At 41.1% G+C, this 71,761-nt stretch overlaps 4 protein-coding genes across 5 annotated transcripts in view; all 4 read right to left on the bottom strand.

Moving 5' to 3' along the window:
* Positions 1-14,713, bottom strand: part of LOC100553977 (phospholipase A2 inhibitor and Ly6/PLAUR domain-containing protein) — a 16,952-nt gene extending 2,239 nt beyond the window's left edge. The window contains exons 1-5 of the mRNA XM_003222827.3: positions 14,484-14,713; positions 9,560-9,673; positions 6,326-6,469; positions 2,462-2,599; positions 1-1,144 (exon numbers count right to left, since the gene is read on the bottom strand). The exon at positions 1-1,144 is cut by the window's left edge and continues 2,239 nt beyond it. Of these exons, the coding sequence (XP_003222875.1) occupies positions 939-1,144; positions 2,462-2,599; positions 6,326-6,469; positions 9,560-9,673; positions 14,484-14,547 (666 nt within the window). The 5' untranslated portion in view covers positions 14,548-14,713 and the 3' untranslated portion in view covers positions 1-938. The remainder of the gene's footprint in view (positions 1,145-2,461; positions 2,600-6,325; positions 6,470-9,559; positions 9,674-14,483) is intronic.
* A 14,419-nt stretch (positions 14,714-29,132) lies between these two features.
* Positions 29,133-33,632, bottom strand: LOC103279305 (phospholipase A2 inhibitor and Ly6/PLAUR domain-containing protein). 2 transcript variants are annotated; one of them, XM_008113786.3, is made up of 4 exons: positions 33,519-33,632; positions 31,658-31,771; positions 29,958-30,122; positions 29,133-29,448 (listed from the first exon to the last, which is right to left on the bottom strand). In XM_008113786.3, exons 2-4 carry the CDS (start codon positions 31,761-31,763, stop codon positions 29,231-29,233), a joined length of 489 nt encoding a protein of 162 aa, XP_008111993.2. In that variant the 5' UTR covers positions 31,764-31,771; positions 33,519-33,632; the 3' UTR covers positions 29,133-29,230. The 2 variants fall into 2 exon arrangements, with proteins under 2 accessions (XP_008111993.2, XP_062818968.1); XM_062962898.1 differs by lacking the exon at positions 33,519-33,632 and having other exon boundaries at positions 31,658-31,786.
* Positions 33,633-40,405: 6,773 nt separating this feature from the next.
* On the bottom strand, positions 40,406-55,128 carry LOC103279323 (uncharacterized). Its single transcript, XM_016994787.2, has 5 exons — positions 55,062-55,128; positions 49,048-49,152; positions 45,057-45,209; positions 42,699-42,842; positions 40,406-40,815 (listed from the first exon to the last, which is right to left on the bottom strand). The coding sequence occupies exons 1-5, from the start codon at positions 55,126-55,128 to the stop codon at positions 40,559-40,561; spliced, it is 726 nt and encodes a 241-aa protein (XP_016850276.1). The 3' UTR covers positions 40,406-40,558.
* A 12,207-nt stretch (positions 55,129-67,335) lies between these two features.
* On the bottom strand, positions 67,336-70,870 carry LOC100554172 (phospholipase A2 inhibitor and Ly6/PLAUR domain-containing protein). The gene is made up of 5 exons (XM_008113868.2): positions 70,828-70,870; positions 69,658-69,774; positions 68,888-69,037; positions 67,718-67,858; positions 67,336-67,496 (listed from the first exon to the last, which is right to left on the bottom strand). Exons 1-5 carry the CDS (start codon positions 70,868-70,870, stop codon positions 67,336-67,338), a joined length of 612 nt encoding a protein of 203 aa, XP_008112075.2.
* Between the last annotated feature and the right edge of the window lie 891 nt (positions 70,871-71,761).

The following is a 71,761-nucleotide window of genomic DNA, read 5'->3' as shown; positions in this document are numbered from 1 at the left end:
GTGGTAGCAAACAAAATGAACTTGGCAGAGGGCCATGTCAAAATACCAGAACTAACAACAGCTGGGATGTTGCATAAGCATGAAAACTTCCAGTACATGGGCTTCGACTACTATCTGGTAAAAGTCCTGCTACAGACATCCTGTTTGGAGTCTTTTGTTGTGTTTTGGTCTTGTGATTGGTTTATGACTTATGGATAGTTTTACAGCTCTGTTTAAGGTGATGACTGGGATTATTACTAACAACTCTTGACCTTGGACTGCAAAAAGCCTAACCTATCTTCCATTCTCTTGACTAATATTCCTGACTACCAATGACGATCTCGGATTTCTTAGACTACAGAGTCCACAGTTTATCCAACTTAACTCCACAATAATTAAAACTGAGGGAAACAAAGCATCCTTCCAGTATATGTACTTTTCTCTTGATAGCATCACTGTACAAAAAAAAAGGTATGCATTTATGCATAATCCCAGCAAAAGCTCAGAATCCTTTGCTACCGAGGAGCTTCGAGTCAGATAAGTAACTCCCAGTACCAACATCCCATTGCTGAGAACTGGTGGTTGCTTGAAGGAGTGGCAATGTCACATACAAGAGTGCATCTATCCTGTAGAATTAATGTAATTTGATGCTTTAGCTACCATGCCTCAGTGCTATGGAATCTTGGGAGTTGTAGTTTAGTGAGGCACCAGCATTCTCTAAGGCTAATGGCAGCATAGGGACTTACTTTGCACAAAGTGTTTGAGGGTGTGTGTGTGCAGAAAACATTTTTGTGTTGCTGATTTCTGTGAAAAAAGACCCTCCCTTTTTTGCAGAATAAGTCCTGAACTACAAATATTATCCTCCTCAGAGTTTCCCAACATTCAAAGAACAATTGTCATCCTTAAACATACAGACAAAGAATGAGAGCGGGGGGCGGGGAGCAGTGATTGGAAAAGAATTAAACAAACAATTTCTCAAACAATAGCCCCATAAGGACAGGGAAGAGGAGTCCAAAAATAGTTGAAATGTTGGTGGTGGCCCCACTAGTACAGCGGGCCTTATGAACTATGCTGATCCCTGAAAAAGACATGGTGCTCTGCTCTGCTTCATAACAGATAACTTCATTTCCACAGCCCTTCATGATGACGTTTGAGCTAATAGTTCCTGAAAAGAAAACAAGAAGGAAGGAAATGGGTTAATCCAGATGGGAAAAGAAGAACAGTTGTCTGCAGAATGAAGCAGGACTACTCAAAGTAGTGGCCTGTAGATCCATGTTGGTCTACAAGCCTTTTGCTAATAAAGTAAGAATATGTCAGAATTCTATATGCACACTTAGGTACTTAACTACCCCAGATGCAAAACTATGTAATGTCACATAGTCCAATCTTTCCCTCTCCATAACTCTTCTTTACTGGGCATTACCTTAGCAGACAGAAGGAGGACCATTCTGCTAGTGACTGGAGCATGAGCGGATGGTGTTTTGACCCCACTAATGTTCTGCCAACCTGTAAAGCTTGCAAGGAATTGCTACAAAGGTCCTGCTTTAGATCTGAATAGCAAACGGGAGGTCCTGTTCCTGATCTGGATAGCAGGAGGAAGCTGGAAACATCACCTAACCTATCTCTTGCATGTGAAGTAAATCGGTGGGAAAATTATGAATTTGGTGACAGGGCCGTAATTGTAACAATATAGGGACTATGAATCTATAAGTCTGAATATGGATGACAGATGGCACCCGCTCCTGCCACATCGAAGTGTGGGGAACTGTGGTACCAAGAATCTTCCAATGTTTCTTAGAGATGTCATATCAGGGATGGGAATTGGTCACCCTCCAGAGATTATGGGACAGCAGCCTTAGCTAACATATCTTATAGCAAGGAGTAGTGGGTGTTGGAGGACAAAAGTTGTCAAGATACTTTCTAGTCCTGCATTGTTGATTCAAGGGTTTGCATTTCTCTTGGTGGACACATGTAGATGAACTTATATCTGGGTATGTGGAAATGCTCAAGATGTGGACAACAAGTTTAGTTTGACTGGGCTTTAAACCCCATCTTCACTTCTCCATGGTAATTTCCATTATTTTGTACATTTTCAAGAGGTTAAAGTGCCTTGTCTAAAGTAGCATTAGACATGTGTGTGTGTAGGGGCATTTTGAAGAAAAAAATTAACATCTTTGGGGAATGGTTGGTGGAGGGTTATAGCCCTCCAAGGTTTTCTGGGTATTTTACATAGACCTCAGCTCAACTAGGGTAGTATGCCTTATTGTTACACAAACAGAATCAGATGGATTAAGGTACATATTAATTCACCTTTCAGCAATTGATCTACTGCAATCTACTGTAGTTGGAATCTGCCAATAGTAGTCCAGCTAGAAGTATTTTGGACTTACTATTGGATCCCAGGCAACACTAGAACATGGCTTCTGACCACTTTTCTGAGATTGTATCTCGTTTAACGTATTATGCATGTATGAATCCTTACCTACGGAGGTAACCCCAGACAGCTCGAAGCAACGGTTTTCATTCCCAGTACATTTAATGATCTCTTCCTTACACTCAGATTCCAAAGCATGGCAAGCTGGACATGAGACCCCATTCAAAGTGGTGTTTCTGGGTGGCACTGTAAGACATGGGAATCACACAAGATTTGGAATGGAAAAGGAACAGTGTTGCAAAGGTGATTGAGGAAAAAAACTTATATATATCATGTACTTCTTGGTAACACTAAGCTGTTTTGTCCCATGCTGATAATATACTGGACATACTGTCTTTAAACCCACCTATTTAATTCAGCCTGTGCCAGCGGTTTTGCTTATATGCCTGGAAATTACAGGGAAAGAGTATGTGAAAAAATGGGATTAAATGATGGCCTGTCCACTTGGCTTGAGTGAAAAGGAATTGGTACACAGAGCTGTGGCCCAATTAGGACTAGTTCTATTTCTGATTCTCACAGCTTCATTCAGAAACAGGAGAGAGTTAGAAACCTCCAGCTGAATAGATCTCCTTTGCCCAATGCAGCTGCTAGCTAGTAAAGTAGATTCAAGAGGGCATTTATGACCATGACAACAGTGCCACAACTCTAACTATGCACATTTTGTGAATATAGAACAGTTAAAGTTATGTGGCCTCAAGTTATAAATCCATGGCTAGTGCTACAACATAGAATAGATAAAAGTTTTCCCTGACGTTAAGTCTAGTTGTGACCATCTCTGGGGGTTGATGCTCATCTCCATTTCTAAGCCGAAGAACCGGCGTTGTCCATAGACACCTCCAAGGTCATGTGGCCGGCATGACTGCATGGAACACCGTTACCTTCCCACTGGAGTGGTACCTATTGATCTACTCACATTTGTATGTTTTCAAACTGCTAGGTTGGCAGGAGCTGGGGCCAACAGCTGGTGCTCATTCCGCTCCCGGGATTTGAACCTGGGATCTTTTGGTCTGCAAGTTCAGCAGCTCAGCGCTTTAACACACTGTGCCACCAGGGACCCCCACAATATAGAATGTCAACCTAAAAATACAAGAAGTTTCAAAAAGATTTGAAATTGCTGTGTATCTGAAACCATGAACCACCCATAAATGAAATCCTTACCCCTTGAAAGAGTGGAACATAGAGTTGCAAATGATTGCAACTTGATGCCTCTCCCAGAACAGAAATCACCCCTATAACCTCGGTTGTTTGCAAGATGGTGACCCTCAACATAAGTCATTTTGTGTTCTGTTCTGTCAAATCACTGAGACTAGGAGATATTTGGAAGCTGGAAAAGGCATCTAGCAATAATCAAACTCCATAACCTATTCTTTCAGTTGGTAAGAGTTTCCTCGATAGGCAGTTCGTCGTTGCAGATATTTAGCAATTTCAAATTGGGTCCATCCTTTGGAAAAACTTTGTAGGTAACTCAGCAAGTTGGAGAAGAGTTCAAGGGAAGTCTATAAATGATCAAGGACAAGCCTACACTGGTTGGTAAAGAGTTTAAATGGTCTAGACTGACCTGGGAATCAGCCATATATACACTCCAAACCAGCTGAAGAGATGGGTTGGAGTGTTTATGGTCCAGCTATGCAAGGTCGCATCAGTGCCCCAGATAGCTGCTTTACACTCTGTGTTGTCATTGCCATTACCAGAGGCCTGCAGAACTGAACTGTAGGCACCCTGAAATGTCCTCAGAGTTTATTATTATTATTATTATTATTATTATTATTATTATTATTATTATTATTATTATTATTATATTACCTCTCTCTGCGGCTCGAGGCAGAATACAACATCATTAAAACAATAGATAAAACACTATTAAAATACATACAATAAAGTACAGAGTTAAAATACAAGTTAAAATCCACTGATGAAATGCAGATTAAAATTTACAACTTAAAATTGGTCAGGTAGGCCTGCTGAAAAGGATGGGTCTTTAATTGTGTCTTTAATTATGGCACACCGGGTTAAACCGCTGAGCTGCTGAACTTGTGGGCCAAAAGGTCAGTGGTTCGAATCCGGGGAGTAGACTGAGCTCCTGCTGTTAGCCTCAGCTTCTGCCAACCTAGCAGTTCAAAAATATGCAAATGTGAATAGATCAATAGGCACCACTCCAGTGGGAAGGTAACAGTGCTCCATGCAGTCATGCCGGCCACATGACCTTGGAGATGTCTACAGAAAACGGCGACTCTTTGGCTTAGAAATGGAGATGAGCAACATCCACCAAAGTTGGACCAACTAGACTTAATGTCAGGGGAATACCTTTACCTTTACCTAAATTTCAACAGCTGATCTAGCTTCTGAAGCTCTTCTGGCAGGTCATCATCATCATCATCATTTAATTACTTATTAATCGCCCTCCATCCAAGATGCTCTAGGCGATTTACAAGATAAAATTGTAAAGGATAAAAATACATACATACAAATATTGATAAAATTAACATAGATTAAAAGCTCTAGTAAAGAGCCAGGTCTTGAGTGCTAGGGTAAAAGGCCCTAACTCATTGCATGATCTTTCCACAAACAGCCAGGAGCTCATATAAAGCCACAACTATTTGGCAGTGGTGACAGCAGCAACATGGGCACAAACCGTCTCCTGACCTCTCTGCTGATGTGCTTAAGGAAAAGGAGATGGTGGCCAAGGGAGACCCAATTGTGTTGCCCACACTGCTCCAAAGCTGTGAGTTTACGCCTACATTTCAGGCAAACTCCAGAGCATCCCCCAACTATTTCCAATGTGTAGCTAAATCAAATTTATCTAGTTTAATGTGCAAAAATTGCCAAAAGTTGAGAAATTTCCTGCGGGCAGCCAGAAACGAACACAGGATAAGTTCTATCTTTTGCTCTGCAATCTGTTCCGCAATTCTGACTGATACTATTTAGAAATCTGACCACCCAGTAAACAATAATAAAAGTGCTGATTCTGCACGTAATATTGAGGTTCAGGGCAAGCTATTTCAAGGGTAAAGTTCAGCTGAGGGTGTGAAGAAAGGATAATGAAGCCTTGTGCTCTTGTTTATTTTTTGCTTGCCTCAGCAGGAATATGCTCAGTTGAAGAAATTCCAGTTTTAACTCCCACTGTATACTTAAGAATGTACACCATACAGGGGTTTGTAGAACATACTCAAAAAGCTATCCTGTATGCTACATGGATGACTGCTCCCTAGACCTCAGATAGATAGGACAAGGCAGGACAAGAAAAGTAGTTGTTGATTTATAAAAATAAAATTAGAACAAGTCTTATCCTTGGAACCAGGCCTAGAAGACTGTATAATTTTTATACTGGGGAATAAAAAGATGAAGATGAGAGCCAATGTGATTATAATGTAGTTGTTTAAGGGTTGGATTAGGGATGCATCTACACTGTAGAATCAATGCCGTTTGACACCACGTTAACTTTTTTTTCGTGTCAGGAGCAACTTGAGAAATTGCAAGTTTCAACCATTAACTACAACGGTTCAATGAAATGGAATCCTGGGAGTTGTAGTTTGATGAGGCACCAGCACTCTTTGGGAAAGAAGGCTAAAGACCTTGTGAAACTACAGCTCCTAGTGTTCCCTAGCACTGAGCCATGGCAGGTAAAGCGGTGTCTAACTCAATTAATTCTATACTGTAGATCCCTCCTTGGACTCCAGACACTAGGGTTACAATTCTGATTTCACCATGGAAATCCTGGCTTGGGTATGGAATCATATCATCACAGCCTAAGAGGGGGGCATGGGCAAGTCTCCTCTAAAGAAATCCTGTCAAGAAAAAACCATGAGAAGTTAACTTTAGGGTTGGAAATGGCTTGAAGGCACACAATGACAACAGTGGTGAAGACATGGGGAAATGTCTAAGAGGAAGAGGGGTGGAATAGGAATCACTTACAAGGCGGTGGTGACTTTTTGCAGTCATCCCCGGTGCAGCACATTGTGTCAGTTCTGCTGATTCCTGCTTTGCCCATGTTGAGAGAAGAAATGCCTAGGGTACACAGTTTGGATTGGATACAAGTCTTCATGACACCAGTTTGCCCTGGAAGAGTCAAAAAGCAGACAAGACAGTTGATGCAGATGAAATAGTCTTTGTACAGCATGAACAGTCCCTGAAGTACACCACTTACAACTATGTGCATTTGGCGAGCAGCTTGCTGATGGCTGCTCTCGGAGAATGGAATTCCTTTTCATGGGGAAATCAATTAGCCCCCTCCCCCCCAAATCTTCTTCGAATGGCTGAGAAAATGTTTTTCGGCCCTTTAGCACTGTTATTTTTATAATGGCTCAAATCAAGGGAAAGCTTCATGAGGATCAGAGCCGGACCTAGGTATTTTTCAAGTGTAGGCGAACAGAATTTTGCCCCCCCCCCAAAAAAAAACCAATCACTGGATAAGCAAAAATGTTGGATAATAAGGAGGGATTAAGGAAAAGCCTATTAAACATCAAATTACATTAAGATTTTACAAATTAAGCACCAAAACATCATGTTTTACAACAAATCAACAGCAGAAGCAGTGTCGACTGTGCCCCCGTATATTTGGCGCCCGAAGCGACCGCTTAATTTGCCTCATTGTTGGACCGGCTCTGATGAGGATCACCACTCCTCTTAACATTTCCCCAGCAACCGCAAGAGTATCCATCTGGGTAGCTAAACCAGGAAAGCCCAAATGGATGTCCCCCCATGAGGGTCTTCCTCCATGGGTAAACCAAGACTGGGCAACTTGGAAGTCCCTGAACAGACTGAGAAGCGGAGTGGGCAGATCAAAAGACAATCTGGCAAAATGGCACTACCGAGAAGAATCTTCCGCCTTGTACGACTGTGGAGCAGAACAGACAACTCCGCATCTCTATGCTTGTCCGCAAGAATTGTTTGAGGCTAAGACAATGCAATCACTGTTGCCCATTTTTAGTCAAAAGATATTTAGCCACTTGTGCTCCTTCTAATTTTATGAACTTTATAGTAATTTATGCAATGTTTTTGATACTAAATAAATAACTGGCTATAAGTGCACATAATTCAAGATGATGTGTGTACATCTTGTTTTATGGATAAGACATAAGGGGAAGCATCCATAAAAAAACCTCCCTAGTCAAATGGGTATGAAACCATGTGAGTTGCTTCTAAAGCCGTTCAATGGCCAAGGGAAGGGAAAACAGAGAAAACCAATCTGCAGGATTGCCTCCCATTCCTGTTGCAATTCTGGAGAGAAATAGCAACTTTTAAAATATGGGAATTCAGTGTCTTTCTCTGTATTGCAGAACTGACCAGGCAACCCATGTTTGTACCAATCCAAACACACTGCTGTCCATGAGCATCTTCAAACCCCTTTGCTTGCCATTCTTGGGGTTCCTGATATTTAAACCAGGTAGCCATTCAAATGGAAGATGCCATTGTTACCAGATGGGTCTTGAAATACAGGATTGGATGGGGACAGTTGAGCTTGTCCCCCAGTTGATTTTGTCCATTGATCCATGGAGCCCTTCTTCTATAGACTATATATGTTGATAAGGTCTATGTTTATGCATTGTTTATTTTATGTTCGGCATGTGTAGTGCTTCTGTGAGCCGCCCTGAGTTCCTTCAGGGAGATGGTGGAGGGGTATAATTATTATTAGACAGCACTTAATCTCGTGTAACCTCAATTAAGACTCTTTTTTAAAATGCTTCATTGTGACTGAAGTCCTGCACCTTTGTCCCATCTGTCATAGGCGGTGAAGAGCCAAAACTGTTGCTTACTATTAGGGAAGGGATAAAGAGGGGTGAGACCTCATGGGCCATCCATTCCAACCCCGTGCCAAGAAGCAGGAAAATCACATTCAAAGCACTCCCAACAGATGGCCATCCAACCTCTGCTTAAAAGCCTCCAAAGAAGGAGCCTCCACCACACTCCGGGGCAGAGAGTTCCAGTGGCAAACAAATGGTTAAGAAACAGAAATTACATAATACAAGAGCACAAACATCACCCCCCAACCCAACCAAGTAAACAATAAACAAACACATTGCATAAACTCATTGCATAAATCATATGAAAGTAAGTATAAGAAATAACAACATTTATTATTACCATTGAAAATCTCTGGGCCTCTTCTGCATTCTTCTGCAGTGGTAGCAGTTTTAAGAAAAAATTCACTTCCCCGCCCTGTTTCCAGAAGCGATTTTATCATGCGATTGCAAATTCGCTCAGTAGCAAAACGACAAACATGTGACTCTTGAGAAATCAACTTAAGTATTAGAATTGCACAATTCAGTTTTCAAAAAGGGGCATTGTGAACAAGGGGCACCGCATGTGTTGGGGTTAGTTTCCTTTGAGCTGGTGTGCAAAGTTGGAAGTGCAACCAGCTTTTTGAAAGCATCTTCTGAAAGAATGTACAAGACAAGAAAGAGGAGCTTTCCAAGCATGTTCCTGCTCTCTACAAGGACGGATTTACAATGCCAGGAAATGCTTTTAGCACCTCGTAGGATCATACTGGGGAAAGGGAGGTAGAAGAATGAGCTTATGAATGGCACACATTTTTCAATCTTCTTTTTTTCTCACTCTAGACCAGCCACAACCGTTGTCTGTCTGAAGAATCCTCTGTCCTCTCCCCATTGATAAGCAATGGAGATGCTACCCCACTCACTGGGGGCTAAGCAGCTGCAGGAAGGATAGAATGAGGCACAGAAGGCTAAAATATCACTCCTTTTACCTTATCCAAAAAGAGGGCATGTAAAACCACACTTCGACACACATATTTCACTAACAGGATCTTCCCACCCCGCAAATGTTTCGAAAGGAAGTTCTTCTCAGAACACAATTTCCAAATATATGTTCTGGTCAAACCTAACAGGGAGGGGTTCAAAATGCAGCTTCCTGCCATGTAGCTATCCAAAATGTGGCACTCTTCAATAAAAAAAAAAGACAACAACAAACATAAGCATTCAAAGCACAAGTCTTAACTGTAAGTATAAAGACCCAAACATTAGGTGGTCAAATATATTAGTCTGGCTTTCTCCCATGTTTACCTTTTTTAAACATCAGGTTGTTTACATCTCAAATTAGATGGCATGTTATAGTTCTTGAAAACTATTACCAAAACTGAGTTGCAATGAAATTCTTACTCATCCCCTCCTTCAACTCTTTCCCACTTACCCATGGTGTCCATAGATATGATGCCGCAGGAATCTTTCTCAGGGGTGCATGTTATTTTATTCCCATGACAATTCCTCCCCAAAGCCATGCATTCTTCGCATTCCAAAGACGCTCCTAAAAACAGGAAAAGCAACAGCAATACCACTTATTGATTACTTCTATATATTACAATCAAAACTTACAGACACAGAATACACACACATAATTTTCAAACCTCTCCCTAAGATTCTTCCTTCTCATCCTGAGGACCAGAGAAGTAGACCGGGCTGTGGCGCAGGCTGGTGAGCAGCCTGCTGCAATACATCACTCTGACCATGAGGTCATGAGTTCGAGGCCAGCCTGTGGCGGGGTGAGCACCCGTCAATTAAAAAATAAAAAATAGCCCCTGCTCGTTGCTGACCTAGCAACTCGAAAGATAGTTGCATCTATCAAGTAGGAAATAAGGTACCACTTATAAAGTGGGGAGGCAATTTTAACTAATTTACGACATTGGAATGAGGAAGTGTCATCACAGTGGATGATGAAGCAACTGCTCCCCCCCCCTTTGGCCAGAATTGAACATCCCCTCAGAAGAAGGTTAAATTGCCTCTGCATCTGTCTCTGTCTCGGTTCTATGTGTATATGGGCATTGAATGTTTGCCCTATATGTATATAATGTGATCCACCCTGAGTCCCCTTTGGGGTGAGAAGGGCGGAATATAAATACTGTAAATAAATAAATAAATAAATAAGTAAATAAATAAATAGACCCAAGTCCTGAAAAATCTGGAAATCTGGCATGCCCTACTTCTACTTCTAGGGGTTCATACAGAGACTTCAAGGGAAGGAATCAGAGTGATGCTTCATCTTCAAGTACTTCCGGAGATGAGACGACCGGAGCCACCACTAACAGTCATGAAAACCAATGTAGAATTCAGGAGAAATCCATCACATATTATCGTTAATGCATAGGTCTATTAGTACAGGATCTTAGGATCTGGCTACCAAGGTCCCATCTACACAGCCATATAATCCAGTTTCTGAATCCATATTATCTGCTTTGAACTGGATCACATGGCACTTCAAATCAGATAATCTGTGATCAAATATTGGATTATATGGCAGTGTAGATCCAGCATATAGTAATTGTCAATGTACATCTTACAAAATAAGGATCCTAAGGAAGCTGCCTTTTGGGTCAGAAGAATATTGTGGCTCAAATATACTCAAGAGATATCACTTTACACAATTCTTTCAAAGTTTATAGCAAGGGTTGCAATTTCAATCTTCCCGGACTCAATTACAGTTCAATCCCACTTCCACAACTATGCAACTGTTGATGTCCTTGTGTTGTTATTCTCACTCTCTGAGGATGCCTGAGGAAATGGATTGACACCCGCCCAAGCTCATGCAAAAAACAAAACAAAATAGCTAACCCTTGAAGTTGCTGAAAGCCTATGTGGTGAGGTCTTTAGGCTCTATGTTATCAGGAGCTCAATGTATATTACTGCCAAATGTTCAACGTTACCACTTCATCACACAAGGGTTTTTTGACCCCTGGCCACGTAGCCTGCCTTGCCTCATTGATGGCCAAAGTGGTGAGGAACCATTTCAAGACGCTTCTTTACCAACAACAAAAGGTAAATCGAGTTTTGGGTAGCTCCATCAGTTTTGGCCCTTTCCCCCGTCTGATAGGGAAAGGGGCAGTTCCATAACACGCAAGACCAGCCAAGCAAGCAGGGAAACAAATGTGAAATGGAGTTCTATTTTGGCTCAGTTATGGATGAAATCCCCCATGGGTGCTGCCCTAGTTTTCATTTTCCAGTTTCCCTCCTTCCTCTTTTCGTTTTCTTTGAGCTTAGATGTCAGTCACCCACACTCTCCTACTAATTAATTCAATTGCTAAACATAATGCAATGTTATTCACCACTGAAGCAACCTACAAGGAAAAGTACAATCATAGCAGAATAAACAGAATTAATATGCAAGCACCTTCCATTTTGCCAGTAATTGTTGGTGAAATGGGGTGGGGGGATCAATATGATGAGTTCCCTAAACCCATAAATGTGGAGGGCTGGCTGTACTTAAAAGTCTTACTACAAATAATCAAAGATACTACACAACAAAAATACAATTATCATTGGGGCCGGGCTGTGGCACAGGCTGGTTAGCAGCCAGCTGCAATAAATCACTCTGACCAAGAGGTCATGAGTTCGAGGCCAGCCCCTGTCGGGGTGAGCAGCTGACAAAAATAAAATATAGCCCCTGCTCGTTGCTGACCCAAGCAACCCCAAAGATAGTTGCATCTATCAAATAGGAAATTTAGGTACCACTTATATGTGGGGAGGCTAATTTACGACACCATAAAAATCATCCAGCCACTGTTGGAATGAGGAAGTTGCCGTCACAGTGGATGCTGAAGCAGCTGCTCCCCCTGTGGCCAGAATCAAGTATACCCTCTGGAAGCTGGAGAAAGTTTAAATTGCCTCTGCGTCTGTCTCTGTTGTATGTTTATATGGCATTGACTGTTTGCCTTATATGTGTACAATGTGATCCGTCCTGAGTCCTCTTTGGGGTGAGAAGGGTGGAATATAAATACTGTAAATAAATAATAATAATAAAACGAGGTGGGAGGGAACACATATTTTTCAATTTCTCAGTTGCCCAGTTGCTCTACTTGTACTATGTCTATGATATAAGCATATACCTCTATTCAGGACCATAGCCAGAAAAAATGGGGAGGGGGTGAAACTTTTTGTTTAGTGAATCATTAAGAATAGTTTATAATAATTTAGAAATCAGGCTTCATTGATAAACTTCAGTGGACACTCAAGCAGATAAACTTCATTGGATATTCATGGGGATTTGGTTAAGCAATTTAAATTCATGAGTAAACCAGGTTTTTTAAGCTTGAAAATTTGTGTGGGGGGGGTTTGAGGCTACAACCCCCTCCCCCCGGCTATAGTGCTGTCTCTATTGTATAGTAACTGCTATTTTTTTAATCTTAACACTGAAAATCTCCTCCAATCGTTATCTATTTCCAGGCGTTGTCCTCATCTAGCCCTTTTGCCATCTGTCAGGCACCTGGTTGCTCTGCCACCACACCCTTTAGCTGATGGTGCAGTTATTTGACTCTATGGATGTCATGGACTAACACAGACACACATAAATGGACCAGACAGCAAATCAAGCCTGAACTTTCCCTAGAATCATAGAATCATAGAATAGTAGAGTTGGAAGAGACCTCATGGGCCATCCAGTCCAACCCCCTGCTAAGAAGCAGGAAATCGCACTCAAAGCACCCCCGACAGATGGCCATCCAGCCTCTGCTTAAAAGCCTCCAAAGAAGGAGCCTCCACCACAGTCTGGGGGAGAAAGTTCCACTGTCGAACAGCTCTCACAGTGAGGAAGTTCTTCCTGATGTTCAAGTGGAATCTCCTTTCCTGTAGTTTGAAGCCATTGTTCCGTGTCCTAGTCTGCAGGGCAGCAGAAAACAAGCTTGCTCCCTCCTCCCTATGACTTCCCTTCATGTATTTATACATGGCTCTTCTCAGCCTTCTCTTCTGCAGGCTAAACATGCCCAGCTCTCCAAGCCGCTCCTCATAGGGCTTGTTCTCCAGACCCTGTCAGCCAACAAGCTGAGACAATCATGAAACAAATGATTCATTAGAAGAGATGACAATGCTAAGTAAAAGTGAAGATAGTCGGAAAAGAGAAAGATCATAACACTGGTGGATGGACTCCACCGAGGAAGCCACCGCCCTGATTTTGCAAGACCTGAACAGGGCAGTTAAGCACAGGATGCCACAAAGTCACCATAAGTTGAAGTGAACATGACAGCAAATAGGAACTACAGTAGAGTCTCACTTATCCAACATTCGCTTATCCAACGTTCTGGATTATCCAACACATTATTGTAGTCAATGTTTTCAATACATCATGATATTTTGGTGCTAAATTCGTAAATACAGTAATTACTATGTAGCATTACTGCGTATTGAACTACTTTTTCTGTCAAATTTGTTGTATAACATGATGTTTTGGTGCTTAATTTGTAAAATCATAACCTAATTTGATGTTTAATAGGCTTCTCCTTAATCTCTCCTTGTTATCCAACATATTCGCTTATTCAGCGTTCTGTCAGCCCGTTTCTGTTGGATAAGTGAGACTTTACTGTATATTCCTAAACTGGTGCCAGGCTTTGTTTTTCCTCCTCTGTTTCAACTCATGTTCTTTTCCGTCTTCTCTGTTCCATTTTAACCATGAGGACAGAGCCTCTCTCATTCTCATTAGAGTATGCACTGATCCCAAAATTCAGTTTGAATCCTGAGTGGTGCATTTCAGGAAGTTTAAAGAGTGAAATCTGTTACCTTCCACATTACTGGGGCAGTGATTCCTCTTTGTGTAATAGGGCACATCTACACTGTAGAAGTAATGCAGTTTGACACCACTTTAGCTACCATGGCTCCGTGCTATGAAATACTGGGATTTGCAGAAAGCTAAAGACCAAGGAAACTGCCATTCTTGTGATCCTATAGCATAGATCCACGTCAGGTAAAGTGGTATCTAACTGAATTAAAAATACATTAATACTTCAGTAAATTGGACTGACAACTTGTTTTTTTCCATTGGAGCTTCTCTCAGAAAGATTATTATGATCTACCAGTCATCTCACCCTGAGTAAATAGAAATTATTCAGCAGCTAAGCTTCACCAATCATCACACTTCACAGAACACAACAATGTTCTTCATAGCACACCCATCCAACCAATGATGCCAAAATACAGTTTATATGTAAATCTTTATGCATTCATTTCCAAGGGATACAGCATGCACTGATAACTATAGAAAATGAAATGACTAGAAAAGGATGTTGACAGTATTTGTAATAAGGGATCATGAAAATTGGGAGTTTCGGGAATCTCTCCCAGCCTCTCCTACTCACCCAAAGCTATGCAAGTGGCAAGGAGACAGGTGGCAAGGGAGAGGGGCATCATTCCAGAAGACATCGGGGAGCTGGACCACAGCCGCCTCGCCAGCCTTGAACAGAGCAATGTTTCTGGCTCCTGATGCTGTTGAGATGTTTTTGGAAGAAGAGGGGGAAGGTCCTAGTTAGCGATCTTCCCGAAATGGGAGGAGACATCAAAGCAAGCCTGTGCACTTGGCAAAGCAGAGTTGCATTCACTCAGAAATTTTAAAAAAGGAAAAGGCAGAAAAGGCCCCCCCCCTCCAAAAATGGAAGGAAGCAGCCACAAGAGTCTAAAAGAGGCCAGCCATTTACTTCTCAGAACACACTTCCTAGGACATTTCCTGCAACTAGTGCCAGTTGGGCAACAAACACCTAATGAAAACATTTGGCAATTTTTCTCTCCCTCCTTAGTGCAAATATAATCCTATTTTTGCGGGGATGGGGTTGCATGAGTGGCATGAATTATTATTGTTGTTGTTGCAGGGACCCCTGGTAGCACAGAGTGTTAAAGCACTGAGCTGCTGAACTTGCGGACCAAAAGGTCCCAGGTTCAAATCCCGGGAGCGGAATGAGCACCCGCTGTTAGCCCCAGCTCCTGCCAACCTAGCAGTTCAAAAAGATGCAAATGTAGTAGATCAATAGGTACCGCTCCGGCGGGAAGGTAACGGCGCTCCATGCAGTCATGCCGGCCACATGACTTTGGAGGTGTCTACGGACAATGCCGGCTCTTCGGCTTAGAAATGGAGATGAGCACCAATCCACAGAGTCGGTCACAAATGGACTTAACGTCAGGGGAAAACCTTTACCTTTACCTGTTGTTGTTGTTGTTGTTATTCTATCCTGCCCCATCTCCCCAAAAGGACTCGGGGTGGCTCACAACAAGAATAAAACACAATAAACAATATATACAACTGGGTTGCTGTGAGTTTGAGCTTTCAGGGCTCTATGGCCATGTTCCAGAAGCATTCTCTCCTGATGTTTCGCCCACATCTATGGCAGGCATCCTCAGAGGTTGTGAGGTCTGTTGGAAACTAGTCAAGTGTGGTTTATATATCTGTGGAATGTCCAGAGTGGGAGAAATAACTCTTTGTCTATTTATGGCAGGTGTGAATAAAGAACAACACTCAAAAACAGGGGAATTCCAGACAAGAAACCATCAGGGCCAGCTAATCACCTCCCAACAAAGGATTCCCCCATGCAGAAAGCAGCCAGACCTTGAAGTCTGGCGATTCAATGCTAATTAAGGTGTCCAATTGCAACATTCACACTTACCTCAACAGACAAGAGTTGTTTTTACCACCCTGAACATTCCACAGATATATAAACCTCACTTGCCTAGTTTCCAATGGACCTCACAACCTCTGAAGATGCCTGCCATAGATGTGGGCGAAACATCAGGAGAGAATGCTTCTGGAATATGGCCATATAGCCCTGAAAACTCACAGCAACCCAATAATAATAATCTTCATTTTTATCCTGTCCCATATTCCCGAAAGGACACAGGGCGGCTCAGAACAAGAGTAAAACACAATAAACAATATATACAACGTAAATGACAAGTTAATAAACAAAACAAATAAACAAAACAGACAATTAAACCATCAATGGTAAAAACATTGAACACATTGAAAACATGAAATCAGACATGGCAGTTTATGGCTAAAACTGAAGGAGACATGGCTCACTGATAAGAGGTATGGAAAAGCAATCAACATACTTCATAGAACCAAAAGTTGGTAGGGCCACCCAGTCCAAATTCCAGGCCATACAGGAACACCCAATCAAAGCCCTCCTGACAGATGGCTATCCAGCCTTGCTTAAAAATCTCCAGAGAAAGAGATGCCAGTTCACACTGAAGCAGTATATTCCATTACCAAACAGCTCTGACCGTCAGTAAGTTCTTCCTAATGTTTTGGTGAGATCTTGTTTTTTCCTGCAATTTAAATCCAATGCTGTGTCTTAGTCTCTAGAGCAGCAGAAAACAGGTTTTCCCCTCCCATCGGGTGACATCTTTTCAGATATTTAACCATGGCTAGCATGTCCCCTTTCAGTCTTTCCCCCTAATATAAACAAAACCAGTTCCCTGAGCTGCTCCTCAGAGGAGTTGGCTTCCAAACCTTGGATCGTTTTGGCTGCCCTTCTCTGGATACATTCCCGCTTGTCAATATCCCTCTTAAGTTATGGTGCTCTCAATATTCCAGGCGAGGGCTGAACAAAGCACAGTGCAGTGGGACTATTACTTCTGAATGCGATTTTCCTGCTTCTTGGTGGTGGGTTGGACTAGATGGCCCACAAGGTTTCTTCCAACTCTATGATTCTATGATTCTTTAGACTCTATATTCCTATTTTTCCCAGCAAGATGGGCAAAATAAAGAGAGAGAGGCTTCTGGAAGCCCTGGCTGAATGAAAGCAATTTTGGATGACAGATGTCCATTTCGACTGTCTTTTGCAGCTGTCGGGTCTTTTCTGAAGGCATGGACACACATGCATGCTATTGGGCATAGCGACACAGGGCATTTGCCACTCCTAGAGTCGTATTTATTTACAAGCAGAAGGGAGGGACTTTATTTTCTGTACAGGATGTTCTTCTCTTTGGTGGGCACCAGCCTGAGCCAAAAACACAGAACTGAGAACAGAGGCGAGCTAAATTTAAACCACATGTTTTCTTGGCTGACTCCTGCTTCAGTCCTTTTTTTAGCAGTGAAAACAAAGGATCGCCCTTGCAATCCACAGGGCTTCAAAGTAGAAAATAATAAAATGTCATCGCTCTCCACACAGTTGCACATTGTTGACGGGGCTTGTTTGGTCCATTATGGAGGACATCCCTTTACCCTGAAATGGCCAATCCCAGACCTAATTGAAAGGTCAAGAGAATCAGTGCTTACTACCAATGTATAGGAGGAATTTCCTTCTCTCTCTCTATTTTCTGGACAATTGTTGGAGAGAGAACAGATGAAATCTCAAAGAGAAACATCTGGAATAAGAAATGGCTTTTTGTTTACGGTGTATGTATTTTGAAAGAATCAGTCATGTATTCCCAAATTCCCTAAAATGGTGGGAGGTGGTTGTTATAAGCATCTGGATGGTCAGTAGGGATGTGTGATCCATTTTTTAAAATGCTTCAAAAATCATTACGAAACTAAAATTGTGTTTCATTGATTCTTTAAAATTAGTAGAGGTTTTATATGATGTTTTAAATAAATTTGTTATGTAAACTTATAATGTTACTAGCTGTGCCCAGCCACACGTTGCTGTGGCTGATGGGAATCATTTGTTGACCAGTTGGAATAGCAGTGAATAGCCTTGCAGTCTTAAAGTCTGGGTGTTTTCTCCTTACGTGAATCCTTGTTTGGTGAGCTGGAATACAATGGAATAGGTTTGCTGCTTGGAAGGCTGGGTAGTTGCGTTGTAGGGAAATGATTTTTTAGTCAATTTGAATGGCACTGAATAGCCTCGCTGTTTCAAAGACTGACTGCTTTCTACATAGGGGCATCCTTTCTTGGGCAGGCTGAATGAGATGGAGTAGCCTCATGGCTTGAAACCCTGAGGGTGTACTATGATGGGGAAATGTTGGTTGGTTAGGTTGAACAGCACTGAATAGCCTTGCTGTTTGGAAGCCTGGTTGTTTCCTGCTTGGGGGAATCCTTTGTTGGGAGGTGTTAGCTGGCCCTGTTGGTTTCCTTTCTGGAATTCCCATTTTCAGAGTGTTCCTCTTTATTGAATGTCCTGATTTTAGAGATTATATTGTTCTGTATTATTACACCACAGTAATTGTAGATATGATATTTGTTGCCTGAGAGCACAAGCAGGCGGAAGAGAGATAGAGGCCCAGGCAGCTGAGGCTGGGAAGGGAGGGCCCTCCTCTGAAGAGGGGAAAAGGGGAGGGAGGGTTTAGGACCCTTGAAGACACGGGAGGGGGTATGTTCCCAGCCTTGAGGGCACCCCTTCAGGCCTCTATATCCAAAAGAAAATAAATTGTTAAAAGAAAAGAAACCTTGGTCCTTGCGGTCTCCCTCCAGCCTGGCTCTTCGGGGGGGGGGGGAGGTTCCGGCTCTCTCCTAGCTGGGGCCGCCCTGAGGCCTGCGGGGCACGGAGGAGGCTGCGGTGCTCTTCGTGGGGGGAGGGGCTTTCTGGAAGCCCCCCCCCCCGCCTTCGCCTCTACAGGCCTCAACATCAAAAAAAGAAGAAAAAACCTTGGGGCTTCGTGGCCCTCCTCTTCGGCGGGTGTCACAGGCCCCGCTGCGTGGAGGCCCCTCCTCCTCCGACCACCATGGGGCCTTCCAGCCAGGCTGACGGCTGGGGTTTTAAGGCCCCGTGGAGGTTTCTGACGGGATTTTTTTATTGTATCAACCTAGAGGCGTGGATGATGGGTTGTGTTGTCCAATTTCGAGGTTGGGGGGGCCCGTAGTTTAGTTGTTTTGCTCGGTGCCGCGATTCCATCACTCTTTTATATATATAGATTGTTTTATGTGTTCTTGTCGATTGAAGTGCCATTATGTCGCCCTTGGCTACTTGTTACGCTTTTATTGTGTGATGTTGCAATTTTATGGTTTGTAATTTGTTGTAATTTGGAATGTATTTTATGTTGTTGTATTTTATTGTATAGCGGCCCCTGGTGGCACAGTGCGTTAAAGCGCTGAGCTGCTAAGCTTGCGGACCAAAAGGTCCCAGGTTCAAATCCTGGGAGCGGAATGAGCGCCTGCTGTTAGCCCCAGCTCCTGCCAATCTATCAGTTCGAAAAGATGTAAATGTAGTAGATCAATAGGTACCGTTCCGGCAAGAAGGTAAGGGCGCTCCATGCAGCCATGCCAGCCACATGACCTTGGAGGTGTCTACGGACAACGCCGGCTCTTTGGCTTAGAAATGGACATGAGCACCAACTCCCAGAGTCAGTCACGACTGGACTTAACGTCAAGGGAAAACCTTTACCTTTACCTTATTTTATTGTATATTGCTGGGCTTGGTCCCCATGTAAGCCGCCCCGAGTCCCCCTGGGGAAATTGAGGGGGGGGGGGGGTTACAAGAATAAAGTCATTTTTATAATAATAATAATAATAATAATAATAATAATAATAATAATAATAATAATAACTTTATTTGTATTCCGCCCTATTGCCCCAAGGGAACTCAGGGCAGATTCCAACATACAATGGCAAACATTAAATGCCTCCATAAAGAAACAAATACTGACATAAAAATCCCAGAGAAACCCCACATATTAAAATAACATTAAAACCTAACCAATTTAAAGTCTAACATCAGTAAATTAAGCCTAACATCAATAAATTAAACTACATGTAGTCAAACAAAATTATATAAAAACATCAAGTCCAAACAAACATCCACATTAATTTACAACAGCCAACTAGAGTTCACAGTGTGTTGTTGTTGTTCTTGTTGTTGTTGTTGTTCTTGTTGTATTGTACTGTATTCTGCATGTTTTTGCACTATTTAGTGTTTTTTGTGAGCTGCCCAAAGTCCCTTTGGGGAGATGGTGGTGGAATACAAATAAAGTTTTATTTTTTATTATAAAGTATAATTTTTATGAAAATTCTGTTACTATAACGAGACTAATGAAATTTCGTTACTATTTCCTTGCAGTAATTGTGCATAATTACTATATTTGGGAAAACTTCAGGGGCTCCTATCTCCCTTATTTTAAAAGTTATTGAGATGAAACTTGCAACAAGGATAGAACACACTTACCACTGTTTGCCTGTCAAATTTCAGAATGTTTCATTTATCTACAGGTTTTTGGGAAATTTTCAAAATTTTTGTAAAAAAACATTTTTAATAAAAAAGAAAATACGTTCCTACTTTGAAAGTTTTATTTCCTGTTTAATTGTGTAGTCCTTACTTTGAAAGTAGTTGTTCTACTCCAGACACTTTGTTTTTGTGATAGAAACTTTGTTAAATCGGTGGAGGCTCAACAAAGCAAAATGTGCTATAGGACAATGTCCCTTGTGTAAAGTTTTTGCATTGTAATAAACTATCACCTTGTTTTTATGATAGAACCTTGCCATTTATAACCCAGGAACAAAACTCATAGTACAGACCTCATGAAGGGTCATCTAGACCGACCCCTTTCTTCTAGGCAGAAAGGGACTATCCAAACTCTCATGACCTCCAATTAATATGCTTCCCCTATTGGGTTAGAGGGGACCCCCAAAGGCCATCTATTTTGGTCATTATTTTTTCCAGCCCAGCACAAAGATTGGCTTACTTATTAGAGAGAGATGTATCAGTCAGTCCTCCTCTTTGCAGATTCTGGCTGCTGTTAGGGAGGGACAAACTTCTCTCTCGACTATCCTGATTAGTGACCTATGATTACCTCCACTGTCCTCCGCTTTACCTCTATTTGTCTGATAAGGTCCTGAATTTGTCAAATGCTCTAATCATTCAGCTACAACATTGTGATCTGACCTGGCACAGGAAAAGAGCCACAGGAGTTAGACCAGGACTTACCGCATTGGGTGACGCCACCCCTAGTGATGCCACTGATTGTGTGTAAAAAATTTCGTCAATGCAAATGTCTCAATTTTAAAACCAAATAAAGAAAAAAAGCCCCATGCTCCAAGGCAATGCATTTCACAGGTGAACAACCCTTACAGTCAAGAGTTTCTTCCTAACATATAACTGGAATCTTTTCTGTCATTTCTATCCATTGGTTCATGATCTAGTCCAGCAGTTCTCAAACTGTGCTCTGTGGAGACCTTGGGGCAATGCGGCCCCTGTGTTCCAAAGTTTATTGGGCCTTAATGAGAATCTTTTCCTTATTAAAGGTCTCCATGGCTTTAAAAGTTTGAGAACCCCTGATCTATGGCCTCATCACATTGAGGTTGAAATTGCCCCTTTGGCCTCTTTTGGACGGGGCTTGCCGAGCGCCATCAGATGACACCGACTTGGCCCATCCCCATTCTTCCCAAAGTGGAGGGGAAAGTGTCCCAAGATGCCTCCTCTGTCACCACAGGAGGAAAGTGTATTTTGGGTAGCTCTAATGGAGCTAGATGTATTTTGTTGCCCTTTCCTACATCTGATCGCTGGCAACTGCCAGCGAAATGGCGAGACCCCAGGGGTTGTGTGGATATGTCCCTAGTCTCTGGAGCTGCAAAAAACAAGTTGGTTTTAATGGGAGCAATATGTTGGAGAAATAAGTTACTCCCTATTGTAAATCATCTTTTAACAAACAGAAAGTCATTTGTGGACCAAAACAAGAACTTTAGAACCATATTCCTGTGATATGACTACTATATCTTTGATAAAGGAGGTGGAACGTCTCAAATACCTTTGCCCTTCCCTTTCAGATTTGTCATTTTTATTACCTAGCTTGCATGGGTTGTTGTTAATAATGGTAGACTGGGTTAAATTTTCTTTGGCCTAGAACCCACACAAACTGTTACTGTTTACATTTCAAATGCCCCCCCCCCCCCCTGTTTCCATTGAGCTTTGTCCTCCAAAATCTCGCTTAGTGTATGTAATGGAAATTAAGTTTCCAGCCCTTCCATTGTACATTCGGAAAAATGTAGAGGTAGTAATACTGAACACCATAGTAGGCCTGGTTCTCACTTTCCAAGGTCCTAGCTAATGGGATGAAAGTCATAATGATAATTACTGTATATACGCGAGTATAAGCCTAGTTTTTCAGCCCTTTTTTTAGGACTGAAAAAGCCCCCCTCGGCTTATACTCGGGTGAGGATCCTGGTTGGCTTATATTTGGGTCAGCTTATACTCAAGAATACATGGTACATTTATTATTTTTCTCTACTATTATTGGTATTATTACATTTATTATTTTACTCTATTATTATTACATTTATTATTGTACTCTATTATTGTTGCTACTTTACATTTATTTTACTCTATTTTTATTATTATTAATACATTTATTATTTCACTCTGATCTTATTATTATTATTATTACATTTATTATTCTATTCTATTATTACATGTATTATTTTCCTGTATTTATTATTATTATTATTACATGTATTATTTTACTCCATTATTATTAAAAGGATACATGAGCACATTTACATTGAAGAAGATGAGAATAATGATTTAATCAGAGTTATACGGTCTTATCTTAAATTAGAGTTTGATGTAAATATTAAAAAAAACAATTAACCTACTGATGCCTCAATTAATGTAATTTTTGGTATCTATTTTTATTTCTGAAATTTACCACTCTCGGCTTATACTTGAGTCAATGGTAAGACAACATCAATGATCCAAACCTTTTTCTTTTCCACAACTGTGATGTCTGGTGTGTTGTGTTCCAGAACTTTGTCAGTCTGGATTCGGAACTCCCACAGTATCTTTGTGTGTTCATTTTCCATTACCTTTGCAGGTTTGTGATCCCACCAGTTCTTTACTGCTGGCAGGTGATACTTGAGGCAAAAGTTCCAATGAACCATTTGGGCCACATAGTTGTGCCTCTGTTTGTAGTCTGTCTGTGAGATTTTCTTGCAGCAGCTGAGGAAATGATCAATGGTTTCGTCGGTTTCCTTGCAGTCTGCATTTTGGGTCATCAGCTGATTTTTTGATCTTGGCCTTAATTGCATTTGTTCTGATGGCTTGCTCCTGGGCTGCAAGGATCAGGCCTTCTGTCTCCTTCTTCAATGTCCCATTTGTGAGCCATAGCCAGGTCTTCTCCTTATCAGCTTTTCCTTCAATTTTGTCAAGGAACTTTCCATGCAATGTTTTATTGTGCCAGCTGTCAGCTCTAGTTTGTAGTGCGGTTTTCTTGTACTGATTTTTTGTCTGCTGTGCTTTGAGGACATTATTATTATTATTATTATTATTATTATTATTATTGCTGAATCCTTCAAAAGTGAACTCTTCCAGGAGATGCTAATATCTGGTGATCAGAGGATCTGGTGATCTGGCCCCCGGGCCTGGGTTTGCCCATACCTGGGTTAATAATAATAATAATAATAATAATAATAATAATAATAATAATAATAATAAATTTATTTTTCTATCCTGCCACCATCTCTCCGAAGGGACTCGGGGCAGCTAACATGGAGTCAAGCCCAAAACAGAAACAAAATGTGACAAGTTAGACTGTGTGAAATGTAACATTGGTTAGACTATATGCCCCTCCCAGATGCAAGATGAACAGACAGCAAAAGGGAAACACTATTTTTCCCCCTTCATTTGTTGCAACAGAGTACTTTCTTTCTATGTCAGATTAAGAGGGCTTGATAACTTAAAATAAATGATTTTTAAAAGTATTTGATTCTAATAAACTGCTTGAGAAAAGCCTGCTTCATTGTTCAGCTTGGGAAGCGTGTCTCTGGGTGGATCGTATAGCACATAATTAACAATCGTGAAGGCACAAGCTGATTGGATCCTTAGGGACACACCTGACTTAACAGAAATCACAAACGATTAGAGAAATGAAACTCAAGTTAATTAGAAATTTACTACCATGCATGAGCAACACCTCACCCAATCAGGTAATAAAGGAAACCCACCTGATTTATGAGAATTCATATGTGTTGTAGAAAATAGAAATCTACTTTGAGAAAAGGTATAAAAGCCCCCGGTGGCGCAGCATGTTAAAACGCTAAGGTGGGATACGACTAGACTTAATGTCAGGGGAAAGCCTCTACCTTTACCTATAAAATCCCACTGATTATATGTTGGGGGGCAATCTCTTTGCAGCATAAACTGGACTGCTACTCTGGCCAATAAAACACTCTTGAAATCCTGCTGCGGTCCATTACAACAATGGTTCTCAACTTCTGGGCTCCCAGGTGTTTTGGCCTACAATTCCCAGAAGTCCCAGCCAATTTACCAGCTGTTTGGATTTCTAGGAATTGAAGGCCAAAACATCTGGGGACCCACAGTTTGAGAACCACTGCACTGCAAGATCTCAAAAGGAAGTGCTTTACTGCAAAAGACCTGTTGGCTAGGCAGTAGGCTTGATCGATCCACGAAAAATTTGATTCTAAACTCGTTTCAAAACTAGAGGGGGGCAGCTTTTCGTTTCTGATGGTATTTCCGAATTTGGCCCCCAAAAAAATTCGAAATTAACGAAAATTCGTTATTTTCAAAATTAATTCGTTAATGGCGGACGCGCATGCGCAATTCCCAAAAACAGCACAGAGGGAGAGGACTTTACAGGACTCTCCCACCCTCATTTTTTGAGTGATCTTCCTCCAACTTGGTACAGTGGTAGAACACATTTAACACTGATAGCTCACCAAAATTTGGAACGTTTCCCTTATCCTCTGATTTTTGGCGAATTTTCATAGCTTTTATAATAAACCATTTTTTAATAATTGCAGAAATCTGTTCCTGGTTTGAAAGTCTTATTTCCTGTTAAATTGGGTTGTCTTTACTGTGAAAGTCATTGTTCTACTTCAGAAACTTTGTTTTTGTGGCTGAAACTTTGTTAAATGGTGTGTGTGTGATATATACTGTGTATATAGTCCCTGCATAATGTGTGTGTGTGTGTGTGTGTGTGTGTGTGTGTATATAGGTAAAGGTAAAGGTATCCCTTGACGTTAAGTTCAGTCATGTCTGACTCTGGGGGTTGGTGCTCATCTCCATTTCTAAGCCCAAGAGCCAGTGTTGTCCATAGACACCTCCAAGGTCATGTGGCCGGCATGACTACATGGAGTGCCATTACCTTCCCGCCAGAGCGGTACCTATTGATCTACTCACATTGGCATGTTTTCAAGCTGCTAGGTTGGCAGAAGCTGGAGCTAACAGCGGGCACTCACTCTGCTCCCGGGATTTGAACCTGGGACCTTTCGGTCTGCAAGTTCAGCAGCTCAGTGCTTTAACACACTTCGCCATCGGGGCTCATGTATATATAATATACATACACATACACACAATGTGGAGAATATGTGGAAAGGTAGATAGATAGATAAGTTGGGAGCCACAGCGAAGGCACCTTCCTGGGAGCAAGGTCTAATAATAATAATAATAATAATAATAATAATAATAATAATAATAATAATAATAAATCCCTTACAATATCCAAGATGGGTACCATTATTGGCAGAGAAAGCCAAGCTGTAGGAGTTGAAATCCAATCATTTATCCTCCCTATAGAATCAATTTTATATGCATTTTTAGCTACAGAAAAGCTAAAATCAGGACAGTAAAAGAACAACACCCAGAAAATGGGAATTCCAGACAGGAAACAATCAGGGCCAGCTAATACCTCCCAACAAAGGATTCCCCCAGGTAGGAAGCAGCCGGGCTTTGAAGCTGCAAGGCTATTCAATGCTAATCAAGATGACCAATTGCAACATTCACACTTGCCTCCCACAGACAAGAGTTCTTTCTCCCACCCTGGACCTTCCACAGATATATAAACCCCACTTGCCTAGCTTCGCACAGACGTCAAAACCTCACCGCCGGGCCCCTCTCTGTCTCTCTCGGTCTCTCCATTCCCGGCTCCATCCGCCGCCTTCCCGCCTCACAGAGAGACACCAGGCCTGAGCTGAGGCGAGGCGGCGGCGGCGGCCATTTCCCCCCTCCGTCTTCCTCCTCCTCCTCGGCCTCCTTCCCCCTCGCCCCCTCCCATTGGCTGAGCCCGTGACGCCCCTTTTGCTGAGGGGCAAAAGGAAAGGGCCTGAATGGTGGGAGTTTGGGTGATTTGCAAAAGCTGTTTTTTCCTAACGAAAAAAACGACGACATAACGAAAAACGGCCTCTCGCGATTCGAAACCGCGATATCCAGACGTGTGGACAACCAATGCTTCAAAATTGCTTCAAAACAAACGAAAATAACGAATTAATAACGGTTAACGGGGAAAACGAATTATTTGAGCAAGCCTACTAGGCAGCTAAAGCAATAACCGTCGTGTGTACTTTGGATTTTATTAATGAGAAAAAAATAACAATGTCATTAAGTTCTTTGAAAGGGGACCCACGTCACAACCTTTTTTATTCTCAAGGGCAACATGTGACTTTCAAATACTGGGGAAACAGCTCTTTGTTATAGGCAGCATTTTCTAATCTTAAACTATGTTGAAAGAAAAAAAGGAAGGAAGGAAGGAAGGAAGGAAGGAAGGAAGGAAGGAAGGAAGGAAGGAAGGAAGGAAGGAAGGAAGGAAGGAAGGAAGGAAGGAAGGTTGGTTGAGTGAGATATGTTTATTCCAAAATCATGCGTTTTATTAAATAACCAAGTCTGATCATTCAGCCCAGAACTGTCCTCTCTGACTGGCAGGGTCTCATCCAGCCCTGGCACTTGGGACCTGTTATCTGGAGATGGAACCAAGGCTCCCACAAGGATAGCAGGTGCTTTACACTCTTCTCATCTTTCCCCAACTCCACACATCAAAGCAAGAGCTCAAAAGGCTGCAACACTTATTTGACTCAGATTATATTATTAAAATCTGATGAGGTTGCAATTCTAATGCAATTTCAGGGAGAATGCTCCAAAAGTTTGACTGGCTTATGAGCAGTCCTTGACTGACGGTTTCACACATTTTTCAATCTTCAATTAGTCTCTAAAACGTATATACTTATAAAAATGGTTAATGGCAGAAGCAGCATTCATTCCTTTTACTTAATACAGCTATTTCCTCTTCTGATCATGAGGATGTATTCTGACATAAGATGGATCTACACTGCCCTGTATCCCAGAATCTGATCCCAGATTATCTGCTTTGAACTGGATTACATGAGTTCAATTGCCAGATAATCTGGGATAATCAGATAATCTGGGATGAGATCCTGGGATATAGGGCAATGCAGAAGAGGATACTGAAAATCGTTTTCCCTTTAAAACTACACATATGAAAATCTTTGCAATATTACATGATTCATTATTCAGATGGAAGTCATGGGCTTGATTAGCTAAATCTGCACTCTTAGGGCCCTTCCACACAGCTCTATATCCCAGAATATCAAGGCAGAAAATCCCACAATATCTGCTTTGAACTGGGTTATCTGAGTCCACACTGCAATATATTCCACTTCAAAGCAGAAAATGTGGGATTTTTTTCCAGTTGTGTGGAAGGGGCCTTGCACACACAGAATGTAGTGGGATCTAACTCTTCTGTGTAGCCATGCATTTGATTTGTGGTACAGAATTTCTCTAACTGCATTGCTGCTCTAATGCAAAATTTCCCCTTCTGTAATATATATATATATAGGCAGATATATTAGGAACCTCTCCCTGATTTATTTAGAGCTGTTTCACACTACAAAATTATAGCACATTGAGTCCACTCTAACCACCATGGCTACATCCTATGTAATGATGAGGCTTAAAGTTTAAGAAGGCACCTTAAACTAAAAACCCCAGGTTTCCATAGAATGGAATTGTAGGGCTTATCTACACTGACAAAAAAGCTGGACTTACCTCAAACCCAGTGCCGTGTCCAGGCAAAGTTGGGGGAGACTCTGGAGTTTTCAGGAAACTCTGAAATATCTGCAGCTGGGTTGCGTTCCATTTGGCCCAACCTGCTGTCTAAATGGATACCATCACCATCACACTTTCCCTGTGTTGATCAGCATCATGGAAGTGGATGGCTTGCCCCCATTTCACTGCTGCCACAGAGCTCTCCTGTTATAAGAAAGGGGTATCCATGCAACCAGTAAGAAGGAGAGAATCACTTGACCACCTCTTTGCTGGTCACATGGCCACTCCTTTCTGACATGTGTAAATGCAGATCACAATGGTTGGAAGATCGCAATGGTTGGTGATGTGGAGGATGGGGTGATGTTCCAGCTGAACCGATGTAGTCTTAGTCTGGCTGGACCAGCTGGACACTAATGCATCCCTCTGGCTAGATGCCCATCTAGTCATTCTGAATCCAGAATGACTCTATGGGCATCCATAATACTCCAGATTGGCCCCCAGTTAAGTGTCCAGTGTGTTGCTATAACTGCATAGTGTGAAAATGTCTCTATCTGATTTGCCTTTTAAAATACATAAAGTTATACAGATCTAGTAAATCCTAGAACCCGAACTTCTGTAATCTATGTCTTCTTTCATTCTCTTTCATTGAATATGTCTTTCCAGAAGACCCTTTGATCCAAATGGGTCAGGATCAGTACAGGAACTTGTCCAGCAAGAGGCCAAGGAGGCTGGGCAGGAGGACCGCAAACACAATGCCCAGTGGTGCTTGGATGCTGCTGAGTTTGCCATTCCCTACTTGGATCGTGTCAATAGAATAAATGGTATCTCCATAGTCTAACATGGCACCTGTCTCTTGAAGGATGGATGCTGTAAAGGCCGTGGTACAGCCCTTTAATTCAAAGGCCATTATTCCAGTTTTTTTTTTGGGGGGGGGGGGGAGAAAGAACAGAGAAAGAAATGGTATCACAGTTTGTCAATTGTTCATTCCTACACCTGCTATGCCTCAAAAAATAGCCAGAAAAAGTAAGAAAGGGTTCTCAACAAAACACGGGAAGGAAAAGAAGGACATAATGCAGGCTCCCTCTTCTTCCTCTGCCCTCTTACTGTCATTTTCTCTTAAAGTGCTGTCAAATGGCATTAATTTTGCCCTTTAGTTAAGTATATTAATTAAGTATGCTTAACTGAGTACTTGATACATAATACTTGTCATTTTTATGATGAGATAGATGATAGATAGATAGATAGATAGATAGATAGATAGATAGATAGATAGATAGATAGATAGATAGGAAGAATTTGTATGTGCTTTGGGTTTTGGACTATGGTTTTGGTGACCAGGGTTGGAATCAGACCCAGAAAACCCCATGATAAGTTCACCTTAAGGTAACCATAAGTCAGAAATGACTTGATGGCACCCAGTCACAAAATAAATAAGGAAGAAAAAGAAATGTACTGCATGCTGATTTACCGTTCATGAGTTTCCCAGTGACGTTGATGCATCGATTCTGGTCCTTGAAACAGTTGGTCTTCGTGGCATTACAGGATTCAGGACTCAAAGCAAAGCATGAGGGGCACTTCATTTCAGAAGTCTTGTCAGACTCCTTTGTTACTACTGAGATGAGAAAAGGCAACAGTAAACATATAAAAAGGCCTTTCAAAATGACCCTCCTTCAAGCAAGTGAAAGATGGTGAAAAAATGAAAAAGTGCAGAGCAGAGAGGCAGTTTTCTCATTATCCATTTCCCAAAATAATAATAAAAAACTTTATTTATAACCCACTTCCATCTCCCCAAGGGGACTCGGAGTGGTTCACATGGAGACCAAGCCTGATCAACAGATAAAACAATATGACAACAGCATATCTAATTAAAACAATAACAGTAAAATAAGCTAGCATCAAACTGGGATGGCAGTTGGAAGTATATGCTCAATTGGACCTTTATACGGAACTGGCATTATTTCCTGTTCAAATCCTTTTTTTCAAAGTCTTCTTGTGGGCTCAAAATTTCAAGTCATGACATAAAGGAAGACATTAAAAAAGAGGATGAAATTACAAGCGAAATACATACAAAGCAACTGTGATGCCAACTTTTTCCTGAGAACCCCAAAGCATCTCACTTACATTTCAAGTCATTGTTACACTTGTCCTTGCCGTGACAGCATTTGGCTTGACTATTCAGGTAAACGTCCTTCCCTGCTGTGATGAATATATTCTCTTCATGGCATTGATCAAAACTGACTGACTTTGGCTGGCAGCCTAGATACACTTTTTTGATATCTTTTCCATCTGTTTGAAAAAAAAAAGGGAGGGAAGATTTAAATATAGGGAATGCCAACTTAAGTTGAAACCAGTGGGAAAAGCAGTGAAAATCTCATGTCCTAATCCTATTATGAGATGTAGACAGCAAACCCTACAGTATCTAACAGATTAAGACAGGGACACATGTGATTTAGATAATATCGGGATACAGCAATGTAATGCAAATCCTATACAAGCGATTACTGACTGTCCAATTATCACTTCTCATCAAACCCCTACCCCTCCTATCCCATACCTGTGAACCCATTACTCAAAACCTCCGACACCACTCAGTGTGTATCTCATATGTAACCAGCATCTATATTTGTATCTTATTTTAATAAATTCCCTTTAAAGGTTTGTGGAAATGCCAGACACCCCCCAGTAGGCTGTTTATGTATGCATGTATGTATGTTTGCAGAGGGTTGTAGCCTTCTAATAATAATAACAACTTTATTTTTGTTCCCCGCCTCTATCTCCCCGCAGGGACTCAGGGCAGCTAACATGGGGCCAAGCCCAAATTTCCACATTAAACAAGATAAAATACAATTCACAATAAAAACAAACATCATTGACATTTAACACAAATTAAACCAACATTTTAAACAATAATATAATGGCAAATAAAACTGCCAAGTAAAAGCTAAAATAGTAGAAAGATGGTCTAAGGTTTTTTGAAGAAGCTAATACACCCCCTTTACCCTGACAAGTTTTTCCAGCCCATCTCTTAGGTCCCCTTTACACTGTCCTTATCTCCCAGACTCCAGTCCCAGGTTATCTGCTTTGAACTGGGTTATATGAGTCTCCACTACCAGATATTCCGGGATAAGAAGATAATCTGGGATCAGATCCTGAGATATTGCGCAGTGTACTCAAACACAAATGACCTACTCTATATACAATTGAAAATGAACCAGTTCAGTAAACAATATTTCTGGCAAATTAGTTATACTGTTTAAATTCACAGTAATAACAAACAATATCAAATGGATTGTCCAATATACATTGAAATGCAGTCGGCTATGTGTATTCTAATGCCGAGAAGAATAAGTCCGCCACGACCGGTTTCGGCCCCGCATCAGGCCTTCTTCTGATGGTCTGAAAATAGTTACGTACACTAACATAAGTAAGAAAATATATCCATAAACATCATCCATTGCCAAATACTAACATGGTTCCAAACTTAACACTTGTTCTCTTTAAAGATACATGTCATTTATACTGTGAAATATATATCAAAGAAACCAATAGTTACATACATAAAATATAAGTAACTACCTATCCATTGAACAACAACTATAAAAAAACATTGCAATATACTTACACAGTTCCAAATTTAACACTTGTTCTCCTTAGAGATACATGTTTTTTACAGTGGAATCTAGGTCAAAGGAACAAGGAGTGGCTGTAAGCATTAAAGAGTTACATACATCCAAAAAAATTATTTTTAAACAAATTGTATTTTTCTATTGCACAGCGTAGACAGGGCCATTGTTATCTGAAAATCTGGCACATTTACTTACCCAATGTATTATTAAATGCAATTGCAATACAGTCTCCTTTTTCAATGATACAGCTTCCATCCTTAGAGCAGAGATTGTCTCCACTATTACATTCACAAGAAATCATGGAGTTTGCTAAAGGGAAAATAACAACAGCAGCAATAAGGGCAGGAACCAGGGTTCAAATCCTTGCTCAGCCATGGAAACCCACTAGATTACCTTAGGCGAGTGACACACTCTTGTCCTCAAAAGAAATCCCCCCTCTGAACAAATGTTGCCAAAAAAAATCCCATGATAGGTCAAAAAATGACTTGAAGGCACACAATAACAATTTTACCCTTCTTACAAGGAACTCAAGACTGGATGGGGACTGCATAGGCCTCGAAATGTGTGACATGCAAACTACAGCAGAGATAAATGAGAGGCTGCTAACATCTAGAAGTCCACAGGTTTCCCACATTTGATGCATTTACCCCTTGCCCACACTTATTTCTTCTCCATGAGATAGGCCAGGCCGGGAGCCTTGGTTGCATTCAGTACTGTGTATTCATTGCCTTATGCTGCCAACTGATGTGCAGCTTTGCAACATTATTGGGCCATGAAAACAGTTATGCAGTGACTTGGGGGTGGTGGGGGATTCCCTTTCAGGGTGATGAATCCAGCCCAGTGTTCAATCTGTATTTTAAAAGGGCTATCTATGTGCTTTTCATTTTTTCCTTTTATAAAACATTCTCTTTGCTCCAAAACCACCAAGAAATAGTAGTAGTTAGTAGTAGTAGTAGTAGTGATGATGATGATGATAATGAAGAAGAAGAAGAAGAAGAGGAAGAAGAGGAAGAGGAAGAAGAAGAAGAGATTATGAAGAAGAAGAGATGGCAAGATGGACTGTCTGTCATCCTGAGGCTTACCATATTCCCGTGTCCAGCCCTCCAACAATTTATGAATACGAAAATCTGCTATAGAATTTTTAAAAAACGTGGGCCTTAAACCAGAAGGCTAGCTCCGACACCTTAGCCCAGATGGATTGTGGGCTACACCCTTTTTCCTTAGAAAATATAGAATTGGATAACATGTTTGGATAGTCTGGCATGATCTTTTTCCGGATATCGGTGTTGGGTGTCTGGAACCTGAAGCGCTCTGTCTACATATGGGACAGAACATTGGCCAAGGTGATATTGGTTCCCACAATGTGAAAAATGTGAAACCAGATGTTATGTCTAAGGCAGTGAAATCTAAAATAATGAACAGCCCCCATAATCATAACTGATTTATCATAACTGTTGCCACACCAAAAATGGACAGTAGAGTTAGCAAACTCATGTGTACATACTGATACAGTCACCAGAATAGGAAAAGATTCCAAGAAAGTGAGGTCAGTTGTAACACCTTCTTTATGCCAATGTGTGGGCCATCGTTCTGCACCCCAGTGTCCATTGAAATTGATTCCAAAACCAATCGCCCAAAGAATCGAATGCAACCTGTAGGGCATTTTTCAACAGTAGTTCTTGTCTCCAAAATGAGACCCCATTAAAGCCAGTCAAAAATTGTAGCCAAACAGTTAGGTCTGCTCCAATAGCCCTGGTGACCCATATGTGGTGATGGGGTAGCGAAGCTCCAGAGATGGCATTGTGTAACCTCCACAAAACTGCCCTGCTGAGAGGCACCATCCTACAAGCAAAATTAAGGTGGCCAAATAGTTCCTAGAATTCCCTGAGAGTTGTTTTGTTCCAGTGAAAGAATTGTTGGATTGTAAATGTTAAGTCGGTAACTTTAGTTTGGGGAAAACCTGAAAGTTGATGAACAGTGTGAAACTTTATGTCCACAAACATCAGCTAATACATGGGCATGGTCCAAGCCAAAAAAATGTAGAATCAAAACTTACCCCATACTTTTCATGTCAGTTTTGTAAATCCCAGAAGGATCCCAAGATAAATTTCATATTCAGTGCAAGGAAGCAAAACTGAAAGCAAAGCCAAAAGCTGCCTTTGACACTAGTCTTGACTTTCCTCTGTCTCGGCATTAGGAGCTGCCAAAAGAGGGAGGAGTGTTTTCTGGGAATAGCACATAACTCAAGGAATGTAGTTTGGGAAGAAGGAGCCCTATGCCAGAGAATTCAAAAGGCCTTCTCTAAACTACATTTCCCATAATACAGTGCACTGCTCAGCATCAGAGAGGTTTGCCCCTCCATAGCCAGCCAGAGTTCGAATAAATTATGATTTTTGTTCCTGGGTTATAAATGTCATTTCCTAACTGGTTCTATCATTAAAAACATGGTGAAAGTTTATTAAATGTTGTCTTTGCATGACGGACATAGTATTATAGCATATAGAATCACAGAGTTGGAAAAGACCTCACGGGCCATCCAGTCCAACTCGCTGCCAAGAAGCAGGAAAATCACATTCAAAGCATCCCCGACAGATGGCCATCCAGCCTCCTCCAAAGAAGGAGCCTCCATCACACTCCGGGGCAGAGAGTTCCACTGCTGAACAGTTTTCACAGGCAGGACATTCTTCCTAATGTTTAGGTGGAATCTCCTGAATGCAGAGTAACAACATTTTGCTGTAGTGTCCAGTCCACCAATTTAACATCATCATCCACCCATTTAACTAAGTTTTTGGTGCAAAAGCAAGGTTTCCCGTGTAAAACCACTACATACCATCCTAAGAAATAAGGTAAAGGTTTCCTCCGACATTACATCCAGTCGTGACTGACTCTGGGGGTTGGTGCTCATCTCCATTTCTAAGCCGAAGAACCGGTGTTGTCCATAGACACCTCCAAGGTCATGTGGCCGGCATGACTGCATGGAGCACCATTACCTTCCTGCCGGAACGGTACCTATTGATCTACTCACATTTGCATGTTTTCGAACTGCAAGTTTGGCAGGAGCTGGGGCTAACAGCGGGCACTCATTCTGCTCCCGGGATTTGAACCTGGGACCTTTTGGTCCACAAGTTCAGCAGCTCAGCGCTTTAACACACTGTGCCACCAGGGGCCCCTGGTATCCTAAGAAATAAGGCCTGGAAAACAACTACAATTCATATACTGTAATTTAAAATTGCCGATGAGGCCTGTGACAAATGATTAAATGTTGACATTGCTGACTTGATGAACTCTTGGTGGAAAAACAGCTTGTTTACATTGCCAAAGACAATTGTTCTTTTAAGTAAGGAAGTCAACACTGTGGCTCCTGACGGAAATGTTTGCACGGTTCCTTATATTATGAAGGAAGCCACCAAGACTCCTTGATAAGGAAAACGAATAAACAAGATCAACATCTGTCCAAGAACTGATGGAATCAACATGTTTTAGCTGTCTCTCAGTAATTTACAACTTTCAGAACTAAATCAACAGAAAATACTACCCTTTTCTCTCAAAAAAGTGTCAAATCAGCTGAACAGCATTTCTGAAAACCATTATGAACAGCCGGCTCCTCTCAAGAAGCTGATCAACTTCAATAAAAGAAGGATGGTAAGAATGCTTGAGGAATGGATGACTGATGAATGGATGTTAGAGTATATGTGTAAATGTTGATGCAATATTCCCTTTTGTCTATGTAACCAATATAATTATTGTAAAACTCAGTACTGGAATCTGGGTCTACTTTTTTCCTCTGAAAGTGACTAACGCAACCTGTCTCACTGAAAGCAGACTAAAAGAACCTATTTAATGTTTTAAGAAGTACTTATGACACACAATTAAACAGGAAATAATGCTTTCAAACCAGGAACAGATTTTCTTTATTATTTAAAAAATGTAGATTATAAAAACTTTGAAAATTCACCAAAATTCTGTGGATAAGTGAAATGTTCTGACATTTGGTAGGCTAACAGGAGTAAATGTATTCTACCATTGTAGCAAGTTTTGTCCCAATAGGGGCATTAGGACCCCTTGAGGTTTTCCCAATTATAGTAATTATATGCAATTACTATAACAAAATAGTAACAAAATTTTGTTACTCTCATTATAGTAATGAATTTTTCACTAACTATACTTTAGAAACACTTTAGAAATAAATGCCATCACCACCCAATTCTGTGATGACTTTTGAACCATTTTAATGAATTGCACATCTCTAGTAAATGGGGCATTTGTTCTGATTTTCTTAGCCCAAATTTTAAAAGAGCTATCCAAGCAGTGCATCCTAGATAGTATTTTTAAAGTCTGGACTAAAGCTGATACTGGATTTCCTAACCCAGTGACACAGAAGTTAAGAGTTGCTGGTAACAGTACTTCATGCACTGCAGCTGCCAAGATATACTGTGAGAAATGTTGCAAGTTAAGTCAAGAATTATTGTTTGTCTCAATGTAACTTTGACCTCCAGAACTATCACCTCCTTGGTTTTTAAGCCAATCAAGCAAAGGACTATTTAGTTTGGTGGCAAATTTAGCATGGAGTACATTGGGATGGGCAAGAGGTGGATTACTGGCAAGACGCACAATAACTCAGCAAGAATCCCATCTCTTGATCAATGAAAATCAGAGCCCTTAAAAGTGTTTCCCAAAGGTTGCTGAAGGAGAAAAGTGGAGGAAGATTCTGTCATGAATGGATCTGGGAGTTTAGTTTAGATAACAATCACAGATTGCTGAACAATGATATGAATTCGGCCTTTGTTCTTAGCATTTGTTTATCCATCTGAATCTGAACCACTATAGTCCATCTCCCACTGGAGTTACAAAAAGGAAAAGGAAGAAATTGGGGTCCCATAACTCTAGTATGTATCCTCCTTACCATTGGGTAATTGTGAAATAGTGGGGAAAACAACAGACATTTTCTCAGAGAAAAAATCCTCTGAAGGATTTCGGCTCAGCCCTATAGATTTACTGTTAGAGCACAGAAAGTAGAAAAGATCGGCCAATTTGAAATGCAGCAATTTGTTTTTCAGTTTTGCAAACTGAGGCCCCTTCAACACTGCCATATAATCTAGATTATTAAAGCAGATAATCCACATTATCTGCGTTGAACTGGATTACATGAGTCTACACTGTTTTACGATCCAGTTCAAAGCAGATAATCTGGATTTTTTTTTTTGGTGGCAGTGTAGAAGGAGTTTGAATTAGCTTCTGCAGATTGGCACACTTTCCTCTAGCTTTGATGGGATTATACTTTATTTCTTTATTTATTTTGCGTCAAAAGCATTGCATAATAAGTAGGTTTAAAAGTGATAAAATAAAAGAAATCACAAGCAGATAAATAGTTTTAGACCAAAAGTGGGATAACACGTAACTACTTTATTTTGTACAGAAAATAGTCTTTTGTGTAAAGAAAACAGTGTGTTCTGTGCAGAAAATATTATTCCTGCCCAGAAATATTATGCTATTTCCTATACAAGTGAGAATATGCAAATAGGCTAGCAACAAATAACAAAAAAGCACTCCCTGAATCTCAGACTTCATATTTCTTCCCAACTTCAAATTGAAATGTAAAAAGTATCCAATAATGTCACTAATGACTTTAACTTTATATCATTGAATAGCTGTTAATGTTTAGCCACATTGCAAACAAGTACTCCACATTCACAGAATTACCCAGTGGCTTTGTTACATTATCTTGCTACTGAATGCAGACATTATACAACCAATTGTGTATCTGCCAGAGTATCACTTATTGCCCTAGTTTGAAATGTCAAATGCATAATGACTGATTGTTAATCCTGGTGAAAATAAAGTGATTCATTGAAAGGAACTAATGCACGGTTACACATCATCCAAATTATACACATTTTGTGGCTGGATTAGTTGATTAATCCTGACCAAAACAGATCCAGAGTATTGATTGTTAAGTTGGGAGTCAATGGCATAGGTGAATCAAATTGAGTCAATACAGTGGTACATTGGAGGCAGCAACAAACAGTTGTGCACCATCTAATAATGTGTAGCTGCATGGCAGGGATCCTGTTGGAGTAGATTCATTGGATTAGTTGTTGAATGTCAACATGTAGATATTATTATTACCCTACGTTTATCTCAGGAATCAAATTAAAAACAGGCAAAAAGTAAATTGAATTAAGCATGTAGGTAAATGTCAACATAGAGAGCAATCAAATGAATCTGATGACTCTTCTTTTTGGGACTAAAAATAGGATTTAGGTTCATGTGAAATGGCTATACTTGTGGACCACAATTCAGCAATTTTCAACTTAATGTGTCTGTTTCACAGTAGCCAAGATTGCAACTGGATGTGTAAGGAAAAAATAGATATATATGTCATACAGATACACACACACTCACATGTACAATCAGGTTTTGCTAAATTCTAATAATACATCAAAAACTACAGACCATTCAGTCAGATTTTTAATACCAGGAAAGATTTTAGATCACATTATACAAGAGTCTGTCTGCAAGTGTCTTCATGATAATGTAGGGCCCAGTCCCAATCAGCATCTCCAGAAGCTACCTTCTGTGTAATCCATATCCTCAAGAAATTTACCAAGACAGACGTGGTCAAGCATCATCAGATGATGATTACAATAGTATATGCTGTTAATGGGAAAGAACACACAAGCTAAGAGAAGCTGCAGCAGTTTGCTTTTGCCTAAGCCTACCGGGAAAAATAAATTTCCAACCCCTCCTCTCCTTCCTGCTTGGTTAACTGAGGCCTCTTCTATTCTTCCATATGAAATCCAGAGTATCTGCTTTGAACTGTATTATATGGCAGAGTAGACTCATATAATCCAAAGCAGATAATATGGATCATCTGGTTTGATAATCTGGACTATATGGCTGTGTAGTAGGGGCCTGAGTGCAAATTTCTTTGGAGCTTTGAAGTCAGTTCTCAACCACTGAAGCAAGCTGAGGATAAATGGGATAAGTGGGAGGAGGAGGCAGAACCTCGGATTTTAAAAAAACGATTCACTAAAGGCATTTCCACCAAACCAGGACAGCTGGAAGGTGTAAGGAATCTGGCACCTCTAGCTCATTTTCTTCTGCTCGTGGCTCTCAGACAGAGATGTTGTTGGATTCCAATTCCCCAAAGCTTCAGAAAGGTTGATCAATGATCAGAAAGTATTTGAGTTCAAGTCCAGCAATGTCTGAAGTCCCGTGATTGAGAACTACTGGTCCACACTGACTGGGAGCAGCTTTCAAGATCCTTTTCCAAAACTCCCTGGTGAACCTAGGGCTGAACCCAGGATCTTCTTAGAGTTGCCAAGAACATACAGAATGCGTGAGGCAGGCCTCCATATGGCAACCTCAAGTATTGTGTGTAGAGGACCTTTTTACCAGACTTCAGTGCTCTCACAAGCATTCTTCATGCTATTGTTCTCCATACTATACATTTTTCCAGCAACCTGCAACAAACCATGCAAATCTCATGGAGATATTTGGCGACAGACAGAGAAGAAGAAAAATATCATGCCAGCTGCAATCCCAATCAATGGATCCTCGGCATCTGATATATAAAGCCTGATTGCTGCATACACACCAAATGCCATGTGGATATTCTGGTGGGGGAATGGATGTGTTATAATCTCAAAAATGAGATTTGGGACATCCTATATCACTGCAATTCATTACCAGGCATAAGGATCTTTGGAGTTGTGGTTTGGTAAGACACTGAGAAAGCAAAAGACCTTATAAAACTATAACTCCCATTATTCCTATACATTAGGCCAAGGCAGTTTAAAGTTGTGTCAAACTGCATTAATTCTACAGCGCAGATTAATCTTAAACCCCCCTGTTAATTATTTGCCAAGATGCATAACAGGGCATTAGCAAGAATGTTCCAATGTGCATCAGGCTCTAACAAAGCACATTGGCACTCCTAACAAGTGTCTCAGTGCCCAACGGACTGGTGCACATCAATTCCACTGTGTATCAGTCGCTTTCCTGGCTCGCCTTCCTCGTAATGTAATTAGATAAGGACATTCAGGAACAGCCAAATTCCAGTTTCATTTACAAAGATGCAACTCCCCAACTGGATTGCAGTTGTAGTGTGCAACTTCAATGTACAATTCTCAGCTATCGTAGTCAATATTGGATCTATATAGCATACATACTGAGAGTGTCATAGCCCACCTTAAGGTTGGGTTGCTGACCTGAATGTTGCCGGTTTGAATCCAACCCGGGGAGAGTGCGGATGAGTTCCTTCTATCAGCTTCAGCTTCATGCGGGGACATGAGAGAAGCCTCCCATAAAGATGGTAAAAACATCAAAATATCTGGGCATCCCCTGGGCAACGTCCTAGCAGACGGGAAATTCTCTCACACCAGAAGCGACTTGCAGTTTTTCAAGTTGCTCCTGACAAAAAATAGCTCACCAACATTTAGAGCTCATATTCTGCCCATTTCATTCTATCCCTTGAACTTTTAAAAAATACATTGACAGCAAGACAAACAAGCTATATTTCTCTAATTCTAAGCACAAGAGAAGTGGAGTAGAAGAGAGTTCTGCTTGGTCTGTATTGTTAAATAAACTTTCATTTGTGTTGTATTTTCCTCTAGGTGCGTAGGTAAACTGGTACACAGGTCTCTTTTTGACTACACCCTTCTCTGAATGTTGCAATTCAGAATAAAATACAAACTTGGCTAAGTTGACTACAAAAAGAGGTCATATACAAAAGATATTACATTAGGAGAAGATGATACACAAAACGCACATATAATAGAAATCTGTATGAAAATCAATGTGAATTTTCATGTATTCTCATTTTTAAAAATCAGTGTGAAGTGGCTTGAATGGGATGGATTTGTGGCTGGGTATATAAAACAACTGGGCCAGAAGCAAATTGATTTTGTCTGTAATTGTATAAGGAATGTGAAAGGAACTGGCTTTATATTTAATAGTTTTCATTTATTCATATTCAAAGAATTTTGTTTAACCAAAGTATGAGCACAGAATGAACACAGACACTTCTTCAGCTTCCAACGAAGTCTGCCTTATATAGTGGTGGTTCAAGATGGTAGTTAGTTAGCTTGGTCTTCCTTAAGAGAGGATCTTCGCTGCAAAAAGACTCAGGAAGCATGGAAGGAAGAAGGCCACTTGGGAAACCAAGTCCTTACTGTTCAGGCTGAAAGTGAGACGTCGCATGACTGCCAAAGCACCACTGGCCACTCGATAACTCAGTGTATCCAATGTATAGTTGTAATTAAATGCCACAATTTTCAGTGATAGTTTAGAACTGAGTTCTTTCAAGTTGCCTTTGGCACAACCTTTGGCTGCAAAAGGGATTTCAAAACCACCTAAGAAAGAATGAAACATTTAATAATGTATCTAACATGCATATAATTTTTAATCGCAAATGAATGGGTACTGATAACCTCAGAGGCACATGTGATAGGGACCCAAGACATGTCATTCACAACAACTGCTGGAGTTAATCTATCTCCTCCACAATCCCTCTTCATTTTTCTGTCCTTACAATAGCAAGTAAAGGCTATGCCATCTAGGACACAAGATGGAATAGTTCCCAGTAAGAAGACTGTGACATGTCAAGAAGACTGTGAGATAATTCATTCCCACGCTATCACCTTCTTCTGTTTTTGTGTAATGTCTTCATTAGATTCCAAGCCTGAGGACAGGGGACTGCTTTGTTATTCTTTTATAGTTGTTCCTCCACATTTGTGGTTTTGTCTTTTGCAAATTTGATGATTCATGGGTTTGATAGAAAATGTTTTCTGTTGGAACCTTTAGGTCCTCTAGTGTGACTGGTCAGCTTCTTCTAAAAGGACTCTCTGGATCTTCCCAAACAATCCTCTGGTCAGTCTCCAGTGGAAATTGACCATAGAACAAGGCGAAAAGACAAAGAAATGTATAGAGAGGTATTATCTCTCAAAACCCCATCCGTTTTGTGACTTGCAGTTTTTTTTTTTACTTTCATAATGGTCTTATGCCTCTAACCCCAGTGAATGTGGAGGGCTAACTGTACTTGTAGAGTGCCAGTTACAGGGATATCATTATACATAATAGGCATGTGCTCAGAATTCGTTCCTACCATTTCTATTGTTACTTTTGTGTCTTCCGTTTGTTTGGAAGCACTAAATAAGAAGCCCCCTCCTTACACAAAAATCTGCCCATCATGAAAGCCTGCATCCAAACTTGCCTCCTTGCCTTGGAAAGATTATGTGTGTGTGTGTGTGTGTGTGTGTGTGTGTGTGTGTGTGTGTGTGTGGTGGAGTGTGCAGGCAGGCAGGCTCGGAGCTTGACTTCAGGCACTTTCTTAGCCTGCCTGCACACCCCGCCATGCACACACTCTCTTTCCAAGGCAAGGAGGCAAGTTTGGATGCATACAAAAGCAGGCTTTCATGTCGGGCAGTGTGTGTGTGGCGGGGTGTGCAGGCAGGCCTGGAAAGCACACGCTCTTGCCAGTGCCTACAGCAGTGCGCTTCTTACTCTAGATTAGAAACAGCAGGTACCAGGTAACGCATGGGGAGTCAGTGGGTGGAAAGCCCCCCCCTCCCCCAATAATGGTCTGATTTTTAGACCCTCAAAAAAAAAAAGAACTGAAAACAACCCTCCCAATTTTGAGAGGCTTACAAAAAATGGATCGGGCCCCCCATGAAAGTTGGGACATGAAACAGGACAAGGTTTCCCTCGACTGCACATCCCTAATACATAATATCCTATGAAATTTCAAAGTTAAACTTTAGGGATGCCCCAGGAGGCAAACAAGAGTGATGTTATAAGTGAGGAACTTCTAGTGATGTCGTGAAGCATGACCCATTGATAAAAACATCAGCTTTTTTAAAAATGAGGAAAATATGTCTGACTGTTGGGGCCCTAGTAGTGAATGGTAAAGATCATAAGATGCAGAATGGCACACCAGCAAGAGTGTCCTAATATGCAATGGAAAGTCAGTGGGTCACTTTGCTGGTTGGCTTCCATAGCAATGTAACAGTAGCCCCTTGCTGAATACAGACATTGCCCAATTATATTTCCTACAGACATGACTCCACATGTGAAAATGTAAGTCCCCAAGTGAATTCTGGCCTCTAAGCACATTTTCCATGACAACACTTCTACTTGTTAGATTTGTATAAAGGCTGGGATAGGAATCATTCAGCTAAGAAGGAAAAGGAAAGGACAAGGAGGCTAAAAAAGGGAGATAAAGATAAATAGATATTACCTTCTTCTATTTTCCCGCTTATTTCAGCACACTGTGTATAGTCTCCAAAGCAGGACACAGTTCCATTATCTTCACAGCTTGTGTATCCTGATCTATAACATTTGGGGCAATATTTCCCATTCCAGTAATGTATCAAATTAACATCTGCAAGTCCAACCAAAGCAAACAGTGAGATTTTATGGCAACACAAGAAATTCATTATCCAAAGTCCAAATAATTTTCAAGAATTTTGTACCTTCACTTTTGCAAAACATTGGAGGGTCGTGGGTTGGGGCTAGCATTAGATTTAAGTTGGATAAAGTACAGTCCTTCAGATACTGTGGGGTTGCACTTTTTCTAAGAATGTAATACTAAGGATGCTAGGACTGATTGAGTCCAGCAAGATGTAGTGAATTATACTTTGTCTATTCTAGACTTAAGCCTGTTAAAGTAATTGGAATCAATAATCAAAAAGAAAAAGTGTGCCCAAAAATGCTAAGACTGAGATAAAGGATCTATAATATAGGGCCCAATAGTAGCACTATGATTCTATTTCAACTGCCACAGAATGCTGGGGTTTGTGGTTTGGTAAGCACTAGAGAGAGGTAGCACAGAGTAATGGTTTGAGTCTATGGCTCTGGAGACCATAGTTCAAGTCACTACTCAGCTATGAAAACGCACTAGGTAACCTCGGGCAAGTCACACACTCTTAGCTTCAGAAGTCCCTGTGATAGGGTAACCTTAGGATTTCTGTAAACTGGAAATGATTTTAAGGCACACAGCAACCAGAACAAGTCAATAGAGATCTGCAAGAATTCTAAATATCCTTCCCTCAACTATAAATCCAATGGATCCACTGGGTGGAGTCATGGCAGTTCAAGTGGAATCACAGTATTATATTTATTTATTTATTTATTTATTTACAGTATTTATATTCCGCCCTTCTCACCCCGAAGGGGACTCAGGGCGGATTACAATGAACACATATATGGCAAACATTCAATGCCAATAGACAAACAACATTCAGTTTTAGACAGACACAGAGGCATTTTTTTAACATCTTTCCAGCTTCACGATTTCCGGCCACAGGGGGAGCTGTTGCTTCACCGTCCATTGGTGGCTGTTCTTCCTCTTCTTTTCCTCGTGAGCAGTTTTATGGTGTTGTAGATTAGTTAAATTAGCCTCCCGCATAAAGCGTCCCTAATTTTCCCTACTTGACAGATGCAACTGTCTTTCGGGGCTGCTAGGTCAACAGCAAGCCGGGGCTATTTTTTTTTATGGTCGGAGGCTTAACCCGACCCGGGCTTCGAACTCATGACCTCTCGGTCAGTAGTGATTTATTGCAGCTGGTTACTAGCCAGCTGCGCCACCCCGGCCCCCTATTTACACAGTATCAAGTTCACACTAGCCCCTTCTACATATTCAGGTTATCTTCCCTGAACTGGATTATCTGGCAGTGTAGACTCAAATAATCCAGTTCAAAATTGGGAGCCATGGTGGATAGGGAGCTGCGGTCACACAATGGGTTAAACCCTTGTGCCAGCTGAATTGCTGGCCTGAAGGTTGGGTTCTGACCAGAAGGTTGCCATTTCAAATCTGTGATATGGGGTGAGCTCCCGTTTGTCAGCTCCAGCTTGCAGGGAGATGAGAGAGGCCTCCCAGTAGGATGGTAACACATCCGGGCATCCCCTGGGCAACGTCTCTGTAGACGGCCAATTCTCTCACACCAGAAGGAACTTGCAGTATGTTCTCAAGTCGCTTCTGAACATGATTTAAAAAATCAAGTTCAAAAGAAATTATGTGGAATATCTGCCTTTCCTGCCGCGTCCTGGCCCCACCTCCTGCGCAAGAGGCTGGGCCAGGGTGCGTGGCATGGGAGGCGGGGCCAGACGTGGTCCCGTCTCCTGCGCTGCGTGCCCTGGCCCTGCCTCTCATACTGCACAGGAGGCGGGGCCAGGGCGCAGCGGGAAAGTCCTTCCAGGGCTGGCTGGACCAGGTCGGCTGGGCCAAGGTGCGCATCGCGGGAGGCGGGGCCAGACCTGGCCCCACCTCCCGTGCTCTGGCCTTGCTTCCCGCTCTCTGTGCCCTGGCCCCACCTCTCACACTGCATGGGAGACGGGGCCAGGGTGCGGGAGGCGGGGCCAGGTCTGGACCCGCCTTCCGGGGGGGTTCGATGGCGCTCCCGGGAACATGGCGCCCAACGCGGGGGCGTGGTCAGCTTCCCGTGTTGGGCCGGGCCTGCTGGTCTTTTTAGATTTTCTAAATCTGAACTCCAGAAATTTCAGTTCTTTGCCAAAAAGCACCATCATTTTTTGAAAGTTATTTTGTGAAAGTAAAAGAAGAGGAGGAGGAGGAGAATGCTCCCCAGCTATTACATACCGTTAAAATTAGCGTCACCATCGCATGATGCTGTGCAAAGCAGGGAGCTATACTGTAGAAATATGCCATCTCCAAAGTCAAACATAAAGCTACCGTTCACATTCTTATTAGCCGCTGCACAGGACCTTGAGGAGTCACTTGTTAAGGTTTTTCCTAGTTGAGAAGAAAGCAATTAGAATATATAATGGACCTCAATTCATCACACTACATTGCTAAGGCTGAGAAAGAAAATCATGTTAACTTTTTTTTAAAAAAAAATGTCATAAAAACAACGAGCAAACATTAGGTGTCCTACATTTAGGAGAAAATAGAAAACAACAGATGCTTTCCTATTTACTTTTCAAACTATGTACATATAAACTCTACTAAATATGTATACATTAGGACCTCCATAACGGCAAGAACCATAAGTGCACCTATGGAGAAGAATCCAGCAAAATACACACATTGGAAAAAATTCTATAGTAAAATGCAAACATTTTTCTTTGAGGGAAGAAAAGATGATTGCCTGGCAACTGAAGTAATGTTGTAGGAAGAAAATGGAGGAAGCATTTGCAGAAATGAAAAAAAAATTGAGGCAGACAAACTTGACAAGTTGGCATCTATGATGGCATGCCGGGGTTAATCACACCGGGTCTGGCTACCTGGTGGCTATCGATATACCCTCTGATGTACTTCAGTTCTTAAAATAAAGACTATTGAGATTTGATAAAGTTGAACAAAATAATTTTACTGAAACAAAGGCAAAGTTAACTTCAGTCAGGATTCTTGAAAGGCGAATCAAAATAATATACTACAGAGATGAAGTTTGTTGATTGAACTTGGTTACACTGGAAATAAACACTTGACTATACAGTAGAGTCTCACTTATCCAACACTCGCTTATCCAACGTTCTGGATTATCCAACACATTTTAGTAGTCAATGTTTTCAATACATCAAGATATTTTGGTGCTAAATCCATAAATACAGTAATTACTACGTAGCATTAATGTGTAATGAACTGCTTTTTCTGTCAAATTTGTTGTATAACATGATGTTTTGGTGCTTAATTTATAAAATCATAACCTAATTTGATGTTCAATAGGCTTTTTCTGAATCCCTCCTTATTATCCAACATATTCACTTATCCAACGTTCTGCCGGCCCGTTTATGTTGGATAAGTGAGACTCTACTATATTTGTATAATATGAGGTAAAATACTTGAATATAATTGTGGTAAGTCACTTGATTATTAATACAATACAGAATCAAGATGGCAAAGTACAGAACTATAGTAAAGTACACCATGCTATAATAGTTATGAAGTAAAACACAGAACTATGATGATATAGTACTATTTTGGTAGTAAGGTATAAATTGTAATGGTAAAATACTAGGCTATTGAGGTAAGGTATAAACTATAAGGTATTATTTATTTATTTATGTATTTATTATTTACAGTATTTATATTCCGCCCTTCTCACCCCGAAGGGGACTCAGGGCGGATCACATTATATACATATAGGGCAAACATTCAGTGCCCATATACACATAGAACAGAGACAGAGACAGATAGACACAGAGGCAATTTAACCTTCTCCTGAGGGGATGTTCGATTCTGGCCACAGGGGGGAGCAGCTGCTTCATCATCCACTCTGACGACATTTCCTCATTCCAACGTTGTAAATTAGTTAAATTTGCCTCCCCACTTTATAAGTGGTACCTTATTTCCTACTTGATAGATGCAACTATCTTTCGGGTTGCTAGGTCAGCAATGAGCAGGGGCTATTTTTTATTTTTAATTGACGGGTGCTCACCCTGCCACGGGCTGGCCTCGAACTCATGACCTCATGGTCAGAGTAATTTATTGCAGCAGGCTGCTCACCAGCCTGCGCCACAGCAGGGCTAAACGAACTCGCCCAGGCCTCTAGGGGGGTTTTAAACTCCATCCCTAAAACTAAGTGCAAATGGAAAAGTCCATGCCAAAGGGAGAACTAAACCAGGAAATGAAACAGAGGAGGGGAAAAGCTAGGCCAAGACATCACAGCATCCATGTGTGACGATTAAAATAAGAATGCCTTCAATGACACAAGCCTTTGCAGTATGAGCTAGTCACAGAAAGCTAGACCCTTAACCTGTCCAGCCCATTATTCTCTATACCAGAAATGGGCAAGGTCCATTCAGAGGCAAGAGAAGAGAAAATAACCCTGGAATACTCAATTAGCATTGACATCCAAAACTAGAACTAGCTAGAAGCCCACTTTTGTTTTATGAGCTTTGATGCCACATTATATTCCTGAGGGCCAAAAATATATATTTCTGATAGATCCTGGAAAGGAAGCACTCAGGATTACAAGAGAGTGCTTGAAAGTAGCCCATGGCACTCTTGAATATTTCTTACCTTCAGAATTCTTCCTTATTTTTAGTCAAATGTTCCTGTCATCTCATTTGAATCTGAAGCCCTCCAACCTTCCCAGGTTGGCAAAAACCTTATCAGCCCATCTTCTCAGTGGTTTTGAAGTATTTCCTATTTTTCCTCTCCAATGTTCCCCTTTGTGCCCAGTTCACTTCCAACTTAGTTCAAAGTGCAAAAAGAGTTTAAACTCAGGATGTAATGGGCATTCACAGATTTGGGGATCCAGGAATGGTCCTGGAACCAAATCCCAATGGAACCCAGTGTATATACATATACCCTTAACAGGATTAAAGATTACAATAGTAGAGAAGTGTTGCAAAATTACAAGAGGAAACATCAAGTGAGGTTTTTGCCTCTATGCTTTGATAATAGAAAAAGTAAATTGCTGCACCATGATGACACTAAACACTATCGTAACATTGTAACTTAGGATGCAAGTTGTAATTCTGATTAAAACATTGTCAAACATTTATTCTTCCATATAAATGCTGTTACTTAGCTTGAATATAATCTAATAAGTAACTATTAGCTGTTTTAGGGTGTATACATTTTTGGGGGAAACCTGGATCTCCTATAATAATTTGGGGAGCCCCTTGTCTACAGAAGGAATCAAGCCTTCTTTTAAAACAGGGTTGAAGACCATATGGAGAATTTACACAAAAGGCCAATTTCAAAAATTTGCTATAGTCAAAATAGAGAGCCCATAGTTCATGTAAGCAGAGCTTACGTATCAGAACCCTTATGGTTCCATAGCATGTCACAATCTGTTATCTAAAATAATCTACACTCCATACAGATTAAATCATTTTCTCACTCATATGCAAGGTCTTAGAATGTTCTTGAAGCACCCATAGAAATAGATATCTCGGGGTATATCGATCTATACTGTAGAATTGTTGCAATTTGATACCACTACAAATGCCACTACAATTCTGTGGTTCCTAGGAGTTGTAGTTTGGTGAAATACTCACACTCCTAGGCAGAGAAAACTCAGAATGTTGCAAAAATCACAATTCTATTCCATGGCATTGAGCCATGGCAGTTAATGTGGTCTCAAACTCATTAATTCTATAGTATAGATGCTTCCTTAAATGTCTTGAGCATTCACTCAAATGGCTGAAAATGAAAAGACACACAAGAAAAAATGGAGAATGAACACATTGTTCCACCTATTTATATTCCATGTCTCTTCAAACTAGTGAGGCAGATTAAGAGAATGATTCTCCTGAAGTCAAACTAAGTAAATTTGACCTCTGTATGATGATTTCCGCTCAGGTCTGACACTCTTTTGAGGTTATTTTGAATGATTAGAGAAGATTTCCTGCTAATAACAAACATTAATACATAGGGCTCTTCCACACAGCCATATAACCCAGAATATCAAGGCAGTAAATCCCACAATATCAGTTTAACTGGAATATCTGAGTCCTCACTGCCAAATATTCCAGTTCAAATCAGAAAATGTGGGACTTTATTCAGTTATGTAGAAGGGACCATAGAAACAAAACTCAGTCTGGTTAGAAACCAGACATGAAAGTGACGAAGACTGAGAGGAGATTTGTCTACTGTTATATAGAAGTATGTAATTGCTTACCTATACTGAGGGACTGGTAAATTTTCATGCTCATGCATCTGTCCTGCCCATTAGCGCAAGTTTGAGGTGGGCAATTGATGGAAGCAGGTAGACAGGTTGGACAATCTAGAGAGAGGGTTGCAATGGTTACTAGCATTGACATAAATGGCATTTCAATTCCTCATTTGACCTATCACTGTGCCCCTTGAGCCTTACAAAATCTATGCATTTGAGATTTGTTTCTCTGCTTATTGTATGCATTGAGAAAAAATGAATACATTAAGACACAGAACTCTTACCTCCATTTTCACTAAACCCAGGCCCGGCCCAACACGGCACGCTGACCACACCCCCGCATTGGGTGCCACCTTCCCAGGGGCGCTATTGAGCCCCTGGGAGGCGGGGCCATACCTGGCAGAGGCGGAGTTGCGCAACGTGGGAGGCGGGATCGCACGATGTGGGAGGCGGGGCCAGGTCTGGGCCCACCTCCCACGGGGCGTGCCCTGGCGCAGCCAGGCTGCATGTGGCGGCAGTCCTTACAGGCTGCGATGAAGGCCGCAGCCTGGAAGGACTCCCACCGCAAGCAGCCTGGCTGGGCCAGGACGCGCACCGCAGGAGGCGGGATGGCCACGCCTCCCACAGTGCGCGCCCACTGCGGCGGCAGCCTGGCTGGGCCACAGGAGGCATGCCGCAGGAGGCGTGGCTGCCCGGCGAGGGAGGTGGGGTTAGGATGTGGGAGGCGGGGCATGTCGCGCAGCCGCGCCTCCCGCAGCACGGGGGGGGGGGTGCAAAAAAACTTGTTGCGTACCCCTTTCAATTTCCTTGGGCCGGTCCTGACTAAACCACATGTTTTAGATCAGGCATGGGCACACTTTTTCTCTTGGAGCCATACTGTGGGCCCGGCCAGGAGGGGGGCCAGGTACATGAGGGGGCAGGGCACAGTCTAGGTAAGGGGTCCTCAAACTTTTTAACTGGAGGGCTGGTTCATGGTCCCTCAGATAGTTGAGGGGCTGAATTATAATTTGAAAAAAACATATGAACAAATTCCTATGCAAACTGCACATGTCTTATTTGTAGTGCAAACCCGCCCCCAACAACAATTATTTATTTATTTATTTGCTACATTTATAGCCCACCCTCTCTCACGCCGAAGGGGACTTAGAGCAGCTTCAAGTTGTATGTACATACAATATATTATATTATTAGCATAGCACAATATTAGCATTATATATTATTACTATATTGTACTATACCACTATACCATAATATTATTAGTTTAATTAGTAAACATTTAATATATAATATATGTGACGGCACGAGTGGCGCCATCTATATGTCAAACTGTACGTTGCAAGATTTGAATTGTTGTATCATGCCTGATTTTGCCTTTACCCTGTAAATGTAGTTGGATTGGTTATTTATATCTGTCAATCAATGTTGTTTGCACTAGTTATATTGCTTCCTCAGCTCAATTGTTTGGCTCCACCTCTTCCTGGAGTAGGAGAGTGTTTCCTTTTTCATTCTACCATCAAGCTTTCTACCAGATGGACGTGAGCTTTTAGAGATGGCTCTAAAAGCTCAGCACCAATTCTGAGGTTCTTACCCTTGAGACTTATGCTTCATGTTCAGGGCCAACCTGAACGACGTTGAGGAGTCTCAAGTGCCTTCAAATCAGTCCTTTGGCAACAGAGGAAGACTGTGTCTTCAAACATAGGCCATTTGGACTGAGGCTGAGGTTTGCTCCGGCATTCACAGCCATTGAGAAAGAGGGACTTGGAAAAGCTTCTCAGCTACAGAGCTCCTTGGACTTAAAACAACCAAAGGCTGTAATGTATATTTTCCTTTACCCCTTTGAAACTTCCGGCTTATTGGGATAACCTTTTGTGAACAATAAAACCAGTTTTGAGTTATCCACAGTGTTTTGGTCCTTGGGAGTTCCAGTTTCCCTAAAGGAGGGCAAGAAGCAATCCCCTGGGGAAAGATGTCACGTCCATGCCTCTTTCGCTAAGAGTTATAGCCCCAGGCGTGACGGCACAATATATAATTAATATTATTATATTATATAATATTATTGTATTATTATTAGACGCCCTCAGTCCCCTATTGGGTGAGAAGGGTGGGGTAGAAATACTGTAATAAATAAATAAATATTATATTGTATTACATTATAATATTATTATCAATATTTATACACAATATATTATATTATTACCATAGCACAATATTGATACATGAAAGAACAATACAATATTTAAAAATAAAAACAATTTTAACCAACATACTGTAAACCTATCAGGATTTCAATGGGAAGTGTGGGCCTGTTTCTGCCCAATGAGAGAGTCAAGTTAAGTAGGATTGTTGTTGTTGTGTGCCTTCAAGTCATTTCAGACTTTGGGGGAGTCTAAGTCTAAAACTGAGGGCAGGGGCCAGGTAAATGACCTTGGAGGGCCTTAGTTTGGGGACCCCTGGTCTAGGTTCCCGATCCTCCCCTTCTTCAATTCCCCTCCCCATCCTCTCCCCTGATCCTTGGTCTGTACTCTTGGCATTATGCCAAGAGGAGGGTGAGGCAGGAAGCAGTTGAGAGTGCTCCGGAGGGCTTTCAGTCAGCGTGTGCCTTCTTTGAGCAATCTTCTTGGCATAAGGATGGGGCCACTCTCACCATCCTTATGCCAGGAGGAGGTCAACACACACGGTGGCTGAGAATGCTCCAGAGGGCTCTCAGCTGCTACCTGCCTTCCCCATCTTTTTGGCATAAGGATGCGATGGGCTGCTATGTCCTGTCAAGAGAACAGGGAAAATGAGGGCCTGAGGTAAGCACCCAGGGGTCTACTCATGCCTGTTCTAGATGCTCCAGGTGACTATGGTGTGATTTCTTTGTTCTTCTACACACAAATTTATCCCACTGCTATCTCAGTGAGAGTCACTCATTCTCAGAGGAAAACATGTAGAATGGAGGACCAAAATAGTCCAGCCATTTCATGCTTATTTTTACGTGTAAAATCTCCTGCCCCCATAGAATAGTGGTGAAGATTTTTTTTGGACTCCAAGTGTCATCATCTCCAGCCAGTTTGGCCAATGGCCTTGGATGATGCAGTGAATAATTACATATTCCCATCCCTAATTTAGATAATGGGGTATTAGAAGTTTAAAAGCACTTAATGCTAGGTGGATCAAGTGTTCATAAAACATATAGTAGATAGGCTTGAGTGATTTGGGTAAACCGCAATCCGTTTCAGTGTCCAGGATTTCAGTGGGGCCCTTGATCCATTTTTCAGGTTTCTCCCAAATACAGGAGGACAGAAATCTGTTTTCAATCTGGGAAGCCAAAAGACTTGTTTTCTATCTGGCCTGTTGGTGGCAATGGGGGGAGAGGGGCTTCCCAGGCTCCCCTTCCTGACATTTTAGACATAGTTTGTCCTTATATCCTTTCATTAAGACCTGAATTAAAAGCATCAGAGTTAAGATACCACTCTTTCTATGATCCTTTCCCTTCTATCTTTCTAGGAAACCTGGGTTTAACACAAGAGCTTAAGAGAACACCCTTTCTGGGATCCTTTCCCTTCCAGTGGCTGTCTCCCTCCTCACACACCATGTGTTGCTGGAAGAAACCATATTTCAGCAACCACTGACAGAAAAAAAATGGCAGTGGAACCCATACCTTTATGAACATCCGAACATACTGAACCAGCCGAAGACAATTTTTAAAAATAAATCTGTGCACAAATCTAATAGTAGATCAGTGAAATAAAGAAAAATCTATGCCAGCTTTTCTTTTAATTTTATTTATTTATTAGAAAAAGGGATCTGGTTTTAAAACTATTCACCACAAATCAAAGCAGAACCAGAGGATTACCCATTTAGGTTTTCTCAGATGTTAAGAGTTTGTCTACATGATCCCAATAACCCACAGTGACTGGTAAGTCACTCCAGAATGCCTATATGTTACCCGGAGACTTATAGTCCTTATCATGGGATAAACTGAGTTTATCAACTCAACACAAATAGCCCACTTATATACAAAATAGAAAATAAACAAGTTCAGTGAATAATTTGAATAATTTGAATATTAAACTAGTTATACTGTTGTAGCCAGGGGCTGTGGCGCAGACATGAGAGCAAACCAGCTGCAATTAACTGCAATGAATCACTCTGACCAGGAGATCATGAGTTCGAGGCCCGCTCGGAGCTATGTTGTTTGTCTTTGTCCTATGTTAAAAGGCATTGAATGTTTGCCTATATGTGTAATGTGATCCGCCCTGAGACCCCTTTGGGGTGAGAAGGGCGGAATATAAATGCTGTAAATAAATAAATAAATAAATAAATACTGTTCGAATTCACAGTAATCACAAACAATGTTGTATGGATTTTGTACAATCACTTTGAAATAGTATCAGCGTCGTGTGTTCTTGTGCCAAGTTGAACATTATCTTAATATAGAACCGGATCCTACACATCACATGAAATTGTTTATTTTCTATTTTGTATATAAGTGGGCTATTTGGGTTGAGTTTACCTACTCAGGAACCCATTCAGATTATAAACCGAGTTTAACCAGTTTAACCAGAGGTAATAGCATTGCAGCCTTGAAGTGGAAAGCTCTAGCTTTTATCAGACACGGGCAGTATAGCCAACCATCAGAGATTGCCATTCCATATTGCCAGCATTAGTTACCTGCTGGGTATGTGTAAAACAAATGCTCATTTCCATCTCATAGGCACAATAGGTTTATTCCATTGAAGATATCAATGCTGGATTCACATCCAGCAGCCTCATGCTGAAAGCAATTTGTTTCCAGTATGAAAGTGAAGCTAGAACCAAATTAAGAATTCCATACCCAAATATATGTTGCCTCAATAATGCCTTAGAGAGGTGCCAGTTTCTGGCATTCTAGAAATCAGGTGGTCACAGGGAAAGCACTTCCTACAACTAGTGTTCAATTCAGTATGTTCATTGTAATAGCCAAAGGCCAGGACAATGAGCTTGAAAATACGGGGTGTTTGAAAAAGAACTCTCTAGTTTTAATGTGTTTTAACTTAAAACTAGGGAGTTCTTTTTCAAACACCCTGTACAGAGAACACTTAATATAAAAAGCATAAAAGCATCCTTTATTTTACATGCTGCAACTAAAGCTTGTATAAAGGATTAAAACACTACTGACTATATATTGCCCTTACTTTCTGATCTGTTTTATATAATTATTAGGATCTCTGCTTTCTTGTCAGAACATATAAAGCTTTTCACATTTTACAACAAGCATAGTCAAATATTTGCTCTCAATTAAAAAAATATAGAGAAAGAGATTGCTGTACTATTTAGAGGCCAGTTCTTCCCTTTTTCTGTCCCGGTGGTGGTTGATGGCTTCTATTTCAATGGGACAGTGAATACACATCGAAATTACCAATACCAGACTTTTTCTTTCTGGTTCCAAAAACTATAAACTTAGCTCATGTCTTGGTCCACTTACTGCCTTGATTCGGCAGGCTTTTGATTTCTGTTATTGCTGTTTTTAAATTGTTTTAGATTTTAGTCTGTTTTGGAAGCCACTCCGAGCCCTAGGGGAGTGGCGGCATATAAGTTCGAAGAATAAATAAACAAATAAATAAACATTCTTTTAACTGGTCTATTAATTCACTCTTTTCCTCTTGTTTCCTTTTATCTGCTATTAACATTATTGGTCATCAGTTTGCATACATTAACATTTAAAATGCTAGCTGCCATTGCTAAAGAAGGCAGGACAAAAGGGCAAACCTTCCACCCAATATGCTTACTTCTATTCCCAAATTTGGAGTGAAACACAAAATGGATTCATTGTCTTACTGACATGGGAACCTTCCAAGTCCTGTTCCTTCTATTCTCAACTCATGGAACTACCCAAAGCAGATTACTTTGCTTATTCTATTGTAAGACCATCTTGGATGCCTCCAATGAAGTAGGCTAAAGTCTACAAAATGTTGTTACCAACTTCTTTTTCTGTCTATCTCAAAGATGCTATTTTGCAAATTGTCCAGGAAGAAAATGGATATCAGCCAACATACCTAGTGGTTCCACCACTCGAGCTACAGCAAGGAGAATACCAACGAGGAGGAGGGATAAAGGAGCCATCTGGACGTCCTGTCTGGGATGCAGCCAAGGTGTGCACAAGAGAAGGATTTATAGGCTTGGAAGAGCTTTATGATTGGCTGGGCGTAGACACAGTTCCCCTCCGATAGAAGTTATAAATGGGTGGGATCATTGCCTGTGTCTAAAGGAAAGGGTGGATAATAAAGAAATAAAAAGTAAAACAAAAGGAAGCCTACTCATTTGAACATTGGAATGTTGGAAAGTAAATTTCCAATAAATAAAATTGATACGGGTTGCTGTGAGTTTTCTGGGCTGTATGGCCATGTTCCAGAAGCATTCTCTGTTGACGTTTCACTCACATCTATGGCAGGCATCCTCAGAGGTTGTGAGGTCTGTTGGAAATCAGGAAATGAGGTTTATTATATATCTATCGAATGCCCAGGGTGGGAGAAAGAACTCTTGTCTGCTTAAGGCAAGTGTGAATGTTGCAATTGACCACCTTGATTAGCACTGAATGGCCTTGCAGTTTGAAAGGCTGGCTGTTTCCCTGGGGGAATCCTTTGTTGGGAGGTGTTCACTGCCCCTGATTGTTTCATGCCTGGCATTTCCCTGTTTTCTGAGTTTCCTTCTTTATTTACTGTCCTGATTTTAGAGTTTTTTAAGACTGGTAGCCAGATTTTGTTCATATTCATTATTTTCTCCTTTCTATTGAAATTGTCCACATGTTTGTGGATTTCAGTGGCTTCTCTGTGTAGTCTGACATGGTGGTTGTGAAAGAGGTGTAACATTTCTGTGTTCTCAAATAATGCTGTGTCCAGGTTGGTTCATCAAGTGCTCTACTATGGCTGACTTCTCTGCTTGAATTAGTCTGCAGAGCCTTTCATGTTCCTTGATTCGTGTTTGGGCAATGCTACGTTTACCCTATATAGACTTGTCCACAGATTCATGGTATATGGTAGACTCCTGCAGAGGAGACAGGATCCCTCTTGTCCTTTGCTGAACGTAGCATTTGTTAGATTTTCTTAGTGGGTCTGTAGATAGTTTGTAAGTTTTGAAGCTTTGAAACAAAGTAGAATAATAAAGACTGGTAACCTTTTAAACTCTGATGGAACAACAAATGATTAGGAGGAGTTAAAAGACATATGTGGACAAAGTAACTGGCTATTATGGCATGGAATGACTCAAAAGATTAGAGATTGGAAGAGGAAAGAAAGTCAAGAAACAGACTTAGATCAAATCTTCAAATGGAAAATAGAGAAAGTGAAAGGAATTATATAGTAAATTAGTAGAAAACCAATACAATTTGAAATGTACACTGATTGAGATATGGAAAGAGGAAGTAAATAGTAATCAGAAGGACATTGATTTGTGGATTAACTCAAATTAAAAAAACATAAGCATCAAAGATTAAGGAAATACAATGGAAAATATTTTTGCCATATAATTATCCTATATTATGTTGGCATAAATGTGGTGAAACAGGAACCTTTGTCCATATGTGTTGGGACTGTGACAGGAGCTCCTGATGGCGCAGTGGGTTAAACTGCTGAGCTGCTGAACTTGCTTACCAAATGGTCGCAGTTCGAATCTGGGGAGCAGGGTAACCTCCCGCTTTCAGCCCCAGCTTCTGTCAACCTAGCAGTTCGAAAACATGCAAATGTGAGTAAATCAATAGGTTTCGTTCCAGTGGGAAGATAACAGCACTCCATGCAGTCATGCTGGCCACTTGACCTTGGAGGTGTCTACGGACAATGGCGGCTTTTCGGCTTAGAAATGAAGATGAGCACCGAGCCCCAGAGTTAGACACAACTAGACTTAATGTCAGGGGAAAACCTTTACCTTTATCTACAAAAAGCACAACAAAATTATGTTGGCATAAATGTGGGGAAACAAGAACCTTTGTCCATATGTGGTGGGACTGTGACAAGGTACAAAAATGTTATATGAAATGCAATAAAGATTGGGCAGATATAAAAGATGTGATAGGAGTGGCACAAGCAATGGTTGCGCTGGGATGGAAAAAGTAACCAAAATGAGAAATTTAAAATGATATGAATATTTAGCAGACCATATGCTTCAGGATTATATTATTGATTGGAAAAATAAATATATAAATGGATATCCTATGAGGGACTGGGTCTCAGAATAGAAAGAACTGATAGCCAAAGTGAACGGGAAAAGAAAATACAAGGAACTAAATTTGACCATCTCCATGATCCCACAGATAGAATAAAAACCGAAACCGAATCACAACTGTTCCCATATGGAGGTGATTGGGAAGTGATGAATAGCACTTCTTTGTGTCACGGCAACATATTACCAACGTAATTTCCTTTTTAAAAAAAAAACCACAAGATTGGAATATGGAGAGGAAAGGTGGATTCTCAGTTTGAGAGATCCTTGGACAAAGTATCTGTGACTGAAACTTTCCCATGGCCAACAAGAATATTTTGGATTTAGACTACAGCAGGCAAGTGCTGAATTTGTGGCTATCAAATGGGAAGACCTATTCTGGATAGCTGTAATAAGCTAAAAAGAAAAAGAAATATTTATCACAACAAGAAACCATTTCAAGGGCAGCTTGGAACAAACTCTCAACTTAGCTACAGAAGCTCTTGGAGCAAAAATCCACAACAAAAGCATTTTATTGTAATTTGCCATGAGGTCAACTTCAGAAGAGATTGCTACAAAGCAACATTATCAATAAACCTATATACTCAGTGCTGAGTCTTCTTTGACTGAGTCTACTCATCTATAATGTAGTTTTCTTCTTTTCCTACTGATAACACTCAGCATTGTCATTCTTTACAATGAATCATGTCATCTCATGATATCTACAAAATACAACAGTTTCATTTTTGTCATCTCAGAGACTGTTCAGGCTTAATTTGAAGTATTTATTTGTAATTTTGCATCAGTTTAAAAATCTTGAGTAAACAAGAGTCCACTGCATCCAAAGAGAGTTGACAGTTGGACACCTTTTCATAGAATCATAGAGTAATAGAGTTGGAAAAAACCACATCGGCCATCTAGTCCAACCCCCGTCATGCAGGGAAAAAAAACAATCAAAGCACCTTTCACCCCCTTGAAGATGTTGTTAAAGAAACCAAATTGTGTCCTATTGTAACACCTCTAAGCTGCGTGAGCACTGGAAACCAACACGGAGGCCAATAAAGAATCTAATATCTTTATTAAGGCAATAAAGGAATCACAGAAAAATAAGCAGAATATAAAGTCCAGCAATAGTCCTTTTAGGAAAGGTCAAATTTAGTCCAGTAATATAAAGTTTAATGTCCAGTACTAGAGATCAAGTCTTTAAATCCAAACCGAAACACACTCAAACTTCCAGGCAGTTTGAGTGGGGAATAAAGCAAGGTCTTTCAAGAGAGTTCCAAGTTCAATGTCCAAGGCAGGGAAACAAGGCAAAGCAAGGAAGCAAGGCAAGGCAAAGTTGGTCGTGGTGGAACTGAAACGCAGTCCAGACTTGGCAGGGAGATGGGACACAACGCCCGGTCTACTCGAGAGTAGCACGCCATCAGGCTGCTGAGGTGCGCAGGAACAAGAGTCGATGTTAACCTTCCATCTGTCATGTTGACACCGCGACGGTTAGTCTGTGCCCAGAACTTTTATGGGACTTCAAAAACCTCCCCGAACCAGGTGTCTCTGAGTCCACATTTTCCCAAGGGAAACGGACTGAGGACAACAACTTGCCAGATGTAAACCTCCCTGAAACTTCCCCAAAGAACCGGTTTAATTATAATCCTCTCTCTCCGCTAATCTCACACTTCGTCTCCGAATCTCCTTCTCAGAGCGGTGTGTTTTGAGAAACGACTTCCTATCAAACACAACACTGTCTGGGGAGTCAGTCTCTGATTCAAGGGCTTCCGTAATTAGCTTTGGACCCAAACTGTCAACAGGGGACATCTGGAATGGAACGGAATCTTGCTGAGTAGGGAAAAACCCCATATCCTCTTCAGTTTGATCTATAATGGCTGTAGGGTCATGGTTCGAGGGTCTCTGAGACATCACACCTATCATTTGAAACCAGAAAAAGAGAGCTCACCATGTACTTGCTATGCTTATTGATGGTCATTTCGGCATTTTAAATGGCCATAGTGAGCTTGCATGGTTGAGATCCTACAGCAACCTAGCAGAGCTTCACACTCCATCCATGCAGTGATATCTCATCTCCATTCCCCAGTAACTTTGAAGTCCCAGAATGGACACTGATGCTGTGTGGAAGTGGTGAAAAGAGGACATGATTTTGGCAATGAGGATACAGAAAACATGGTTACCTTACCACTGGGAACTGGAATTGCCTCTCTCATCCATTCCCTCTCTACTTTCAGCCAAGAAACCAAAGTTTGGACAGTGTGTAAAGGGCTACGAAACAGCTAAAAGGCTATGAAACAGCCACCTGTGTGCATCCAAAAACAGACACAAAGAGCAGTGTCTTAAATGTATAGTGGCAACTTAAATGCCTTATGTTGACTTTACTCACTCTTTGGGGCCTATGGGAAACCTTTTACCCACTAAGCACTTCATCTGCTGCCAGGAAACAGATAGTTGTTACCTATTTTGATCAGTATTCAGGGGACGGGAGTAATTGTAACATTCCACTCTGGTGATCTCAATCCAGTTAAGTTATATTTTGCCCCTACCAGGCCAAGAATCCTAACCCTAGGGAAATTATACATCTTCCAGTCTATCATATGGAAAAAGTGTTGCCTATCCCTATCGAGGTGATGAAGGATCTGACCTTCTCTATCCCAGCAGGTTGAATGTCAATGCTGTGCTGGCTGTGATTGGCATGATTCCAGCTTTCCAATAGCTAATCTCTTTTTCAGGTCTTTGTGCATAGAGAGGGAAGGTTTTATATCTTTATTCTACACAACGGCATGTTTATTCATGCCAAATAAGTGACGGGTGTCACGCATCTTCCTCAGCAGTGCTTAAATGTATCCAACCTTTCATGTTACCTCGGGTCAGGCTGAGATTAGACACACCTTTGCCAGGAAACTCCAATTTTTTTTCCTTGTTGCTTTGCCTCTCCCCTGGGAGCAGGAAGAGTCACATAGCCCCCCTCAAGGGAGCTACTCCCATCTCATAGTCTTGTAGCACAAGGCAAAGGATTAAACAGCAGAGAGGAAAAATAGGCACATACAAAAAGCCAAAGAAACACTGTTGGTCTGTAAGATGCCACTCGACCCAAATCTCACTAACCAAGAAAACCCTCTGATTCAGGGTCACCATACGTTGGGAATGGATTGAAGGCACACAACCATCTCAAAAGAGTGCATCAAGAGAAATATAGTGTTGAGACTGAGAAAATCCCATTCATTAGGCTTTGATCAGACCTCACCTGGAATAATGTGTCCAGTTCTGGTCATGACAATTCAAGAAGGATATTGATAAGCTAGAAGAGAAGGTGACCAAAATGATCAAATCAAACCTTTGATATGTTTCATTTGGAGAAAAGAAGGCTGAGAAGGGACATGATATCTATGTTTAAGCATTTGAAAGGACTTCACATTGAGGAAGGGGCAAGCTTGCAGGAAAAAAAGAGTCCACCTAAATGTTAGAACTTCCTGGTAAGTGGTATATGGCAGTGGAATATGCTGCTTCCAAGCATGGTGGAGTCTCCTTCTCTCGAGGTTTTAAAGCAGAGGCTGGATGGTCATCTGTTGGCAGGCGGTTGGACTGGATGGTCTTTGTGGTCTCCTCCAACTCTATGATTCTATGATTCTATGACTGTATGATTTTATGACTTTATGATTCTATGAAAAAGCCCACAAAGAAGAAGAATTGAGCAGAAATAATTTTATACAATTTTCTTCCCATATTGAAATATCCCAAGTGTTGTGGTAAAATTATTCTGCATAGAAAATACACATAGTTTTCTTTTTTTGCAGAAAATCCATTTCTTGAATACAAAAATCCTGTTTTCTCCACAGAAAACACAATTACCTATGTAGAAAACTGTTTTCCTGCACAGAAAACATTTTGGCACCAAAAACAGTATCCATGCCCCATCTATGTGTTTTTCCATGAGGAACAATTCCTTTATAACACTTCGGGATGTTTGAACACAGGAAGAACACTACATAGGATTGTTCACTTTCTCCTCTGGTAGTGAGAAATCACTCTAATTATTCATTGTCACATTTCAGTTCAAGATTTATATCCTTAACCCTCAGTATATTTCAGTATGTTTAATGCCAGTGAAATTAGGATTTTCTACTCCACATTCTTCTGCTGTAGAATTTTGGACAGACTGCAGCCAGGAAATCAGAAGACATCTACTTCTTGGGAGGAGAGCAATGGCAAACCTCGATAAAATAGTGAAAAGCAGAGACATCACATTGTCAACAAAGGTCTGCATAGTTAAAGCAATGGTATTCCCCATAGTAACCTATGGTTGTGAGAGCTGGGCCATAAGGAAGGCTGAGCGAAGGAAGACAGATGCTTTTGAACTCTGGTGCTGGAGGAAAATCCTGAGAGTGCCTGGAACACAAGAAGATCTAACCAGTCCATCCTCCAGGAAATAATTCCCTCACTGGAGGGAAGGATATTAGAGTCAAAGATAAAGTATTTTGGCCACATCATGAGAAGACAGGAAAGCTTGGAAAAGATCATGATGCTATGGAAAATGGAAGGAAAAAAGAAGAGAGGCCGACCAAGGGCGAGATGGATGGATGGTATCCTTGAAGTGACTGGCTTGATCTTGAAGGAACTGGGGGCAGCAATGGCCAACAGGGAGCTCTGGCGTGGACTGGTCCATGAGGTCACGAAGAGTCGGAAATGACTGCATGAATGAAGAAGAAGACTCCACATTCTTCTGCTGTAGAACTTTGGCCAGACAATCACCTGTGTCCGAATATTTCTGAGCTTTGTAGAAGAAGAAAAAAATGGAAGGGAGATTGGAAAGAGAAAATATAAGTTCTTGCAAAACTGGGGGCTACAGCAAAGGGTTCCTAACTTTGTTTTATTTTCCTTTGCTATAACTATTAACAGGACTCCCAGGCCCAGCCACTGCTGTTTCCTAATTCACTTTTCAACATTTAAGCCTTTTTTAGGACCATTCTCAATGGAATTGTCTGGAATTTATGTCTGTGTCTTAATCATAAGATTTTGTAACATTAATATTGTGCCCTTTTGCACTGAACCATTACAGGGTAATAACTCTATATGCCTTTTATTTCCCAAGTGACAAATGGAATCCTGAGATTTTCAGTTTCAGGAGAGAGAGATTTAGCCAGATCGCCTATCAAGTCCCAGAACTCCATAGGTTACCATGGAAGTTAAAGAGGAATCACAGCTCTATAACTATGGTGTGTGAAAATGTCCACTAATGAGGTTATAAGCCCGTATGCTAAAACGAATGGCATAAGTTCTAGACAGTTCCACTCAGACTACCTCTTTGAATATGTCTAACACAAACATATCTTTATGGAATGTGGAAACACAGCTCGGTGTCAGTCCCATCCATGACACCATCCTCAGAAGAAGGAAGTTCTTTCAAAACTACCCCAATGATTTCTACTTTGCATGTTTTTCACCCATAACTTCATGTCAACAATTTTACAGCTTGCCATCAACACTTTGATTGGAAAACATATGCCTTTCTTGCACCATGAATCATTATAATACAATAAAGATTGTAGACTTTCGAAGTGTGACGATTCTTGTTTGCATTTTGGGCGTCAACAGGGCAACTTTACTTCATTTTTCCCATATAATTAGAGAGAGAATTTGAGCCTAGCTGAGTTGTTTGCTGTGGTGAAAACAAGTCTCGACTTCGGGGAAAGTTTCATCAGTCCCTAGAAGTTTCCGCAAGGTCCTTCAAATATTTATGGGGAAAAAGCACACAATCATTGCTGTGCACAATCTGCACTCTTCCTCCCAGCCACCCCTCAACTTCTCTTTTTAACCCACATCGAGAAACTTCCTCCTTCCTGTATCATGTGCTCCTCAGCAGTTAAGCCCAGCTAACTAAGAGATGTTCTGAAACAGAAGAGTTAGTTGGTGGAGACCCAAGAGAGCTCTTCACCCAGACTGTGGAGGTGGAGACCCTCTTCCTCATGCTTGCCTGGGAAGCTGAACCATGACAGACAGATTGCTTTGGGGCTCTTGAACACTATTGTTGGGAAATCTTGTATGTTACCTAAAGCTTTCTCTGATACCACTTCTCTAATTCCACATTTTAATATCTCCCATCTAAAAGAGCTGATGCCAACACATTGCATCTTGCAGTTGCCAACATTCTCCTCTGGGTGGGATTAACCAAAATGTGAAGATATGCTGCCACGACTCAACCCTTGCATGGAATTAATGATGTGGTAGGGGAACATTTTTTTTGCTGCAATAGTCAGATTATGAAACTCAAGATCCAAAAGTCTGTTCTTGACTGACTTGCAGGCTTCCAAATTTGTCAGCATTAAGAGTGGAACCCCCAGATGGTGTAGTGGACTAAGTGACTTGAAGGTTGGGTTGCTGACTTAAAAGCTGCCAGGTTCTAATCCCACCCGGGAGAGTGCGGATGAGCTCCCTCTATCAGCTCCAGCTCCACGCGGGGACATGAGAGAAGCCTCCCACAAGGATGGTAAAAACATCAAAACATCTGGGCGTCTCCTGGGCAACGTCCTTGCAGACGGCCAATTCTCTCACTCCAGAAGCAACTCAAGTTGCTCCTGACACGGAAAAAAAAAAAGCATTAAGAGTGCGTCTAAAGACAGGTCAATTGCTTCGCTCTTTCTGAGAATCAAAGAATACCATTCTGAAATAAAATGATCTGATAACAGAGAGGGGACATAGCTATCAGAGACTGTTTGAAAATAACAACAACAACTTTATTCTTATATGCTGCCACCATCTGCCTAAAGGGACTCGGGGCAGCTTGCATATGGAACAGAATATCCACAAATCATAAAAGCAAAACAATCAATTACAACAAAAGCACAAAAAATAAAACCTAGTAAAATACAACAATCCAGATAAAACACAATTAACTAAAGCATAAGAATATAAAACAGCAGCACTGAAACTCCATCACACAATGCTCGACAAAAACCAATAACCAAAAATACTAAAATGGTGTGAACAGGCTATAAAAAGGGCAGGGCGTGGGATAGTGCAAAACAGTGTACCATAGGGCCAGGGACTTGGATGAAGTACAGAGAACAGAGTAGTATCTGGCGAACTAGGGAAAATGTATCTGCAGACAGAATTGTATAGCTCTCATCCATGCCAAGGTTTCAAGAGTGGTTTGACTTGTCTCAGTGCATAAAGTGGCATAAGGCACACATCTAGGCAGCCCCATTGGTTTCCGGAGAAATTTGGAATGTAGTGTATTAGATGATTTATTGATTGCAGAAGTCCAAGTAGGGGAGCCACAGAGTAACAGAGAAACAATATATTTTTCAGTCACAAAACATATATGATTGATGCTCAAAGGAAAATAGAACAGGGAAGAAATAATATAACTGGAATAATGAACAGGGAGTACAGTATACTGCAGTCACCACTTTCCTTTCTCTGCTGCCACCTCATGGTTCTCCTCAATAGTATCATAAAACATCATTTCTCACTAGGAGCACATCTACACTGATGACTTAGGTCAGATGAGTCAAACGCCATATGGGATGATCTCCGGTAATGCTGGCAGGGTTACCTTAAAGGCTTAAATGGTCTTTAGCAAAGTTATGGGATTGTGAAAATTCTGTTCCAGAATTTGGAGTACCATCCCCCCCTCCCGGTTTTCATCCCATTTGAACAATTGGCCATATACTGTCTCTGGAAAGCTGACTCACATGGACAGAAAAGATGAAAAGCTCTGTGGGCAGCCACTAAAGTAAGTATCTGCTATTGTGATTTATATCGAACAGGTTTTGACCTATGAAATTATTTAATCATCTTTTGCTTATATTAATCTATGCATAGTTAAGGTAAAGGTTTTTCCCTGACGTTAAGTCCAGTCGTGACCGACTCTGGGGGTTGGTGCTCATCTCAATTTCTAGGCTGAAGAGCCGGCGTTGTCCATAGACACCTCCAAGGTCATGTGGCCGGCATGACTGCATGGAGTGCTGTTACCTTCCCGCCAGAGCGGTACCTATTGATCTACTCACATTTGCATGTTTTCGAACTGCTAGGTTGGCCGGAACTGGGGCTAACAGCGGGCGCTCACTCCGCTCCTGGGATTTGAACCTGGGACCTTTCGGTCTGCAAGTTCAGCAGCTCAGCGCTTTAACACACTGCGCCACCAGGGGCCCAATCTATGCATAGCCTCTGCAATTTATGCAAAGCTATCTTTATAATTTATGATGGCTGTGTGCCTCTCTGCAAAATGTACATGTGTTTCATTGCATGGGTGTATGTTGATTTATGCCATGTCTTCTTTTTATTACTAAATGCAGGGCATTTACTGTTCCTTTTGTGTCCTTCTTTGGTCTGTTGGCAGGGAGTCAGGGCTGAATAGCAAAGCAAAACATAAATTCAGGCAGTTCCTGGTGCACCAAAAATAGTTTTACTGACTACGGCCCCTTCCACACAGCTATATAAAATTAACAACCCCTGTGTCTATATTTCTGGACATAAGAATCAAAGGAATGTAAAGTGTTAGTGTGATGCAGCCACTGCATGGTTTCAAAAGTGTCCCACTCAACTATAGGTAGCAGGGCTGGAAAGAGGTCAATAATGGTCAGGAGTGTCTCCATTGTGCTGACAAATAAACTGGAGCAGGATAAAGGGAGTTGTAGATTTGGGTAGTGAAGGCAGTTTTCAGTTCACAATGGCTTATGATTTTGTTGCCAAGGAGGAAGAGAGTATGTGTGATACTTCCTGGATGTATCCATTCCAGTGTATTCCCACCTTGATTTCAACAACTGAGTGACATCTCCTTTCAGGAAACTTAAAATGCCCAAGTGGAGAAGGTCAAGGACGGGGTGTAGCTCACTGGTAGGAGCCATTCAGAATGATTTCTAACTTTGGGAATAGGCCAAGAGTTCAAATACATAGAGCAATTTCTCCTTGGCTGCATCCGGCTCAGACAGCATCTTCTTGTGGAATTTAGATGATGACATCTCCAGTGAAGTGTGAAAGCATACCTGGAATCACTTCTAGAATTGCAAGGCAAAACAGGTGGAATGTGGCAGAGACCCTTCTACACTGCCATATAATCTAGATGATCAAAGCAGATAATCCACATTATCTGCTTTGAACTGGATTATATGAGTCTTCACTACCATATAATCCAGTTCAAAACAAGTAATCTGGATTTTATATGGCAGTGGAGAAAGGGCTGGAGTTTTCAACTGCTGTGTGAAAGACATTGTGTCAATAAGTGTCTCTGAGAATATTGAAAAGAAAGGTTGCCCTTTCCATAATGGAGCCATAACATTCATGGTATTGTGACAAATATGAACAATTAATGACCTGAGAATCTGGAAATTGACAGGGTTATTTTTTGAACTGTGTGATACTCTGCCTTAAACTGCAAGAAGAGGCAGTAACAAATTATATAATAATAATAATAATAATAATAATAATAATAATAATAATAATAATAATAATAATTTCTCTACAAATCAGTCTAACTTGCTTGGGATGCTGAAGTTATATCCATAGCTTGAGATCCTACACTGTGATTATTGAGTGTAAATCTATATATATGGTACTACACATTAATTGTGAAATGCAACCCTTGTGGTGATGAATGGTTAGATTGTCCTGAGCTGGGTACATCATTGTTCACTGCCTCATTTTTGAGCTTTGAAATTCTTTCATGAAGTGACTGCATTGTTTCAAAGGATGATTTTGAGGCTTCATTGGAATGGAACAATACCTCAATAAGTAACTATATGTAATTATAATGTCGTATGTCAGGCTTTTTTTTTACCCAGTTTTGAAAAATGGAATTTGGAAATACAAGGCTCTATAAATGTATCAGGTAAATGAAATATTATAATTTTGACAGTTCTGTATTGCAAAGAAATAGATTTGCAGTGAATTGTAAAATGCAAGTGTTTGCTTATTGTGAAGGGAGGAGATCTAAAGATTGAAAAAGAAATGCCACAAAAGCAAACAATCTCCATTTTGTAACAATTTTATTCTACATGATTTTTTCCTAAAGAACCAAATATCCCACTTTAAAGAACAGTGAAAATTGCTTATTAAAAATGGCATGCCGGATGTTGAGATGCTTCTACAAATTTTGAGTGTGTCATTTCTTCATGGAGTGGAGGGTATTTTTTACTAGTTCTTGTCAGGTTTGGCAACTATTTTGGGAGCAGGAGTACACTGAGGACTCTTCACAATTTCCATGTACAATCCAGGAACTCCATAAATGCGTGGCTCATTGGTACAGGCATGCTTGGTCCCACAGCCACGTTTGGCATGATGGTAGATTTGTCCTTCTGCAAAAATGGAAGAGACAAAACGACAGCCCATTAGGAGAACCTGGGAAAGTGCATCTAAAGATGAATTCCTTCTCTTACATATAGAAGAGCTGCCATCTGAATCCTAGCTTTAATGGATACTAGGCCTGTCTCTGCCCTGCAGATTGGCTTGTGAACTAGTTCTAATGGATTATTTTCTAGCAGTTCACCACAAGATGATATTAAAGGATAGATCTTACCATGTTCAACAGACACATCATAGTAGATGCAATTGGTTTCCCATCCATTGCAGCTGATTATCTCTGTGGGTACACATCTGGGATCCTCTGAGAAACACCCAGGGCACTTCAGTCCATTTGGTATGACCCCTAGTTTTGGCACTGGGGAAGATGAGAATGCACACCAGAAGCATTAAGAACACATCAGTTCTAAAATCCTGAATGCAGGGTAACCATATGCTCCCCTTTCCTTGCTCCTCTTTTGAGCAAATGCAGAAGTTGGTGAATTACCCTGGGATAATGTCAGACCACTGTCATTTACCTAGAGTCGGATGTACACTATTATAATTTACAAACAGAATGCCTATTATATTGCAACTCACTCTTTCAGTCATTGCAAAAAGTAGAAATAACTACTGACCATGCAATGACAAAAATAATTTCCCCTCCCCAAATATGTACGTTCCTGAAGGATATATAATGAAGGGGTGCAAACAGTCATCCAGCTATTTTTCATATGGCCAGATGGTGAGCAATTGTATAAACCTCCAAAGGATAGCCCCACCATGTCCCTGTGGATGCCTGTCATTGTGCATCCAGCTATTAAAAAAAATATAACTGGTTGCTGGTCAACATCAGATAATGATAGTTAAGAAAATGTGGGTTGGGGGGGGGGGGAGTGTTGGATGGGATGCTGCTGTCACTACATCTTCCAGTGCAGTAACACAGCCAATATAACAGAAATTAAATCATTTTACAAGACTTCGAGAATCAAAATAAAACATGCAGTCTAGAAGACCTAAAACAGAAACATCACAGTTTTTGTTTTAGGTCTTCTAGAATGCATGTTTTATTAGGTCTTCTAGACTCATGAGACCCCAAATGCTTGAGTGGCAGCTGAAATCAGCCCAAAATCTGGACCAACCCAGGGACAATATTCCACTATCAGGGATTCATTAACACTTATAACAGTTATAGCTCTAGGATCCCACTATATCTGTCATGAATCTTATGGAATCTTATAGTCTAGTATGGTGAGATTTCTAAATGTCCCTCCTCAATTTTCCAATCCCAGGATTCCATGAATAAAGCCATGACAAATAAAATAAAATGAAATCATAGCATTACAATTTGATGGTGCTTATGAGTTGAGTAAGAGGTGATGGAGAAGCTTAAAATTGTTGGGCTTACATGTCACTTGTCCACTGTTGCAAAGATCCTTGCGGCAGCACATGGAAGCTTTCCGTCTGCGCTGTGAAGGGAAGGTGAAGCTCATGGGAGATGGAGGGCAATGCTTCAGTTTGGTGCAGCCCTTATATGTTGCCAACCATTTGTCATGTCCTGAGAGTTTATCATGCAGGAGGGAAAAACACACCATCATTCTCTGATTTCTGGATGAGATGGTTTGTCTAGATACATTTCAATCTGACTTCTAGCTATGGGTTAGAAACAGCTATGGTGGACAACCTGTACTGGGGAGTGTACAAAGGGAATATACATTTGTTGTTTCTACTGGCTCTCTCAGGGTGGATCTACACTGCCATGTAATCCAGTTTCTGAATCCAAATTGTCTGCTTTGAACTGGATTATATGAGTCTACACTACCATATAATACAGTCCAAAGCACATAATCTGGATTCGGAAACTGGATTCCATTTTGATATCATCAGTCATGTTGTCCTTCTCAACCACTTTCCTGAAATTAGATTTAGAGGGATAGGACTTTTGCAGTGGTTCCAGTTTTTCATCCCAACTGGAGTCAACTCATTGTTTCCATGGAACTACCATATAGGTTGACTCTGAATCCAAGTTCCTATGTTCCAATAGATTTACTTTACCTAGAACCAACGAATAGATTTCAGCCTGAGCGCAATACCATCAGGAAAGAAAGAAAAACAAAGGAAAACACTACTGTGATGCATTATATAACTCTCTGCTCTGAAAACAGCAAAGTCACCCACCAATGGTGGTCTCCACAGTGAGGGTAATGCAGGCATTTTCAGATGGTCGGCAGATGTGCGCTACACCAGTACATGATTCGGTGCTGCTACTGCAGTATTCACACTGCAAGCAAACTCCTGGAAGAAGAAAATGACACGAAAAGCCAGACAACCCAGGCTATCACTTATTACATACAGTGGTTTTTCTGTTGCAAGTTAAAGTCAATATATCAAAGTTTATTGCTCTCAGACTCTGGGAGATCAGGGTTCAAATCTCTGCTCAGCCATGAAAAACCATTAGGGAACCTTGGGCAGATCATACGCTTCCAGCCTCGGATGAAGCCCACCACTAACAAACCTTCACTAGGATAAGTTTAGAACCTGAAGGCAATAAAGTAATCATATTACTTTATTGTGGGGCCTGATTCGTGGGGAACAGAGGTCAGAGAAGTACCTGCATAGACTTACTTTCTATTGTCTCCACTGTATGAACATAAATCTGGATCCAACCTAGGATATATCTCAGTATTTGTTCCCGGGTGGGGGTTGGAGGGGTGGACAGAATAATCAACCAATGAGGGTATTGGATAACTTTCTTACCATACCTGTACATCATAGCATATGGTAAAGGAATTATTCTGCACAAAATTTGCACAAAATCTGTGCACAGAGCAAAGACTTTTCCATAATTTCAGTATTGTAAGCCTGACATACAACACTGTAATTACATTTTTCTGGTCATTTCACCATCACGGCAACTAAAAATGTCCCAAACCTATCTCTGAAGCCATGTAACATCTCCGACGGAAGGGTTTCCAAGATGTTGAATAATTTGTTAGTACCTGATGATGCATCCATCCCTTTCTCATTGCAATAGGCAATGATGACTCAATGTGTTCCACTATCAGAAGAAGGGAGGACACATATTCACTGACAAGACCATTCTCCAGCAACTTGTTAGGTAGGATGCATGGCTTTGAAGACAGTTTTTTGGAGTGACATATTTATGCAGCTTGTTTATTTTTCTGCAAAGAATAATTCACAACATTTCAGGATATTCAGAGTATATTGCAAAGGAATGTTCACTTTCAATGACCAAACTCCGTTGAGAAATTCTAAAGTGAGAAATCTATTGCTTTGCAAGTGTTTACGACAATGTGGTCCTAATAGAGTAATACTCTATGAACTTACCTGTGACAAGCAGGATGGAGAAAACATAGATGCTAAGAAACATCTGAACCTTCTTCTGAACACACACAAAAAGAAAGCAATGAATATTGGAGCTTTGGGTCCAGTTGCGCAAAGGATGATGAGTTTAGTGTAGATGGTTGGATTTATAGTTTCAGACCTAGAAAGGTGGGGCAAGAAAGAAGGATGGGGGTATGGAACAGTTCCTGGTCCACTTGTCTTCAGAGAGGATAAATCACAGAGTTCAATCGACACCTGTTCCAGGCTTAGTGACCATTACGACACGTTAAGACAAATGAATGGACCTACAGCTCCGTTTGGGACTGAGGCCAACATGCAGGTTTTGAACAAGACAGGCTTTGAGTAGATGAGTGGTTCAACTCTTTGCCATATTGAAAGAGACATTTATCTCAGAGTAAGTCCTGAATTCAGAGGAACTTACTAGGCCATATAAGTAATATGATAGTCCTTGGTAGACCATACTCTTGTTACATTCTGAATAGACTACTGCAATATGCTCTATGTAGGGTTGCCTTTGAAAACTGTTCAGAAGTTTCATGGGTGGCAGCCAGACTCCTTACCAGAGCAGCGTACAGGGAGCATACAGCCCCGCTGTTATGTCAGCTCCATTGGCTGTCAGTCTGCTACCGAGCACAATTCAAAGTGCTGGCTTTAGCCTATAAAGCCCTAAACAGTTCTGGCCCAGCTTACCTGTCTGAACATCTCTCTCTCTCTATGATCCACCTCAGAGGCTAAGATCGCCAGGGGAGGCCCTGCTCTCGGTTCCACCTCCTTCTCAGGTGAGGTTGGTGGGGATGAGAGACAGGGCCTTCTCAGTGGTGGCTCCTTATCTATGGAACAAAACTTTGGAACCAAACTTTGGGTCAGTAAATTTGAGCAGTGCAATAAGAGATTACAAAATAACACAATGGCGAAT

This window comes from Anolis carolinensis, unplaced genomic scaffold (assembly GCF_035594765.1).
Source record: "Anolis carolinensis isolate JA03-04 unplaced genomic scaffold, rAnoCar3.1.pri scaffold_10, whole genome shotgun sequence".
NCBI lineage: Eukaryota > Metazoa > Chordata > Lepidosauria > Squamata > Dactyloidae > Anolis > Anolis carolinensis.
The sequence above is the reverse complement of the archived record's forward strand: the minus strand, read 5'-3'. Positions and strand labels throughout refer to the sequence as shown.

Bases quoted from the DNA above. Each gene is read 5' to 3' on its own strand.
- LOC103279323 (XM_016994787.2), bottom strand. From the start codon at position 55,128: ATGGCTCCTTTATCCCTCCTCCTCGTTGGTATTCTCCTTGCTGTAGCT. The intron at 49,153-55,061 runs GTATGTTGGCTG...CCCTCTCTCTAG, and splicing joins TCGAGTGGTGGAACCACTAG to ATTGTCCAACCTGTCTACCT. The intron at 42,843-45,056 runs GTATGTAATAGC...TTGGACTTGCAG, and splicing joins TGGTGACGCTAATTTTAACG to ATGTTAATTTGATACATTAC.
- LOC103279305 (XM_008113786.3), bottom strand. From the start codon at position 31,763: ATGATTTCTTGTGAATGTAATAGTGGAGACAATCTCTGCTCTAAGGAT. The intron at 30,123-31,657 runs GTAAGTAAATGT...TTTTTCAAACAG, and splicing joins TGCATTTAATAATACATTGG to ATGGAAAAGATATCAAAAAA. The intron at 29,449-29,957 runs GTAAGTGAGATG...TTCTCATCTCAG, and splicing joins GTGTAACAATGACTTGAAAT to TAGTAACAAAGGAGTCTGAC.
- LOC100554172 (XM_008113868.2), bottom strand. From the start codon at position 70,870: ATGTTTCTTAGCATCTATGTTTTCTCCATCCTGCTTGTCACAG. The intron at 67,859-68,887 runs GTAAGCCCAACA...CATCTTCCCCAG, and splicing joins CAACAGTGGACAAGTGACAT to TGCCAAAACTAGGGGTCATA. The intron at 67,497-67,717 runs GTAAGATCTATC...CCATTTTTGCAG, and splicing joins TGATGTGTCTGTTGAACATG to AAGGACAAATCTACCATCAT.